At 42.5% G+C, this 72,089-nt stretch overlaps 1 pseudogene; it reads right to left on the bottom strand.

Annotated features, from left to right (window-relative positions):
- Nucleotides 1-27,020: 27,020 nt before the first annotated feature.
- Nucleotides 27,021-63,480, bottom strand: LOC125554569 (protein BZR1 homolog 1 pseudogene; annotated as a pseudogene).
- Nucleotides 63,481-72,089: the final 8,609 nt, after the last annotated feature.

Raw genomic sequence — 72,089 nt, 5'->3', positions numbered from 1 at the left:
TGGCCCAGTGGGGGGGGTCCTTTTATATATTTTTTTTATCTTTTCTGTTTTTATTTTTTTATAAACACTTAGGCATTTTATAAAATGGTGAACCTTACACCATAATTATCTTTGTAATATTTGGCAACCACCGAACATTTTTGTTTTAATTTTTTTGAAAACTTTTATTGTTTTCTTTTATTTGAAATTTGAACTTGTTTCGGTTCTGAACTATCGAGAGTTTACCACAGTAACCGTGGTGACGTGGCATCATTAGCGGGGAATCACTGTAGCTTAATTATCCGGGCGTTACAAGGGGCTGTTATTGATTGCAATAAAAGTAAGGTCACTTTTCACATCAATGGTAATGAGCATACAATGCACTTTCCGAAGAAACAATTCCAAGTGAAAGGTATTAATGTTATTGAAAAATCTCCGACAATCACTATTGGAAGTTTTCAAATACCTCTACCTACTGCCAAAAATAAATATGAAATGCTTATTGTTGGGGACATTCATATCCCCATTGAGGTAACTTAGTGATTTACAAAGTTCTTCGGTTTCATGCTAATCGAAAGTGGTTGTTAATAAGACTTGATCATCCTTATTAATGGATCATTTTTGAGAGGTATGAAGTTGATGAATTTAGTAAGCACTACATTTTGTCCCTACTTTTTGTTTTCTGTTTTTATTAGTTAAATAAAATAAAATGCCATGTTTTGTCTGTTTTCTGAATTTCCCATGCAATAAAAAATGACCCAAAAATAAAAGTTCTCAGAATGCTCTGAAAATTTAATACAATTTTTTAATGAATATTTCTAAATTTCTGGTGGAAATAATATCAGAGGGAGGTGCACCAGGTGGGCACAACCCACCTGGGCACGCCAGGACCCCCCAGGCGCGCACTGGTGGGTTGTGGTCCCTACATGGGCCACCTCACTTATCTCTTTACACCACATCATCACCTACCTCCAAAAAAAATCCCCATAGCTCTCTCTCCCATGCTCTTGCTCTCAAGCCCGCGGATTTCGATCTCTTTGCTTGAAGCTCCGTTTTCGAAACTATTTCAGGGGATTGTTGCTTGGTATATGACTCCACCGTTTGTCCAATTTGTTTTTGTTTTAGTGGTTTATATTTTGAATAATTAGATACTCTTGGTGCTGCTGTAGATGAGCTTGCATGTTGAATTCTTAGAGTTCTAAGTAGTTTGAATGCTTGCTATGGCCTCTATGTATCCCTATGAGTAGTTACTATCAATCTTATAAAGTTATTTTGACAAATTTTTGTCACTCAAAATTTTTCAGAAAATTGTACGCAAACATGATGAACATATTTGAAAGGAGTTCTTCGAGGAGGAGATCCTCGGGGGCATCTTCTAGTGACAACTCTACTTGTCCGTCTTGTGTCGAACCAAGTGAAAGTTCCATTTGAGATGCAGCCACCAAAACATGCTTATGGCCTTGCGATGATTATATGATGCGTGTGGAATTTGAGCAATATGTTCACAATGTCGATCTCGGTCCCTACATTTTAGATAAGTGTGAGCAACACCACACTCTTACCGAATCATTTGTCAAAGAATTTAAATTCCATCCCTGTGAGTTTAAGGTGTCATTTAAGATTTATGAAGATGCATTAACCATCTCACTAGAGAGTTTTGCTCATCACTGCAAACTCCCATTCTAGGGTTCACTTGATGAACCACCGAGGGCTGAGTACCAATCATTCTTGACTAGTCTTTGCTACGGTGAGACGAGGAGAGTGACACAAGGTAGAATAAAGATAATTCATTTTCCTACAATTCAGGACTTTGCATTATTTAACGGGAAAAGCATAGTAGGCAAGCAAGACTGTAGCATGCTCTGTGCTCTATACTTGAGCCTCATACTCACCGCTCTCACCGGTGAAAGGAGTTATAACCTTGCAGCGATTGTTGCACATAGACTGCAGCATAACGCTAATAGTGGCTATTTCTATGGTGGAATTTATGCCACACGCTTAGCACGAGGGTTGGATGTTTCACCTTTTCCCTTTGACCCTATCCTACGAACGCATTATTTAGACTTTGATGCTTTAAAAGATCATAAGATCCTTAAAGGAAAAATTCATAACTTCACTTACAATCTGTTGTTTAACCAAACATCTGTTGTGCACACATATTTTCTTGCGCCTGCTCTTTTTGACTATCACATCAAAGGAAGATATTTTTTTCTTGAGAGCGAGGCCCGAGCTCACAACGCAGTAGTGGAGGCAGCACGACAGGCCAAGGCGTCTGCACCGAGAGCCCCCGTGAGTTACCACGCCAACTACTATCCAGGCTTCTGATCAATTACCAAGTTAGGCCAAAAGCCTAAGCTTGGGGGAGTATGTGTTTCTCACCGACATTACATTCATGTTCACTTATTCCATTTGTCGGTGTTCACACTTTTTCATTGTATCATCCATGCTTAAATTTGTTTTCTTGCTTTCTTCTTGTGTGTTTGAAAAACCTTAGAAAAAACCAAAAAAATTAGTTGTAGTTAGTTTACTTTCTATGCATGCTTAGCTGTAGCACTAAAAAGAAAACCCAAAAAGATTTCCTTGTTCTTCTTTTGCTTGTTGGGAGCTTTCCCGTGTAAGTAGTTTTTCTCGTTTTTACTTTTCCCTTTTATTTTCTTGTTCAAGAAAACCAAAAACTCCAAACATATTTCAGTGTGTTTCTGTAAAGTTTCATTTCTTTTTATTCGAGTCTTACCAAGGAGAAGACCACGATGAAAATGTTGAGTGGCTCTCATATGAATAACTGTTGATCTAATAAAGAACCCATTTTTCCTTGTCTTCTCCTGTTGAATAAAATGTTTTGCAGATTCCAGCTTAGTCCACGACACTCTTGCACTATTACTATTTTCATATCGTTCGGTCGTGCAAGTGAAAGGCAATAATGACGATATACGATGAACTGGCCGTGGCAGAGAGAAACTGGTATGAACTCGGCTTGTTCTGTTTGTGTAAATATGTTTAACCTAGTATCCATGACTCAGCCAATTATGATTAAACGTGTTTGCAATGACAATTAGAGATTATAATTTCTCATGCCATGCATAAGTAGCTGGGAGTGGATAACGATTTATCTTGGATATCAACATTGCGTTAAAATGATTGTGATGAAGTATGATGATATGGTATCCTCCTCTAAATGTTTGAGTGGCTTGAGACTACCTATTTACTTTTATGTTGTGTCATCACCTTCTAAAACAAGCACCAGAACCTGAGAGCACTGCTGTCATGACTTATACATTGTGTGTAGCTAATGTTGGGTGCATCATGATTGGATCTTTTCTACCATGAAATAAAATGTTTAGTTGCTTCTTGGACTTTGGAGGTGCTCTGCATTTATGTTTGTTGGTCTTAGAAAGGGATAGCGAGATACCACTATTGTCATATTATATCATGGTTGTTTTGACAACGTGTTGTTGTTTGAGATATCTTATTATTGCTCGCTAGCTGATTATGTCATTGATATGAGTTAATATAATCTTTAAGAGTTATTGTCGGCATGGTTAGTTATAATGTTGGCTGAAAACCTGGGTGATGTTTAAGCTTATTTATGCAAACAAGAGTAAAAGAGTTCGTAAAAACTTTTTCTTTTTCACTTTCATTTTATCAACTGAATTGCTTGAGGACAAGCAAAGGTTTAAGCTTGGGGGAGTTGATACGTATCCAACGTATCTACTTTTCCTAACGCTTTTCCTTTTGTTTTGGAATCTAATTTGCATGATTTAAATGACACTAACCCCAGACTGACGCTGTTTTCAGCAGAACTACCATGGTGTTCTTTTTGTGCAGAAATAAAAGTTCTCGGAATGGAACAAAACTTTGCGAGGAACTTTTATACAATAAACAAGAATTTCTGGAGCCAAGACCCACCGGAGGGGGGCACCTGGGTGGGCACAACCCACCAGGGCGCGCCCCCCTCCTGGCGCGCCCAGTTGGGTTGTCCCCACTGGTGGCCCCGCAGACCCTGATTCCAACTCCATAAATACCTATTTTCCAGAAAAAAATCAAGGAGAATGAATTATCACGATCCACGAGACGGAGCCGCCGTCACCTCTTGTTATTCATCAGGAGGCCAGATCTAGAGTCCGTTTGGGGCTCCGGAGAGGGGGATCTTCGTTCTTCGTCATCACCAACCCTTCTCCGTCGCCAATTCCATGATGCTCCCCACCAGGAGTGAGTAATTCCTTCATAGGATCGCTGGTCGGTGAGGAGTTGGTTGAGATTCATCATGTAATCGAGTTAGTTTTGTTAGGGCTTGATCCCTAGTATCCACTATGTTCTAAGATTGATGTTGCTATGACTTTGCCATGCTTAATGCTTGTCACTTTAGGTCCGGGTGCTTCTTTCATGTCAATAATTGCACTAATCGTGTAAGGAAATGTATATCAATAATAATAGGACATGTAGGATTGCAATCTATATCAAGAACAATGAAATTTACGGGCATATAATTCCTATTTGCAACAATTACCATAGGTTTCTTAATGGTGGAATCCGCAAGATGCAAATTTAAAGAACAGTCATCAAATTCACAGAAACCTAGCACATCACACAAAGTTTTTGGAATCGTGGAAACACTAGCACCAAAATCACACAAAGCATAGCATTCATAATCTTTAATCTTAATCTTAGTAGTAGGTTCCCACTCATCATAAAGTTTTCTAGGGATAAAGACTTCTAGTTCAAGCTTTTCTTCATAGGTTTGCATTAAAGCATCAATGATATGTTTAGTAAAAGCTTTATTTTGATCATAAGCATGAGGAGAATTTAACACGGATTGCAACAAGGAAATACAATCTATCAAACATCAATTATCATAATTAAGTTCCTTGTAATCCAAAATAGTGAGTTCATTGCTATGTAAAGTTTTGACCTCTTCAATCCCACTTTTATTATTTTTTGCATCAAGATCTAAAAACTCCGAATCATTGGGACGCCTTTTAACTAAAGTTGAATCATCTCCAGTCCCATATTTATCAAGATTAATATTGGAAAACAAAGATTTAATAGGAGTCACATCAATCACTTTTAGATCTTCATCATTATTATCATGAAAACTAGAAGAACACGCTTTCACAAAGCAAACTTTTTTAGCACGCATCCTAGTGGTTCTTTATTTGCACTCATCAATGGAAATTATCATGGCTTTGAGAGACTCATTGATGTCATGCTTAGGTGGAATAGATCTAAGTTTCAAAGAATCAACATCAAGAGAAATTCTATCCACGTTCCTAGCCAACTCATCAATCTTAAGCAATTTTTCTTCAACCAAAGCATTGAAATTCTTTTGCGAACTCATAAATTATTTAGCACTAGTCTCAAAATTAGAGGGCATCTTATTAACATTTCCATAAGAGTTGTTGTAGGAATTACCATAATTATTAGAGGAATTATTAGGAAACGGACTAGAATTAAAATTTCCTCTATACGCGTTGTTACCAAAATTGTTCCTACCAACAAAATTCACATCCATAGATTCATTATTATTCTCAATCAAAGTGGACAAAGGCATACCATTAGGATCAGAAGAAACACTCTTATTAGCAAAAAAATTCATAAGTTCATCCATCTTTCCACACAAAACATTAATCTCTTCAATTGCATGAACCTTTTTACTAGTGGATCTTTCGGTGTGCCATTGAGAATAATTAACCATAATATTATCTAGGAGTTTACTAGCTTCTCCTAAAGTGATTTCCATAAAAGTGCCTCCCGCGGCCAAATCTAAAAGATTTCTAGAAGCAAAATTCAATCCGGCATAATTTTTTTGTATAATCATCCATAAATTACGTATCATTAATTTCATCCTCTCCCAAGCTTGTGCAACATGCTCATGATCAAGTTGCTTAAAATTCATAATATCGTTTCTAAGAGGGATGATCTTAGCGGGAGGAAAATACTTAGAGATAAAAGAAACTTTGCACTTATTCCATGAATCAATACTATTTTTAGGCAAAGAAGAGAACCAAGTTTTAGCACGATCTCTAAGGGAAAACGGAAATAGCTTCAATTTAACATTATCATTATCCACATCTTTCTTCTTTTGCATATCACGCAAATCAACAAAGTTGTTTAGATGGGTAGCGGCATCTTCACTAGGAAGGCGAGAAAATTGATCTTTCATGACAAGATTCAACAAAGCAACATTAATTTCACAAGATTCAACACTGGTAATATGAGCAATCAGAGTGCTAACAAAATCATTGTTGTTGGTATTGGAAAAGTCACATAATTTAGTATTATCTTGAGACATCATGACAAACAATCAATTCAACACACAATCACACAAGAAGGAAGCGAAAGAAGGCAAAGGGAAAAGGGGCGAATAAAACGGCAAAGGTGAAGTGCGGGAGAGGAAAACAAGAGGCAAATGGAAAATAATGTAATGCGAGGGAGAAGAGTTTATGACGGGTACTTGGTATGTCTTGACTTGAGTGTAGATCTCCCTGGCAATGGTGCTAGAAATCCTTCTTGCTACCTATTGAGCATGCGTTGATTTTTCCATGAAGAGGAAAGGGTGATGCAGCAAAGTAGCGTAAGTATTTCCCTTAGTTTTTGAGAACCAAGTTATCAATCCAGTAGGAGATAACACGCAAGTCACCTAGTACCTGCATAAACAATCAAGAACCTTGCAACCAACGCGATAAAGGGATTGTCAATCCCTTCGCGGTCACTTACGAAAGTGAGATCCGATAAAGATAATAAGCTTGGTATTTTTGTTCTATAGATTGCAAAATAGTAAACGAGATGCGATGTAAATAAAGAGATGCAATATAATAAGAAAGAGGCCCGGGGGCCATAGGTTTGACTTATGATGTGTGAACAAATTACTGTCGAGCAATTGATAGAAGAGCGCATAATTATGAGAATATCTAGGCAATGACTATGAAATATAGGCATCACGTCCGTGTTAAGTAGACCGAAACGATTCTGCATCTACTACTATTACTCCACACATCGACCGTTATCCAACATGCATCTAGAGTATTAAGTTCATAAGAATAGAGTAATGCTTTAGGCAAGATGACATGATGTAGAGGGATAAACTCAAGAAATATGATATAAACCCAATCTTTTTATCCTCGGTGGCAACAATACAATACGTACCTTGCTGCCCCTACTGTCACTGGGAAAGGACACCGCAAGATTGAGCCCAAACCTAAGCACTTCTCCCATTGCAAGAAAGATCAATCTAGTAGGACAAACAAAACGATAATTTAAAGAGACTTGCAAAGATCTCAAATCATACATATAAGAATTCAGAGAAGAACCAAATATTGTTCATAGATAAACTTGATCTTAAATCCACAATTCATCGGATCTCGAGAAACTGTGAGAACCTGGAATTAACTTCCAGACCCTCCTGTGTATATTTGTCAACCCCAGGATCATTGTGGACAACACAGTGAAATCATATCATTGCACAATACATAAAAGGTATTACAATTTTAAATATATCTTGCCACAAGGCATACCTAGATAAATGTCTCATGACACTTATTACATTCAGAAAAACAGCGGAAAGTACAATGCGTAGCGACTCCATCTCAGCCAAAGGCAGTCGATGTAGTCCACGTGACCTCACTCCTACGGATCGCCATACTAGTCGTAGTCATCACCTCCATCTTCATGCAACTCTATTGTCAACAAAATTATTGCCATGAGTACATTACGTACTGAACATGCCTCCCTCAGGGAAGGACCTAATAGCTACATGTGGCTTCAAAGGAAGGCTGTATGGCTCATTTGCATAAAGCTAATTTTGTTTGTCAAATAAAGTAGTTGGATAAAAGCAGTTTTAGATGAAAACATGTTTTATTTCTAGAACAACTTTCATCAAGTGAGGATCCTCGATCAACTCACGTCCTTCATAGGTTTCAAGCATAGGGGCAAAGAGGGAATAAGCAAGACAGGTCCTGTACGTTAAGAAAGATTCATGTGCTGTCCTTGACCGTGGACACGGCTATTCAAATAATTTTACACTCTGCAAAGGTTGTACACTTTACTCACACGACACAATCCCGACTTGTTGCCACTAGCCGTCGCTAGCGTAATAAACCATCTGGTATACCAGCAGGGAGATTGTGACGAGGTCTTTGGACTAGATCCCCCAAAGATGTGACATGCCCACCGGGTCTGGTGCACGGAACTAAGAGTACGTCCTCAAACCGCCCCCCATCTGTGCCGAGGATACTCCCTGCAGGGCAGATATCCCATCTACGGTATAGCGACATCGACACCTAAGGCTGACTAGCTTACTTGACCAAGCCAGTGCCCATATAGCATGTGGCCATACTGTTATCACAATCTTCAAATCCAATACTTATTAGGCCTTAAGCGGCACGGACGACTGATTGCCCCCTTCAACCTGGTTCTGCATGCTGATGGGCTGGATCGAGCTAACCGAGCTCTTCGCCACGAGTTGTACACCACTCGTCAGCACCTCTACCGTGCTCTGACGATGTTGCACCCCTTCGTCGGATCTGGGGAGCTGTCGCGTTCTGCGATCTACCCTGCCCGGACCGTGATGCCCCAGGGCGTCGGCTGGCCAGATGTGGGAGGCTACTCTCCTGCATTGGGTCCTCTCCTGCCACCTGCGCATCGGGTTCCGCACCAGAGTATCCGTGGGCCCCAGGCTACTCGCGTGGAGGTCTTCCCTTCGCGTCACTACCAGCTGTCGGGCTACACCTACCTCCGCAGTACCGCATGGGACTGACGTAGACTTGCTTGTTAGTGTTAGCTGCATTCGCCGCGAGCCTGTGTGCCACCTATGATGTCTTAGTCTATGTACCAGACTCTGTGTAACGAACTCCATGCATGATCTCTTTTGTAAGATATGCCGACTACTATGTAGTATCTATCGTGCTGCTTTCGTTGTGCATGTTTCATCATGAATGATTCTCGTCTTTGCACATTTCTCAATACTGAACTACCCCTGTTATATATTAGCAGGATGGTTAGACCAGGTGGTCGTGGTCGTGGTCGTGGTGGCAACGCCCCACCACCACCTGAGTACATGGCTGGGATGATGCAACAGTTTGAGCTGAATCGTCAGTTCATGGAGAATATTATGGCTCAGTTTCCTCGCCCCAATATGAACCAGCAGCCAGCCCCAGTAACTCTGCAGGATTTCATGCGCCTGAACCCAACTGTGTACCGCAGCTCAACTCAGCCTCTGGATGCTGATGACTGGCTCCGAGACATCACCTATGAGATGGAGTCTGCTGATGTAGCCCCTGCCAGCTATGTCACCTTTGCTTCCTTCTTCCTGAAGGGACCCGCAGCTCAATGGTGGGATAGCCACAGGCGTACTCTGCCAGCTGGAACAATCATCACCTGGCCAGACTTCCAAGCTTCCTTCCCTGCTCGCTTCATTCCTCAGGGAGTTATGGACCGGAAGAAGCGTGAGTTCCGCAACCTCACCCAAGGCAATAAAACTATGGAAGCTTACCAGCGGGAGTTTCTTGACTTGTCCCGCTATGCTGAAGAAGACATCGCAACTGATGCACGCAGACAGGAGAAGTTCCGTGATGGCCTTCAAGCTGACATCAAGCTCGCACTTCTAGTGCACGACTTTGCTGATTTCGCCACTCTGGTGAACAAAGCCATCAACGTCGAAACTGGTCTGCAGGAATACCAGAGCTCTCACAAGCGCAGCCGTGACACGAGCTCATCTTCGGGCCCGTCCTCGCAGAAGCGCAAGATATGGATCCCCAACAGCATGTACCAGCCGGATGCACCTGCCCCAAGGCAGCCCTATGCTGCACCTCGTCTGCCTGCTCCTCCAACTAGGCAGACAAGACTTCCAGCTCCACCACCACAAGCTCCTGTTCCCACTCCCAATAATGGCCTCTGCTACAAGTGTGGTCAGCCAGGTCACCGTGCTAGGGATTGCAATCAAAACCAGAATCAACTGGCCCTCCCAGCAACTGGCCGTGGAAGCAACCAGCCTCGCAACAACAGTGCCAAGTCCTATGGTCGTGTTCATGCCAACCATGTTGATCTCAATGAAGTTCTAGACCAGCCTGCTACCGTGATGGGTACACTCCTCGTAAACTCAGTACCTGCATCTGTTTTATTCGATTCAGGGGCATCGCATTCATTCATGTCAGAAGATTTTGCATACAAGCATGACGTTAAATGTGAGGAGATGAACGCTTCGGTATTGGTAAAAACCCCCGTGGGACAATGTCAAACCTCACTGGTTGGCATCGATGTCCCCGTGGAAATCGAAGGGCTGGAATTCTATGCCTCTCCCATTATCCTGAAGTCGTCTAACATCGACCTCATTCTGGGAATGGATTGGTTGAAAGCGCATACTGCTTCTATAGTTTGCGCCACTAAGGTCGTCCATCTGCTACACCCTTCTGACGAAATAATAGCTTACCAAGCTCATCTAGTTCAGAACGCCGAGGCACGTCTTTATGCCTTGAATGCGTTGAACGCTGCACCACTCGAGGGCATTGAAAACATTCCCGTCGTTCGTGAATTCCAAGATGTCTTCCCAGAAGAACTTCCAGGGATTCCTCCTGTTAGAGCTGTCGAATTCATCATCGACTTGAAACCCGGCACTACCCCTATAGCTAAACGACCCTACAAGATGCCGCCGCATGAACTCATTGAGCTTAAGGAGGAAATCGACAAATCTCTTGTCAAAGGTTTCATTCGCCCAAGTTGCTCTCCTTGGGGAGCACCTTCTCTCTTTGTTAAGAAGAAGGATGGGACAAACCGATTAGTCCAAGACTACCGTCCTATAAACCAAGCTACCATTCAGAATAAATATCCTCTTCCTCGAATCAATGATCTTTATGATCAACTGGCTGGCTCATCAGTGTTCTCCAAACTCGACTTGAGGTTGGGTTACCACCAGATCCGTGTTCGTGAAGAGGACATCCCAAAAACTGCCTTCGTGACTCGGTATGGATCATACGAGTACACCGTCATGTCATTCGGTTTAACGAATGGTCCAGCCACCTTCTCTCGTCTGATGAATTATATATTCATGGATTACCTCGACAAGTTCGTCGTGGTTTATTTGGACGATATCCTTGTATTTTGCAAGAACAAGGAGGAACATGTTGAACATCTTCGTCTTGTGCTGGGAAAACTTCGAGAGCATCAACTGTATGCTAAGTATTCCAAGTGTGAATTCTGGCTCCCCGAAGTAACCTATCTTGGGCATGTCATCTCCAAGAATGGTATTGCCGTCAACCCCGAACAAGTTCAGGCTATTCTCGATTGGACTCCTCCGAAGAATGTGAAGCAAGTCCGAAGTTTTCTCGGTCTCGCCAGCTATTGCCGTCGATTCGTCGAGAACTTCTCCAAGATTGCCAGGCCCCTGACTAATCTGTTGCATAAGGGTGTCAAGTTTGACTAGACAGACAAGTGTCAGGAAAGTTTCCAGGCGCTCAAAGACAAGTTGACTTCTGCCCCCGTACTTGCTCCACCTGATACTAAGAAGGACTTCGTCATTTACTGCGACGCTTCCCGTCAAGGATTAGGCTGTGTCCTAATGCAAGAGCGCATAGTGATTGCTTATGCCTCTCGTCAACTGCGCCCTCACGAAGAAAACTACCCGGTTCATGACCTCGAGCTTGCTGCTGTCATTCATGCACTGAAGCAGTGGCGACATTACCTTCTCGGTAATCGTTGCGAGATCTTCACCGACCATCAAAGTCTGAAGTATCTGTTTACTCAGCCAGACCTGAACCTCCGTCAGCAAAGATGGATGGAGACTGTTGCAGACTTTAACGTGGATATATCATATACCCCCGGCAAGGCTAATGTAATGGCTGATGCCCTGAGCCGCAAGTCTTACTGCAACCACCTCCAGGTCCACAAAGTTCAGCCCTCGCTTACCGAAGAATTTAGAAGGCTGAACCTCCATATTGTTCCCCCGGGATCACTCGCTCCCCCTCCCGAAGGTTTTCCCAAACGGAACCTCCATGTTGTTTCCAAGGGTTCTCTCAATACCCTGGTTGCGAAACCAGATCTTGTGGACACCATCAAATGGATACAGAAATGTGACGATGAAGTCCTCAAGATTAAGCGCGACCTCAAAAGAGGAAAGCCCTCATTCTTCACGATCGCCGACGATGGCGCCTTGTATTTCAAAGGCCGCCTAGTGGTACCATGTTCGAAGAAAAACCTGGATAAGACTAAAAGGGTTATGCAAGAAGCCCATGATACGCCTCTGTCCATCCATCCTGGTAGTACAAAGATGTACCAGGATATTCGTCAAAGATTCTGGTGGTCTAATATGAAGCAGGACATTGCTCGTTATGTTGCTGAGTGTGACGTTTGTCGCCGAGTCAAAGCAGAGCATCAAAGGCCTGCTGGAACTCTGCAACCTATCTCTATTCCTGAATGGAAATGGGACCATGTTGAAATGGACTTCGTCACTGGATTTCCCAAATCGCAGAAAGGTAATGATGCTATTCTTGTCGTCATTGACCGGCTTTCCAAAGTTGCCCATTTCCTGGCGGTCAAAGAGACAATCACTGCTAGTCAGCTTGCTACTCTCTACATGGCTAGAATTGTTTCACTTCACGGTATCCCACTGGTTATCAGTTCAGACCGTGGCAGCTTGTTCACTTCAAGGTTTTGGGCGAGTTTCCAAGAAGCTATGGGGACTCATCTGTCGTTCAGTACTGCGTTCCACCCTCAGTCGCAAGGACAGGTTGAATGTGTCAACCAAGTTCTCGAAGACATGCTTCGAGCTTGTGTAATCTCATTCGGCAAGAAATGGGAGGAATCTCTTCCATATGCCGAGTTCTCTTATAATAATAGCTATCAAGCTAGTCTAAAGATGTCCCCCTTCGAAGTGCTATATGGACGAAAGTGTCGAACCCCTCTGAACTGGTCAGAAACTGGGGAACGTCCACTCTTTGGTCCGGATATTATACAACAGGCCGAAGAACAAGTTCGCATTATTCGCGAGAATCTCAAGACTGCTCAGTCACGTCAGAAAAGTCAGTATGACCGTCATCACCAAGACATGGTCTATCAACCTGGCGAAAAGGCTTATCTTCGAGTTACACCAATGAAGGGTGCTCACCGCTTCGGGATCAAGGGAAAGCTAGCTCCCCGCTATATTGGTCCTTTCACTATTCTCGAAAGGCGTGGTAAAGTGGCATATCAACTGGAGCTTCCGCCGAACCTTTCTCAGGTTCACGATGTGTTCCATGTGTCACAACTCCGACGCTGCTTCAAGGACCCAATTCGAGCAGTGGATCATGAAGTGCTTGAATTGCAACAAGACCTCTCCTATAAAGAGCATCCGGTCCGCATTCTCGACCAAGCTGAACGCCGCACACGTCAGAAGGCGATCAAATTCCTCAAAGTCCAGTGGTCGAATCACTCTGAAGACGAAGCCACTTGGGAACGCGAGGATCGCCTGCGTGATGAATACCCCGCGTTGTTTCCTTCTACCTCCTAAATCTCGGGACGAGATTTCTTGTAGTGGAGGAGTTTTGTAACGCCCGGGTAATCAAGCTACAGTAATCCAACGATAATCATGCCACGTCACCCCGGTTACTATTGATAATCTACCGTTAGGCCAAAACCGATTCAAATTCAAAGTCAAAATCAAGCAAACAATAAAAGTTTTCAAACATCAAAACTAAAATGTTCATCATGTGGCAAATGATCCCTAACTAGATTTTGTGGTGGAACAAACCTTTTACAAAGTGTTTAAGTGCCCTAAACTAATTAAAAACAGTGGCTAAACTAATAATTTAATTGCTTTTGAAAAATAAAAATACATTATACTAATTTATTTTGGGTCCAAACTAGGTTTGGCAGTGGCCTATTTTGATGATACTAAGTTAGGTGCTAACCTGGTATTTTAAAGAAACTAAAATAATTAGGAGCTAAAAGAAAACAGAAAAGAAAAATAGAAAAAAATAAAAGGTCAAACAAAAAAAAACAGAACCCCCCCCCGCTGGGCCAAGTGGCCCAGCTGGCCTTCGCCGTCCGAACGGGCCGGCCCAGCCGGCCGCACCTTATCCCCACCCCCCCTGAGACCTAACCCTAGCTAGCTCCCCACTCCTCCCACTCGACCCCCTCACTCCCCTCGCCATCCCTCGCGCCGCCGCACGCCCAGAGGCGAAGCGCTCGTGCCCGACACCCCCTCACACGCCTCTCCTCCTCCTTCCCCGTTCTGGATCTGGGCGGCGCGCCCGACGCCGCCGTCGATCCCCGTCGCCCCGCCGCCGTTCACCATCGCCACCGCCACCGCGCTCCCCGTCCTCCTCTGGACGCCGCCGTGCCGTTGCCATCGCCCCGCGCCACCCCGAGCCCCGACGACCGCGCCCCATCCGCTGCCGCTCGAGGGCCTCCTCGACTCGCCGGCCTGCCTCCCCCTCCCCGCCGGACTGCTACCTCTCCGTCCCCGTCAACCTCCCCGAGCACCGCTGCATAGACCCCACGGCCCCGTGGTGAGGCCCCGGCATCTCCTCATTCTCTCCTGCTCCGGCCACTTCGGCCATGGCCTCGCTCACCGATGCCCGCACGCGCGCCGGCCGCCCTGGCCGCGCCCGCGCCCCCTCCCTGCGCCCGTGCCCCACCTCGTTCGACGCGCCCGCTCGGCTCCCTCCGCGTCCGCTCCGCCGGGCAGCCCTGCTGCTGCTGCCCCGCTGCGTGCGCCGCGCATCCGCGTTGTTCCGCCGCTGCATCGCCGTGCGGCCCCGCAACAACCCGCAGCACCACCGCGCGTGCACCACCCCGCGCGTCGCGCCTGGGCCGGCACCCCGCTGGCGCCCCGTGACGCGCCTCACGCCGACGAGCCCGCCCCGGCTCCCCTGCAGTTGCTCCGACCACCGCCTCCGTTCACCGGCGTTGCTGCTCCTCGCCCGCGGCCCCTTGCTCGCCGGCCGGCGCGTACCCGACCCTACAGTGGCCGTTGCCGCGGCCCTGGGCGTGCGCCCGTGTGGTCTGGGCAGCGCACACGCCCAGCGCCTGCTTACCCGTGCGCCCGTTAGGCCCCCTGGGCATATGACATGGGGGGCCCACCCTGAGAACGTTTTAAAAAAAAAGAGAACAAAATAAATAAATAAATAGGTAATAATTAATTAACTAATTAATTAATTAAGTTAATCAATCATGTTTAATTAATCTAATTAACTAGTTAGTTTAATTAAATAGTAATTAGATTAGTGAAACCCTAATTAGAGTAAACAGAGTATGACATGCGGGACCCACACGTCAGATTGACCCAGTCAACTCCCTGTTGACTGCTGACGTCATGCTGACGTCAGCGTGCACTGTTCTGGATAATGTTTAATTAAAATAATTAACTAAATACTAAAAATGATTTTAATCTTTTAAAATTAGTATAAAATAAACCGTAGCTTGGATGAAAAAACTTTGTACATGAAAGTTGCTCAGAACGACGAGACGAATTTGAATACGCAGCCCGTTTATCCGCCACGCATCCCTAGCATAGCGAACACGCAACTTTCCCCTTCTGTTTCACCTGTCCGAAAACGCGAAACACCGGGGATACTTTCCCGGATGTTTCCCCCCCTTCACCAGTATCACCTCATACCGCGATAGGGCACCCCTAGCACCGCTACTTGTCATGTCATGCATCGCTATGCATCTGTTTGCTTAAATATTTATTGTTTCTTCCCCCTCTTCTCTCGCTAGACACCGAGACCGACGCTGCTGCTACCCAGTATGACTACGGAGTTGACGATCCCTCTCTCTTGCCAGAGCAACCAGGAAAGCCCCCCCTTTGATCACCAGATATCGCCTACTCTTCTCTATACTTCTTGCATTAGAGTAGTGTAGCATGTTACTGCTTCCCGTTAATCCTATACTGATGCATAGCCTGTCCTTGCTACTACTGTTGTTACCTTTACCTGCAATCCTAATGCTTAGTATAGGATGCTAGATTATCATCAGTGGCCCTACATCCTTGTCCGTCTGCCATGCTATACTATCGGGCCGTGATCACTCGGGAGTTGATCACGGGTATATACTGTATACTTTATACATGATACATGTGGTGACTAAAGACGGGTCGGCTTGAGGAGCACCCGCGAGTGGATCTTTGAGGTGGAGCGACAGGGCAGGTTCCGACCACCTAGGAGAGAGGTGGGCCTGGCCCTGGTCGGCGTTCGCGGATACTTAACACGCTTAACGAGATCTGGGTATTTGATCTAAGTCTGGCCATTTGGTCTATACGCACTAACCATCTACGCGGGAGTAGTTATGGGTATCCCGGCGTCGTGGTATCAGCCGAAGCCTTCGTGACGTCAGCGACTGAGTGGCGCGCGCCGGATTGGAACGTAAGCCTACTCTTGTATTAAGGGGGCTAGTTCTGCTTCCGGCCGCGTACGCAACGTGCAGGTGTGCTAAGGGCGATGGGCCCAGACCCCTGTGCGCTTAGGTTTAGACCGGCGTGCTGACCTCTCTGTTGTGCCTAGGTGGGGCTGCGACGTGTTGATCTTCCGAGGCCGGACATGACCCAGGAAAGTGTGTCCGGCCAAATGGGATCAAGCGTGTTGGGGTATGTGGTGCACCCCTGCAGGGAAGTTAATCTATTCGAATAGCCGTGATCTTCGGTAACAGGACGACTTGGAGTTGTACCTTGACCTTATGACAACTAGAATCGGATACTAAATAAAACACACCCTTTCAAGTGCCAGATACAACCGGTGATCGCTCTCTCACAGGGCGACGAGGGGAGGATCATCGGTTAGGGTTATGCTATGCGATGCTACTTGGAGGACTTCAGTCTACTCCCTTCTACATGCTGCAAGACAGAGGCTGCCAGAAGCGTAGTCTTCGAAAGGATTAGCTATCCCCCTCTTATTCTGGCTTTCTGCAGTTCAGTCCACCGATATGGCCCTTTACACATTTACCCATGCATATGTAGTGTAGCTTCTTGCTTGCGAGTACTTTGGATGAGTACTCACGGTTGCTTTCTCCTTCTTTCCCTCTATCCCTTCTACCTGGTTGTCGCAACCAGATGTTGGAGCCCAGGAGCCAGACGCCACCGTCGACAACGACCCCTACTACACCGGAGGTGCCTACTACTACGTGATGCCCGCTGACGACGACCAGGAGTAGTTAGGAGGATCCCAGGCAGGAGGCCTGCGCCTCTTTCGATCTGTATCCCAGTTTTTGCTAGCCTTCTTAAGGCAAACTTGTTTAACTTATGTCTGTACTCAGATATTGTTGCTTTCGCTGACTCGTCTATGATCGAGCTCTTGTATTCGAGCCCTCGAGGCCCCTGGCTTGTAATATGATGCTTGTATGACTTACTTTATTTGTAGAGTTGTGTTGTGATATCTTCCCGTGAGTCCCTGATCTTGATCGTACACGTTTGCGTGTATGATTAGTGTACGATTAAATCGGGGGCGTCACACGACACAATCCCGACTTGTTGCCACTAGCCGTCGCTAGCGTAATAAACCATCTGGTATACCAGCAGGGAGATTGTGACGAGGTCTTTGGACTAGATCCCCCAAAGATGTGACATGCCCACCGGGTCTGGTGCACGGAACTAAGAGTACGTCCTCAAACCGCCCCCCATCTGTGCCGAGGATACTCCCTGCAGGGCAGATATCCCATCTACGGTATAGCGACATCGACACCTAAGGCTGACTAGCTTACTTGACCAAGCCAGTGCCCATATAGCATGTGGCCATACTGTTATCACAATCTTCAAATCCAATACTTATTAGGCCTTAAGCGGCACGGACGACTGATTGCCCCCTTCAACCTGTGAATGGCAGCCAATTGCTCCTTCAATCCTTGACTCAGCTGTCGTCCGCACCAGTATTCAGATGGTAAGTTTCACCCAGAGTAGAAGAGAGTAGAGGAGATCAACAAGGGCCAATCAGCCTAGCTCAGCGATAAGTTTCAAGTGTCAATGACTCAAAGGTCATTCAACAAAGCACCTATAGGGTAATAAGCATGGATAAGCATTTCTACTCTACCAGAATACTATATTCTACTCAAGTGTCAATTGAATAGGCGACAAGCGGATCAAGGTAATGTGTCAATCGACATGATAGCTACAAGAATTAAAATAGCATGCACATAGTAACCATAAAACAGAATGCAATTTTGTAAACATAGGATAAATATGATCAAAGAAGGAGGCATGCCTTCGTTGTTGAGTCCTTCGATAACCTGATTATTTATGTCCTTCTCCAACATCGTCACTCCCTACTCTTCGTAACGATAGCAAATGAAAATCAAATAAATACCAAAGCAATAGATTCCAAATTAATAACATCCAAAACAACAATAGGAGTGGATGGATAGCAAGATATTGATCAGATGGTGATTCCAAAAGGAGATAGCATGACTGGAAGGTAAGTAGAGGACTCGATGAATTGATAGGGTTTAGTTGATGATGGATAATCAAGGCTTGCCAACAATACTAACGTTCTAATACAAACTATGGTACTAACCATTAGTAGTGCCCACTACACATCTCAGCTTACTATATAGGAAACTATTACGAACAAACCAAATTGCATGAACATACATGGAATAATCCATCCGATGCATTTCAACTACTCAATCATAACATGACATGATATAATGGTCAATTGCAACCAAACATATACAACAACTATATAATCAAACAAAAGCAAGTATTCTATAAGACAACTAAACCAACATTACAAACCATTCTAGTCAAGCAACGAAACATCATACAACAATATGAAATGATCTCAGTCTAGTCCTAAAATATTATCAAAGGAAATAGAATCAACTTCACTATATCAAACTAATTCATTTGTCAAACAATTAACAAGAACTACACAACACATTGAACAAATGGATGCACATCTATCCTAGGCATGATATGATTAAGAGTAACAATCAACCAAGAATAAATATTTGGATGAATCCAAATACTTATAATGGTTAACAACAATCAAAGACTAAACATAAATCATAAAAACTATTAGCACGCATATCTATAAAAGAAGACAAACCAATACTAATTAAGGTAGAAACTAATTAAACAACTTAATAATAACACACATCTCACACAATACATGTGAGTATAGATTCACTAGATGTCTAAGCAAATAACACAAGCATGACACTGACGAGTGATCATGATAAGATACTAAACTAGAATCTGGTCTTACTACTAAAGAACAACTAATACTCAAGTAACCACTAGCAATAAGATTACCACTTCATGCTTACATAATAGATCAAACTATGCACACTAAGCATATGAGGAAGATACAACTCAACTAACATGAAAGGCAAACTATCTTAAGCATGTGCTAAACTATCGCAACAAGACCCAACACTCCTGAGGCTATCATAAAACCAAAGTGATCATCCATAAGAATGCACAAGAGACTAAGTACTCAATTATAGCACATAGACAAAATAAGACATGAAAGATCACTTGCATGAGTGACAACTAGACATATAACAATGCTTCAACAAGATAAAGTAGATATGAAGAAGTCTAGGCATACCCAATGTAATAGTGCGGTAGACTAGATATAATGCTAAGGATGGATGATCATGACACAAGATGCCAAACTATGCTACCAGTAGAATACAACTTATAACTACGACATAACTTAGTTGATATCAACTAACATGACTATCAAGAATGGCATTAGCACACAACACTATCATGCTAGTTGTGACTTATAAGCAAAAGGGAAAAGCATACTAAGCAAGTACACATCTAGGTCATGGCATCAATCACATCAAGCAATGTGCTATACTAGCATGAATAACATGAAGACATGTATTTCTACCTAGTACAACCTAGACTTGCTAATACATAACTGGACAACCTAGGCATCATAGAACACACGGGTCATTACACACATGTTATGCAATCTCTTTATACAATCCCAACAACATGGCATAGTATTGATCAAGCAAGAAGTTGCTCAATAAAAGAATGCACAAGATCAACAAACTACTCTAATGTAAATCAAGGCTAACCATATGCGTAGTCATACAATGCAAACTAGAAATGATATAGTACATGGTATGCATACAACCAAACATGCATTCTACTGTAAGCAATTGTTAACACGGCATGGTAATAAACTAATATAAATAAACACACATGATAATTATCAATATGCAATAAACTAGTTTTATTCCATTAGAATGATTCTATACAGCAATACAAATATGAATGACATAAAGCATCCAACCATGAAATCATGGATAACAAACATCTAGAAAGAAGAGGAACAACTTGGGAATTATATTCTACACAACAAACTATAATGCACTCATTTCCAAACAACAAGGCATTTTATTTGACATCTAGCATAAATAAAACTATGCAAAACACCTACAAATGATGCCTAATAACTATCAGAGGCATGCCATGCTTTCAAACCAATAAAACAAACATGTGACATGGACGGAAATGTAAATGTAAACCATATCTAAGATATCTTCATGCTAAACAATAAGAAAATAAGAAAACATGAAGTCTTTAATAATTAAAGAAATCAAACAAATCTTAGAATAATCTTACAAAGTCCTAAGCATGGAGACAATTCACCAAAAATCTGTACGCATTCTCAACATAGAACCATAAACAATACTAAGCATTATTTAAATGATAACAATACGATTACCTATCAATGCTCCAAATCTAATTAAAATAGTAACACCCGACAAGCATGTACGAACAATAATAATCCGATACACCAATCAACTCGTACACATGGTAAGAATTTGCAAAGACTTGTACAGAGACATATCATAGGACTACGCATGCACCAAAGAAAAATACCATCAAGATCATACTATATTTGACAATTTAAATAATCCTACAAATACGTCTAAGAAATCACATGACACTCTCTGTAAAATATATGAGATGATTAGCATGCGCTGCTAACATTATGAAATATTTAGGAGTAACTTCTAGACATGTCATGAACATGCAATAAAATAACATATTAACATAAAAGTTAACCGAACAAGAAACCCACTTGAATTTTACCCAAAACAACTATGATTAAAACCACCCCACAACACACCTATTACAACGATAATCTAAATATACTGCCGAGTTCCTATGACCAAAACTATCATTTCATATGTTGACCTCAAGACCATCTAACGAACAGAAAACAAAAAAAGATATGTCGTTGCCACCAATCGATCCAGGTTTCGGACACACGCGGCCAACGACAAAGATAGGTTGAATCATGATGTCTACGGAATACACTAGGTGATGACAAGCACGCGTGCAAAAGGAATTTGATAGAGGCTCACCGAGTTTGACGGAACGGTGCGACGAACTTGATGAACAGTGTCCGCGGACATGCAGAATTCTTCATGTGTGGTTGACGGATCGTGTTTCTTCTTCCCTGAATGGAATCATGGCGTGGAGGAGGAGTTTATGGCACAAGGATTCGGATAGAGATGGTCCGAGTCATCGGGATCGAGCATCGGTGTCCACGGAGCTTCAAAGTTCATGGAGTTGCCTTGGAGACAGGGGAAAGGAAGAGGGCAAGGGTTGCTACGGGAATGGAAGAGAAGGTGGAGGCGCTGAATATGATGGCTTCAGTTTTGGAAACCGATGGGAATTACTGAGGGTTGTTTCTCTTCAGTACGTGGCTGTTGACGTTTCCTCTTTCCCTGAGTTGTGAACGTACAGAGAAAGGAGAAGAGGGGTTCGTTAGGTTGGGAGTGATGGGCCAGATCGGGCCAGCCCATGAGGAAGGTAGAGGCCATGAAAAATAGTGGGGTTATTGGGCTGTTGTCCAAGGGAGATGGAGGAAGAAAATAAAAGAGATGGGTTGGGTCCATTCGGGTGACAGGAATAAGAAACAGTGAGAGAGAATAGAGAAGATAGATTAGCCATTGGATATTGCCAAGAGTTTGGGGAAAGAAATTAATTAGATTTTCCTAAAGGAAAATATATTAAAGGAACAGAAGCTCAAAACAAAATCGAAAGAAGTTCCAAAATGCATATGTGCATAAATTACTATGCCGAAGACGAGAGAATAAAACCCGACTAAAAGAAAAGAAGTAAACTCAAATCTTTAATATAGGTATGCATTAGTTCAAATTAAATCATCTAAATTATAAAAGTCCAATTAGCTTTGTTAACAAATAAAACAAACGAAATTTTCTCGCCCTGTTTTTTGGAAAACTTTTCTTAAACATTCCGAGAATCGGGATGTTACACAAACACACCGCAAAAAGTATTACATCGAATAGATCTCCAAGAACATCGAGGATAACTTTGTATTGAGAACCAAAGAGAGAGAAGAAGCCATCTAGCTAATAACTATGGACACGAAGGTCTATGGTAAACTACTCACACATCATCAAAGAGGCTATGATGTTGATGTAGAAGCCCTCCGTGATCGAATCCCCCTTTGGCAGATCACCGGAAAAGGCCCCATATGGGATCTCACGGGTATAGAAGGTTGCGGCGGTGGAGAAGTGGTTTTGTGGCTCCCCTGATGTTTTAGGGTATAAGAGTATATATACGTGAAAGAAGTATGTCGGTGGAGCTCCATGGGGCCCACGAGGATGGGGGCGCGCCCTCCTGCCTCGTGGAAGCTTCACAGAGTTCCAGACTTCTACTCCAAGTCTCCTAGTTAGCGTTTGTTCCAAGAAAGATCCTCGCGAATGTTTCGTTCCGTTTGATATTCCTTTTCTGCAAAACACTAAAATAGGCAAAAAAACAGAAACTGGCACCGGGCCTCCGGTTAATAGGTTAGTCCCAAAAATAATATAAAAGTGCATATTAAAGCCCATTAAACATCCAAAACAGATAATATAATAGCATGGAACAATAAAAAATTTATAGGTACGTTGGAGACGTATCAGTTAGTCCCAAAAAATGATATAAAGTTGCTATAAAATGATTGTAAAACATCCAAGAATGATAATATAACAGCATGAATACTTCATAAATTATAGATATGTTGGAGAGATATCAATATCCAATGTGCCTCCTTGTGGTAACTTGTACTTAAATTGTTTACATCGAAAGTTACTTGCCCCTTTGCATGTTTTGGTTTTGTTCCGTGCATGTGTTTGTATATGTTGTTCCACCAATTTGCTTATCTTGAGTAATCAAATATGTGTGTGTTGGTTTTCACATCATGTACGTGTGTGTCGTGCATTGAGACTTTGCACATCTTGTTTGTATCTTAGTTGGCTCTTGTGAGAGATTAATGGAAAATCCCATTTTCGGGAAGTGATGTGCTTGTGCACCTCACAATCCTATAAGTGCGTGTACATGAGGAATACCATCTAGTATTGATATTACAAGATCATCTAGTCGCTATGTGGTATGTCTTCTCATGAGAAATTAAAATTCTAAATAGTCCATTAATTATTTATTGTTGGATTCTTATTGTCGCTTGTGAAGTTTTCTTTGGTATCACATTATGGGGGAGTAATGTGCTATGTGCAAATTACAAGCCTAGAAAAGGTGTACATTTGAGATATTGTCACCTAGAATTTATATTGTAAATTATCTTGTTCCTAGGTTGCACTTTAGCTCTACAAGTTGCAATTTGCTTTTGTATTTGGTGTGAAGATGATGATGGATATCATTGAAATCTACCACCGGGAATCATTTACAAATACTTCTTGTCTCTTGACAATTGGTAATCATTTATGTGGTAGAAATTGTTGATCATCTTTACATTGGCCTTTGCTTTTATTTGCCTTATCTCTTGCCAAGGATTGTGTCAACTCCCATTGTCTTCCATACCACTTGTGGATCTTGTTAATTTCTTGATCTTGCCTAGTGTTTTCTAGATATAGTGAAAGTGGTGATCCCACCTTGTGCATTTTGTATTCAAATGCAAATTCTCTATAATGCACTACTCTTGGGGGAGCTATCCTATTTTCTATAAAACTCTCATCTTGTGATCCTTATCAAGTGTGTGTTGGTGAAAGGCAAGCCGTTCCTTTTTGGTACTTTGTGCCATCATGAAACTTAGTAGAGTGCTTCGTTTGTTTGGAACCACCCTCTCTTTTGGGAGTTCGATATCTTTTTTTTCATGTTTCAATGGATATCTCATTCCTTGATGAATCTTTCAAGTGATATATTCCAAGTGATGATTTATTCATCTGGTATCTTTTCTTCATGTGGTATTTCTTTGTCAATTGGTATCGATTCTTGAAAGTCTTGATCATGCATATTAACTTCATGTAGTTTCTTTGGCATGCTTTCTTTCTTTAACCCAATATTTAGGGGAAACTCCACCAAGTCTCAAATTGGATGAGATGTGCATGAAATTCATTTTCATATCTATATGCACATATTTATGTGGAGTTTTTCCTATGTATTATTGGTTCTCTAACTCCTTGGTCCCAATGAGCTTGGGTACCATTTTGTTTGTGGTGTTGTTATAGGAACAACTAGAGATGCATTGGATGCTCAGTTCATTCAAAAGGAAGGTGGTTTCACCATGTGCTTATTGGAGTCAAGCTAGGACGTTAAATGAAATACTATCGTTTACATTCAATTGGTATCTACTACATCCTTCCAATGTTATCTCGGTAACAAGTATCTACTCATGCATACATTTCTTACATACAACCTTGTGTAGGTTACATCATGGCATGAATTTTTCTTGATTAGTTCTTGTGATACTCATTTCCCTTCTCAAAGCATCTCAACAATGATCTCTTGTTGATAGTTGTGATGTCTTTGATGTTCATTTGGTTGAAGCTCATTTATATACTACTAGCCGAATGCCCGTACGTTGCCACGGGTCAAAAAACGCATTATGATCAAATAATTTTTCGAATTAAAAAATGCGTGTCGGATATGATAGGACTGGTTTCAATTCCTGGACAAATTGATTCTCTCCCTCTTATTTCTTCCTAGGCAATCGTCGTATGTCTTTAAAAACTCCCCCTTGCATCATTTTATTCTCCTCACCCTTCCTTTCCCTTCACCTTTTCCACAGTGCCGTGTGGGCAAGCCCTATTCAAAATCTTGTATTTTCATTTATTATGTCATCGATTCAAAATATTATTTGATCTCCTTTTTTAATGGAAACTTACGAAGTCCTCTCACAACTAACTGGAAAGAAACATGAACTTTGATAAGTATAGAAACAAAGACAAAAATCATATTTTCTAAAAAAATAGACCCTCTCAAACAACATATAATACTCCCAAACCCAAAGTTAAATAGAACTACAAGAGATGTAAGCTTAATGTAAAACATCTGACTTTTAGGTCACTCTCATAAAAGGTTATTCTACAACGATCAAATGACTGGGAGTAGCATCTTGAGTTCAAGCAGTTCTCTCTGAAGGCGTAGGTTGAGTTAAAGGCTGTCCTCTTTCTTCTCAAGAGGAACTCCTGACCTCCTTGAGAATATAAAGAAGCTTAACAAACCAAGCTCTATGTGCCCCCTATCTTGACCATGGACAAATACCAACTTTTGCAACAAAAAAATACAAACTGAAAATTCAAAGCCAGGATGTTAGCGATAGTTAGTTCAAACTCGTACAACCCCAAAAGCAATAGTTAGTTTAAACTCTTACAGCCCAAAAAGCATATGGTTTGATTGCCTCCAAGTTTCAACATTACCTTGAGCTTTAGACATGCTTTCTGATTTTTTAGAGTTAGAGATAAAAGCTCCAAGAATGATTGAAATTGAGAGTGATTTGATGAGTTAGGACTGACAGGAACATTCAGTAGGACAACCAACACAAAAACTACGACGACATACTACCATCACATGAAATATGTAAATGTGTGTGCATTATTTAGGTTCTCAACATATATCTCTCATGCTCTTCCGATTCACTTTTCTCCTATCCAAGCATCTCACTGCCAATCTATCAAAAAAATAGCAGCTTCCCACGTAGATGGGGCCTCGGTCAGCAACGCGGCGGGAGCAGAAATCAGCCTCCAGGAAGTACTCGGCAAGCTTGATATAGACCAATGACCACCTTGATTGATGACAGTAGTCCGTGAGAAGACGTCACACTCTGGCTCACCGCAGAAGTAATTCTGCACACATGAAGACTTAGAAAAAAAGAATGAATGTCTTAAAAAAATTAAAAGCTACACATATAAAAGTGTAAAAAGGCATAAGTGGGGAGAAAATTGTGGAATAGCTCTGATGATGCACATAAGACTATGCGGCGCTTTGATTATCAGAGAAGATTAAATGCTCGTAAATCGTAATGTACCCTTCATGACCATAATCAAATCCCGAGAAAGATAAAAATTGTTATCACCAGAAGCCACATACAAGATGTCTAGAAAGCAAATAGCAATTGTCATTTTGACAAGAATCAAAATATGAGACATTATTCAAAAAAAGAATTATAAGTTCAACGTGCAGGCAACATGATACTAATTTATACACACACAGTTGTCATGCGTACAGCAGGCGCCATTTGAAAAAAGAGTACTCCCCCAGTCCCAAAATAAGTATCTTTGATTTAGTACATGTAGTACAGTTTTATAGTATAAACTGTACTAAACAAAATAAACTTATTTTGGGATGGATGGAGTAATCATTATCGGTATACATAGACAGTTCTTGGACAAACTGAGAGCTACATGCAGCTGCAATCATGCATCAAAACTGCCAGTACAAAATACATCTTTTGAATGTTGAAATTTTACGGTTTGGTAGCCATCTGCAATCATGCATCCATTCTCAGAACCATATCATGATTGAAAATCTTCCAATTCGGTAGTATCCAGATTAATATAACAAGCAACAATTTGAGAGTTGGGAGACATTACTTATATCATGATTCACTTTTTACAGTGTAGTTTCACCATGATAAAAAATTCCCAATTTGGTAGTCTGCACATCAACATTACGAGCAACAATTTTCCACTTTTTACAAAGCAGTTCATGTAGAAGATGGCAGTGAGGATGTGGGTTTGACACTACTGATCATCAGCATATTTTGAATGATACCTTTTAGACCTTGTGATTAAAAAAGATGTTGAACTATTGGCAGAGATTCAAAATCAGTCAAGGATTAGTTGATTAGCACCGTGATTCTACAACAAAGTGATCAAATTTTGAGTACCTCCCAATAAGTGTTTGCTTCACCCTTGCTGTTGGAGACCCGGAGCAGGGGCAGGTTGGGGAGGCCATGGAGGAACGAGAGGAGGTAGGCAGGGCTGGGGTTCTCGAGGTGCGTGGGGCTCAGGAAGCTGGATGACACCGGGCTGGGGTGGTAGGAAGGCACCGGGCTCGGGAACACCGACGACGGCGCACTGAGCAGCTGCGAGGACAAGCAGGGGCTCATGCCCACCGACGAGACCCCACCGAACGGCCTGGATGACGGCGGCTTGTATCCCTGCCATGAATCGAACCAAATAATCAGATCTACACATCCAAGCAAGGCTGGCTAGATCCAGGAAATGGAAGGAGAGAAGAAACATGGGATGGGGGGCATCTCGATCCCGAGACCAAGAAGCGAGGCTTCACCTTGCGGTAGGTGGTGATGTCGTCCTCCACGACCCATTTGGCCTCGCGGCAGAGCTCCTTGAGCACCTCGTTGTTGTCGCAGTGCTTGGGGAGCTTGTAGCTGCCGAGCGCGCGGAGGCCGGTGAAGATCTTGGCGGCGATGGCCCGGCACCGGCGCTCGCGCCGCTTGTTGTTCTCCCGCTCCTTCCATGTGGGCGTCCGACCCAGCCCGGCGTCCGCCTCCGTCGCTGTCGGCGGGAGGAGGTCGGCGGCGGTGATTCCTCTCTGGAGAGAATAGGGAATCGAGAGCGAGGGATTTGGGGAAGGGAGTGGGAGGTGGGATACGAGGACGTGGGGACGTGCGTTGTTTTTCTTTTTTTTTCTTTTTTCTTTTTCTCGTGAGCGGAGGGGCGGGGAGGCAGTCCAATTTTTCAGGAATCGTAGGAGGGTGGAGTGGAGGGGAGCAAGGCGATCATGAAGGTCGAACCATCGTAGGAGGTCGAACCATCATGACGTTTGATTCTCCTTTAATAGTAGAGATAAGATAATATTAAGCCATGCGCTATGTGCATTTCAAGCAAAGATCTTATCAGCATATTTTATGACTTCCGTTTGGGTATCATATTCTTTCCTTGAGTAACCATTTCTTGTGTGCATCCTTCTTTGTGGATTGATATCATCATGATTTTCATCTACCTAGAGTCGTATACACCTGATAGAAGTTATATCTTTAGTGGATATCCTTATTATTTCACGTCCACCTTTCTTTCCTTTGTATTTCCTAGGTGGATCCATGAAAGGATTTGTCTTGAGTGCGGATCTTATATCTTTGCATCTTGTTGCACTCTTTTGTGGTGAAGATTGTTTTCCTCTTGCTTGTCATGATGAGGCTTTTGCCAATTCAATTGGTATCCCTCCTCTTAACGGAGCTTCCTTTTATATCTTCACCACAGGTTGTCACAAGCATAGGTGCTTTATAGGCCTTTAGTGAGCTTGTGAAACCATTTGCTAGTTGTGTGTGTGAATGACAGGCCTTGCACCATGTATCTCATCGAGTCAAGACTATATTGATGATTTATGCTCAACCGTACATTACTCTTCTCAAGTGCATTGCCTTGACTCACACACATCAGTTTTGGTTGAGCCTATTCCTAAGTTGCCTCTTTTACATGTTGCTCAACCGTGTGTTTGTTGCAAGTGCTAGGCTTAGTTTCCTATATGCTCACTTGCACTTGTTGTGTGTTTCTATTTATTTTGGGGGAGCGATGATCCTATTTTGTGCACTTTGTATCCAAATACAAAAATTCTTATTTGTGCACAAATCACAGGGAGCTTCTCTAGTTTCTTTAGACCACTCCTTTGCTCATATCATAATATCCTTTATTCATGTGGCTCATAGGATCTTTGGTCTAGTTGGTTCAATTGATATCCATTGATTTCTTGCTCCAATTGGTATCTTTTGATTGCTGGATTGCTTGTGTCTCTCTTTGTTATTTCTTGGCATATCATTCTTAGCAATCTTTGTGCCTCAATATAGTTTGTCTTCCTCCAAGTACTTACCTTTGGATATGTGTATTGAATTCCACTCTCTTGTTGAGAAATACACAATTTATGGAGGACCACAATTTATATTTGCCTTCTAAGCTTTTCGCCCATTTTGGCAATCGATGTCAATGGGAGATAAGTTTCAGAGAGTATTGTGGAGAAGTTTAGAGAGTTATTTCTTCTTCTTCTTGCTTTGGTTTTGTTCCTAAGCATTTGCATCTCATACGCATGCATTATTGGTTGTTGCATTACAAGGTGATGCATAATTCCTTATATAAACTCTCTTCAAAGTGATTGTCATCAATTACCAAAATGGGGGAGATTGAAAGGACATGCGATGCCTATGAATTATTCACTTGTTATTGAACCATTTGATGTTTGGGGCTTTGACTATATGGGACCTTTTCCTTCCTCTAATGGTTATACACATATTTTAGTTGCTGTTGATTATGTTACTAAGTGGATAGAAGCTATTCCAACTAGTAGTGCTGATCATAACACTTCTACTAAAATGCTTAAAGAAGTTATTTTTCCAAGATTTGGAGTCCCTAGATATTTAATGACTGATGGTGGTTCACATTTTATTCATGGTGCTTTCCGTAAAATGCTTGCTAAATATGATGGTAATCATATAATTGCATCTCCTTATCACCCTCAGTCTAGTGGTCTAGTAGAATTGAGTAATAGAGAGCTCAAATTAATTTTGCAAAAGACTGTTAATAGGTCTAGAAAGAATTGGTCCAAGAAACTTGATGATGCATTATGGGCCTATAGAAGTGCATATAAAAATCCTATGGGTATGTCTCCGTATAAAATGGTCTATGGAAAAGCATGTCACTTACCTCTCGATCTAGAACACAAGGCTTATTGGGCTATTTTATAAAGAACTTAATTATGATTTTAAACTTGCCAATGAGAAGAGGTTATTTGATATTAGCTCACTTGACGAATGGAGAACCCAAGCCTACGAAAATGCCAAGTTGTTTAAAGAAAAAGTTAAAAGATGGCATGACAAAAAGATACAAAAGCGTGAGTTTAATGTAGGTGATTATGTATTGCTATACAACTCTCGTTTAAGATTTTTTGCAGGAAAAATTCTATCTAAATGGGAAGGACCTTACGTTATCGAGGAGGTCTACCGTTCAGGTCCCATAAAAATCAACAACTTTGAAGGCACCAATCCGAAGGTGGTGAATGGTCAAAGAATCAAACACTATATCTCAGGTAATCCCATAAATGTTGAAACCAATGTTATTGAAACCGTAACCCTGGAGGAATACATAAGGGACACTTTCCGGAATGTTTCAGACTCCAAAAAGGAATAGGTATGTGGTGCGGTAAGTAAACCGACTCCAAAACAGTTTTTAAGGCAATATTTCTCCGTTTTGGAATATTTAGAAAAATAGAAAAATAAGCAGCAGTCCGGGAAGGACACGAGGGCTCCACGAGGGTGGAGGGCGCGCCCCCCTACCTCGTGGGCACCTCGTGTGCTCTCCGGACTTTGTTTTCATACACGGCACGTATTTTGGTCAGTAAAAATTCATTATATAATCTCCCGGGGGTTTTGACTCCCGTATCACGCAAAAATCTCCTGTCTTTGTTTCGAGCTGTTTTTCTGACAGATCTAGGTTATCATGACGTCTCCAAGTGCCACCAAGGATAAGTTCTTCGATAAGGTCATCAACCCTTACCTCGTGGAGGTGCAGCGACACCCTCAAACCATTGAGATGCGTGATGGGTTGCTGCACATCCGTGATGCTGAGGGACCAAAGGGGACTGGAAGATTGGAGACAAGGCTTGAAGCAATGGAGCAACAAGTTTTCAAGTGTCAGGGGATGGTGGAGCGTGGACTCAACTCCAACTACGTGATGATCACAGAATTCACCAACAAACACAAGCTAGAAGCCGACAACATCGGGGAGACCATCTTCAAGCTTCATGAGAAAATCGAGCACCTTCAAGCTCAAATCTATGACCTGCAAAACCAAAACTGTGAGTATGAATATAGATTCAAAAGGATGAGTTTGGCTGCAGATTTGAGGATCCCGAAGACTCGGTCATCCTTCTATGATGGTGAGCCTATGCCTTGGAAGGAGGACGACAAGCCTACGCCATCAACAAAATCACCACCGTCTCCACCAACAAAGAAGAATTGAGTATCTGGTATGGGCACCCCACTTGGCAACTGCCAAGATTGGGGAAGTGCCCCGGTATCGTATCTTATCTTTACCGTTTTTCTTAGTTTGATCCTTTTGGTAATATCTTGATCTAATAGAATAAAAGTTCTTAGTATGATCTAGTTGTGAGTTTTGCTTTATTTTCCCTCTATGTAATCGAGTCCGTGAGCTATATAATAAAGATTAGTGTTGAGTCAAGGGCTTGATTATTTTTCCATGATCCTAAGGGAATAAAAGAAAAGGCAAAGAAATGAAAAGAAACAAAGAGATCATATGAGTCTTATGGAGAGTAATGAGCTCACATAGAAAGAGTATGATGAATAAAAATTGTTGAGGGTTGACAAACTCAGTTTTGGTCATCGTTGCAATTAATAGGAAGTAATAAAGAAAGAGAGGTCTTCACATATAAATATACTATCTTGGACATCTTTTATAATTGTGAGTACTCATTAAAATATGACATGCTAAAGAGTTGACATTGTACAAGGAAGACAACGTAATGGGTTATGTTTTCTTACATCTGAGATAAATTATATTGTCTTGAATCTTCCAACATGGTGAGCTTGCCTTTCCCCCTCATGCTAGCCAAATTCATTGCACCAAGTAGAGATACTAATTGTGCTTCCAAATACCCTTAAACCAGTCTTGCCATAAGAGTCCACCATATCTACCTATGGATTGAGCAAGATCCATCAAGTAAGTTGTCATCGGTGAAAGCAATAGAAATTGCTCTCTAAATATGTATGATTGATTGGTGTGGAGGAAATAAGCTTTATACGAGCGTGTGATATGGAAGTAATAAAAGCGACGGACTGCATAATAAGGGTCCATATCACAAGTGGCAATATAAAGTGATGTTCTTTCGCATTAAGATTTTGTGCATCCAACCATAAAAGCGCATGACAACCTCTGCTTCCCTTTGCGAAGGGCCTATCTTTTACTTTTATCTCCTACATTGCATAAGAGTCATGGTGATCTTCACCCTTCCTTTTTACATTTTATCCTTTGGCAAGGACAATATGTTGGAAAGATCCTGGTATATATGGCTAATTGGATGTGAGTTTTCATGAACTATTACTGTTGACATTATCCTTGAGGTAAAACGTTGGGAGGGAAAACTATAAGCCCCTATCTTTCTCTGTGTCTGATTAAAACTCCATACCCATAAGTGTTGCATGAGTGTCAGCAATTGTGAAAGATTATATGATAGTTGAGTATGTGGACTTGCTGAAAAGCTCTTATACATTGACTCTTTCCTATGTTATGATAAATTGCAATTGTTTCAATGACCGAGATTGTAGTTTGTTAGTTTTCAATGAAGTTTATGATTCATACATGATATTGTGATTGAATTATTACTCTAGCATCAGATATTATATGACAAAGAATTATGTAAGTTGCTGTTCTAAGAATGATCATGACACCCTCATGTCCGTATTTTATTTTTATCGACACCTCTATCTCTAAACATGTGGACATATTTTTCGATTTCGGCTTTTCGCTTGAGGACAAGCGAGGTCTAAGCTTGGGGGAGTTGATACGTCCATTTTGCATCATGCTTTTATATCAATATTTATTGCATTATGGGCTGTTATTACACATTATGTCACAATACTTATGCCTATTCTCTCTTATTTTACAAGGTTTACATAAAGGGGGAGAATGTCGGCAACTGGGATTCTGGGCTGGAAAAGGAGCAATATTAGAGACCTATTCTGCATAGCTCCAAAAGTCCTAAAACTTCACGGATGATGTTTTCCAAATATATAAAAAATACTGAGCGCAAGAACCTCACCAGGGGGGCCACACCCTTCCCATGAGGGTGGGGGGCGCGCCCTACCCCCCAGGGCGCGCCCCTACCTCGTGGGCCCCCTGGGGGCCCTCCGGTGGCCATCTTCTGCTATATGGAGTCTTTAGATGGGAAAAAATTAATAAGCCATCTTCTCGGATGAAACTCCGTCGCCACGAGGCGGAACCTTGGCAGAATCAATCTAGGGCTCTGGCGGAGCTGTTCTGCCGGTGAAACTTCCCTCCCGGAGGGGGAAATCATCGCCATCGTCATCACCAACGCTCCTCTCATCGGGAGAGGGCAATCTCCATCAACATCTTCATCAGCACCATCTCATCTCAAAACCCTAGTTCATCTCTTGTATCCAATTCTTGTCTCCAAGTCCGGGATTGGTGCTAGTAGGTTGCTAGTATTGTTAATTACTCCTTGTACTTGATGCTAGTTGGTTTAATTGGTGGAAGATCATATGTTTAGATCCTATATGCATATTAATACCCCTCTGATTATGAACATGTTTATGCTTTGTGAGTAGTTACTTTTGTTCCTGAGGACATGGGAGAAGTTTTGCTATTAGTAGTCATGTGAATTTGGTATTCGTTTGATATTTTGATGAGATGTATGTCGTCTCTCCTCTAGTGGTGTTATGAAACGTCAACTACATGACACTTCACCATTGTTTGGGCCTAGAGGAAGGCATTGGGAAGTAATAGGTAGATGATGGGTTGCTCGAGTGACAGAAGCTTAAACCCTAGTTTATGCGTTGCTTCGTAAGGGGCTGATTTGGATCCATATGTTTCATGCTATGGTTAGGTTTACCTTAATACTTTTGTTGTATTTGCGGATGCTTGCAATAGAGGTTAATCATAAGTGGGATGCTCGTCCAAGTAAGGGCAGTACCCAAGCACTGGTACACCCACATACCAAATTATCAAAGTACCGAACGCGAATCATATGAACGTGATGAAAACTAGCTTGACGATATCCCCATGTGTCCTCGGGAGCGCTTTACTTCCTAAAAGAGTTTGTCCCGGCTTGTCCTTTGCTACAAAAGGATTGGGCCACCTTGCTGCACTTTATTTACTTTTGTTACTTGTTGCTCGTTACAGATTATCCTATCACAAAACTATCTGTTACCACTTATTTCAGTACTTGCAGAGAATACCTTGCTGGAAACCGCTTATCATTTCCTGTTGCTCCTTGTTGGGTTCGACACTCTTACTTATTGAAAGGACTACGATAGACCCCTATACTTGTGGGTCATCAAGACTCTTTTCTCTTCTTCGGGAGCATTGTGCCTCCACACCACTCCAAACGAAGATTAGCATCGGCACGGGTGTGAACTTCGGGATACATCATCGTCTCCTCGTGCCACGGTTATCTCTTACCCGAGCCCTTTACTTATGCACTTTACTTTGTGACAGCCATATTGTTTCTTGTCATATATCTTGTTATCACCTAGTAATTTATCTTGCTTATCATAAGTTGTTGGTGCACAGAGGTGAACCTAGTTGTTGTAGGTTTTGTGCTTGACAATTTAACCGCTAGGTTTATTCCGCTTTTGTTCAAGCCTAAACCATAATTATTTGAAAGTGCCTATTCACCCCCCCTCTAGGCGACATCCACGATCTCACAACATCCGAGCTAGGTCTATGCGTAGATGATATGCACGAGTAGAACACAAAGAGTTGTGGGCGATTATCTTCATACTGCTTACCACCAATGTCTTATTTTAATTCAGCGGTATTGTTGGATGAAGCGGCCCGGACCAACCTTACATGACCACGTTCATGAGACTGGTTCCACCGACAGACATGCAACTAGTTTTGCATGAAGGTGGCTGGCGGGTGTCTGTTTCTCCAACTTTAGTTGAATCGAATTTGACTGCGGCCGGTCCTTGTTGAAGGTTAAAACAAAAAACTTGAAAATCACCGTTGAGTTTTTGATGCCTAGGTAAGAACGATTCTTGCTAGAAGCCCGTAGCAGCCATGTAAAACTTGCAACAACAAAGTAGAGGACGTCTAACTTATTTTTGCAGGGCATGTTGTGATGTGATATGGTCAATACATGATGTGATATACGTTATTGTGTGAGATGATCATGTTTTGTAAAAGTCACTGGCAACCGGCAGCAACCTTATGGTTGTCTCTTTATTGTATGAAATGCAAACGCCATGTAATTGCTTTACTTTATCACTATGCGTTAACGATAGTTGTAGAAGAAATAGTTGGCGAGACGACAATGACGCTATGATGGAGATTAAGGTGTCAAGCCGGTGACGATGGAGATCATGACGGTGCTTTGGAGATGGAGATCAAAGGCACAAGATGATGATGGCCATATCATGTCACATATTTTGATTGCATATGATGTTTATCTTTTATGCATCTTATTTTGCTTAGTACGGCGGTAGCATTATAAGATGATCCCTCACTAAAATTTCAAGGTATAAGTGTTCTCCCTGAGTATGCACCGTCGTCTTACTGAGACACCACGTGATGATCGGGTGTGATAGGCTCTACGTTCACATACAACGGGTGCAAGACAGTTTTGCACATGCGGAATACTCGGGTTAAACTTGATGAGCCTGATGTCTACTACACAACCTTCTTCTTGTAGACGTTGTTGGGCCTCCAAGTGCAGAGGTTTGTAGGACAGTAGCAAAATTCCCTCAAGTGGATTACCTAAGGTTTATCAATCCGTAGGAGGCGTAGGATGAAGATGGTCTCTCTCAAGCAACCCTGCAACCAAATAACAAAGAGTCTCTTGTGTCCCCAACACACCCAATACAATGGTAAATTGTATAGGTGCACTAGTTCGGCGAAGAGATGGTGATACAAGTGGTATATGTATAGTAGATAAAGGTATTTGTAATCTGAAATTATAAAAACAGCAAGGTTACGAATGATAAAAGTGAGCGTAAACGGTAATGCAATGTGTGGAAATAAGGTCTAGGGTTCATAATTTCGCTAGTGTAAGTTCCCTCAACAATACTGTCATAATTGGATCACATAACTATCCCTCAACATGCAACAAAGAGTCACTCTCAAGTCACTAATAGCGGAGAACGAACGAAGAGATTATGGTAGGGTACGAAACCACCTCAAAGTTATTCTTTCCAATCAATCCGTCAGGCTATTCCTATAAGTGTCACAAACAACCCTAGAGTTCATACTAGAATAACACCTTAAGACACAAATCAACCAAAACCCTAATGTCACCTAGATACTCCAATGTCACCTCAAGTATCTGTGGGTATGATTATACGATATGCATCACACAATCTCATATTCATCTACTCAACCAACACAAAGGACCTCAAAGAGTGCCCCAAAGTTTCTACCGGAGAATCACGACGAAAACGTGTGCCAACCCCTATGCATAGGTTCATGGGCGGAACCCGCAAGTTGATCACCAAAACACACATCAAGTGAATCATGTGGTATCCCATTGTCACCACAGATACGCACGGCAAGACATACATCAAGTGTTCTCAAATCTTTAAAGACTCAATCCGATAAGATAACTTCAAAGGGGAAACTCAATCCATTACAAGAGAGTAGAGGGGGGAAGAAACATCATAGGATCCAAATATAATAGCAAAGCTCGCGATACATCAAGATCGTACCATCTCAAGAACACGAGAGAGAGAGATGAAACACATAGCTACTGGTACATACCCTCAGCCTCGAGGGAGAACTACTCCCTCCTCGTCATGGAGAGCACCGGGATTATGAAGATGGCCACCGGAGAAGGATGCCCCCTCCAGCAGGGTGCCAGAACGGGTCTAGATTGGTTTTCAGTGGCTATGGAGGCTTCTGGCGGCGGAACTCCCGATCTATTGTCTCTTCTGGAAGTTTTAGGGTATGTAGGTATATATGGGTGCAGGAAGTACATCGATGGAGCTTCGGGGGCCCCATGAGGCAGGGGGCGTGCCCTAGGGGGGGCGCCCCCACCCTCATGAGCACCTCCCTTGGCTCCTGACGTGGGGTCCAAGTCCATCCGGTAGCTTTCCTTCCAAAAATAACTTCTCCAGTTGATTTCGTTCCGTTTCGACTCCGTTTGATATTCCTTTTCTTCGAAACACTAAAATAGGCAAAAAACAGCAATTCTAGGCTGGGCCTCCGGTTAATAGGTTTGTCCCAAAAATAATATAAAAGTGGATAATAAATCCCAATATTGCCCAAAACAGTAGATAACATAGCATGGAGCAATCAAAAATTATAGACGTATCAGAGCCTAGCATGTACAGATATGGCCTCGGAACTGGAGACCGACATGTAGAACGTGAATCATACAGTAGATATGATCAACATAGAGATGTTCACCATTGATGACTACTCCATCTCATGTGATGATTGGACATGGTTTAGTTGATTTGGATCACGTATCGTTTAGATGACTTGAGGGATGTCTATCTAAGTGGGAATTCTTAAGTAATATGATTAATTGAACTTAATTTGTCATGAACTTAGTCTAGGTAGTTTTGCATATCTATGTTCTAGATCAATAGCTCGCGATATTGCTCCTGTATATTTTTTGATATGTTCCTAGAGAAAACTAAGTTGAAATATGATAGTAGCAATGATGCGGACTGGGTCCGTGATCTGAGGATTATCCTCATTGCTGCACAGAAGAATTATGTCCTTGATGCACCGCTAGGTGACACGCCTATTGCAGGAGCAGATGCAGACGTTATGGACGTTTGGCAAGCTCGATATGATGACTGCTTAATAGTTTAGTGCGCCATGCTTTACGGCTTAGAACTGGGACTTCAAAAGCGTTTTGAACACCATGGAGCATATGAGATGTTCCAGGAGATGAAATTGGTATTTCAGACTCATGCCCGTGTCGAGAGGTATGAGACCTCTGACAAGTACTTTGCCTACAAGATGGAGGAGAATAGCTCAACCAGTGAGCATGTGCTCAGAATGTCTGGGTACTACAATCGCTTGAATTAAGTGGGAGTTAGTCTTCCAGATAAGATAGTGATTGACAGAGTTCTGTAGTCACTATCACCAAGCTACTAGAACTTAGTGATGAACTATAATATGCAAGGGATGACGAAAATGATTCTCGAGCTCTTCGCGATGCTGAAATCGGCGAAGGTAGAAATCAAGAAAGAGCATCATGTGTTGAACAAGACCACTAGTTTCAATAAAAAGGTTGAGGGAAAGAAAGGGAACTTCAAAAAGAATGGCAAGAAAGTTGCCACTCCCATGGAGGAGCCCAAAGATAGACCCAAGCCTGAAATTGAGTGCTTCTACTACAAAGGAAATGGTCACTGGAAGTGGAACTACCCCAAATATTTGGCGGATAAGAAGGATGGCAAAGTGAACAAAGGTATATATGACATACATGTTATTGATGTATAATTTACTAGTGTTCATAGCAACCCCTGGGTATTTGATACCGGTTAGTTGCTAAGATCAGTAACTCCAAAAAAGAGTTGCAAAATGAACAAACACTAGTTAAGGGCGAGGTGACGATGTGTGTTGGAAGTGATTCCAAGGTTGATAAGATCACCATTGAACACTCCTTCTACCTTCGGGATTAGTGTTGGACCTAACTAAATGTTATTTGGCATTTGTGTTGAGCATGAATATGATTGGATCATGTTTATTGCGATACGGTTATTCATTTAAGTCAGAGAATAATTGTTGTTCTGTTTATATGAATAAAACCTTCCATGGTCATACACCCAATGTAAATGGTTTACTGAATCTCGATCGTAGTGATACACATATTCATAATATTGATGCCAAAAGATGCAAAGTTGATAATGATAGTGCAACATATTTATGGCACTGCCGTTTAAGTCATATTGGTTTAAAATGCGTGAAGAAACACCATGCTGATGGACTTTTGGAATCACTTGATTAGGAATCATTTGATACTTGAGAACCATGCCTCATGGGCAAGATGACTAAAACTCCTTTCTCCGGAACAATGGAGCAATCTAATTACTTATTGGAAATAATACATACCGATGTATGTGGTCCGATGAGTGTTGAGGCACACGGCAGGTATTGTTATTTTCCGACCTTCACAGATGATTTAAGTAGATATGGGTATATTTACTTAATGAAACACAAGTCTGAAACATTTGAAAAGTTCAAAGAATTTCAGAGTGAAGTATAGAATCATCATAACAAGAAAAATAAAGTTTCTACAATCTGATCATGGAGGCAAATAATTGAGTTACGAGTTTGGCCTTCATTTAAAACAATTTGAAATAGTTTCACAATGACTCACGCCACCTAGAAGACCACAGCGTAATGGTGTGTCCAAACGTCTTAATCGTACTTTATTAGATATGGTGCGATCTATGATGTCTCTTACCGATTTACCACTATCATTTTGGGGTTATGCATTAGAGACAGCTGCATTCACGTTAAATAGGGCTCTGTCTAAATCCATTGAGATGACACCGTATGAACTTTCATTTGGCAAGAAACCTAAGCTATCGTTTCTTAAAGTTTGGGGTTGCAACACTTATGTCAAAAGGCTCTAGCCTGATAAGCTTGAATCTGAATCGGACAAGTGCATCTTCATAGGATACCCTGAGGAAACAATTGGGTACACCTACCACAGATCCGAAGGCAAGATCTTTGTTGCCAAGAATGGAAACTTTCTAGAGAAGGAGTTTCTCTTGAAAGAAGTGAGTGGGAGGAAAGTAGAACTTGACGAGGTAATTGTACCTTCTCTCAAATTGGAAAGTAGTGTTGGGGAACGTAGCATGCAATTTCAAAAAAAAATCCTATGCTCATGCAAGGTCTATCTAGGAGATGCATAGCAACAAAAGGGGGAGAGTGTGTCTACGTACCCTCATAGACCGAAAGCGGAAGCGTTTGACAACGCGGTTGATGTAGTCAAACTTCTTCTTATTCCGACCGATCAAGCACCGAACATGTGTCACCTCCGAGTTCTACACACGTTCCACTCGATGACGTCTGATAACCCACAAGTATAGGGTATCGCAACAGTTTATGAGGGTAGAGTATTCAACCCAAATTTATAGATTCGACACAAGGGGAGCCAAAGAATATTTGAAGGTATTAGCAGCTAAGTTGTCAATTCAACCACACCCGGAGATTAATTATCTGCAGCAACGTGATCAGTAGCAAAGTAATATGATAGTTTCGATAATAGTAGCAGTAGCAGTGGTAATGGTAACAGTGATAGCAATAGTCTTCTAACAAGTGCAACAATAACGATAGTAGTAGTAACTTAGCAAGATCAATATAAGACAAATTCATAGGCATTGGATCGGTGTCTTGTTGGATGATATTCATCATGAGATAGTTATAACCTAGGGCGATACGGCAGTAGCTCCAGTTCATCAATATAATGTAGGCATGTATTCCGTAAATAGTCATACGTGCTTATGGAAAGAACTTGCATGACATCTTTTGTCCTACCCTCCCGTGGCAGCGACGTCCTATTGGAAACTAAGGGATATTAAGGCCTCCTTTTAATCGAGAACCGGAACAAAGCATTAGGACACGGTGAATACATGAACTCCTCAAACTGTGGTCATCACCAGGAGTGGTCCCGACTATTGTCACTCCGGGGTTGCCGGATCATAACACGTAGTAGGTGACTATAACTTGCAAGATCGGATCTAGAACATGGATATAATGGTGATAACATAAACAGTTCAGATCTGAAATCATGGAAAATATTAGATTCCAAATTCCAGTAAGGAAAGGCATGGAACACTTTCCTAGGAAGAAAATTAAATTGCCTTATGAATCTATTATGAGAGCCACTTATGGACTGCATACCAAAGATGACAATACCTAGATCTATTCTTGTTTTTATGCCAAGCTAGGGGCGTGAAACGATAGTGCTTGTTGGGAGGCAACCCAAATTTATTTTTGTTCTTTGCTTTTTGCTCCTGTTTAGTAATAAATAATTCATCTAGCCTCTGTTATGATTGTGTTTTTTATGTTTTAATTAGTGTTTGTGCCAAGTAAATCCTTTAGGATCTTCTTGGGTGATTGTTGTTTGATCTTGCTGATAAAAACAGAAAGTATGCGCTCACAAGAATAATTTTCATTTTTTACCAAAGAGCGATAAAATACCAATTCCAACTGTAGTAGATCAATATATTATTTAGGCCGTCCTAATTTTTCAGAATTTTTGGAGTTACAGAAGTATTCGAAACCTCCAGATTGCTACAGACTGTTCTGTTTTGACAGATTCTGTTTTTCGTGTGTTGTTTGCTTATTTTGATGAAACTATGGCTAGTATCGGGGGGTATGAACCATAGAGAAGTTGGAATAACACTAATATAAACAAAGAATGAGTTAATTACAATACATTAAAGTGGTGGTTTGTTTTCTTATACTAATGGAGCTCATGGGATTTTCTGCTGAGTTTTGTGTTGTGAAGTTTTCAAGTTTTTGGGTAAAGATTTGATGGATTTTGGAACAAGGAGTGGCAAGAGCCTAAGCTTGGGGATTCCCAAGGCACCCCAAGGTAAAATTCAAGGACAACCAAAAGCCTAAGCTTGGGGATGCCCCGAAAGGCATCCCCTCTTTCGTCTTCGTCTATCGGTAACTTTATTTGAGGCTATATTTTTATTCATCACATGATATGTTTTTTGCTTGGAGCGTTTTATATGATTTGAGTCTTTGCTGTTTAGTTTACCACAATCATCCTTGCCGTACACACCTTTTGAGAGAGAGACACATGAGTCGGAATTTATTAGAATACTCTGCGTGCTTCACTTATATCTTTTGAGCTAGATAATTTTGCTCTAGTGCTTGCTACCTCTGGAGCACTGTGTTGGATTTCCCCGAAGAGGAAAGGACGATGCAGCAAGGTAGCGTAAGTATTTCCCTCAGTTTTTGAGAACCAAGGTATCAATCCAGTAGAAGGTTGCGTGCGCGTCCCTAGTACCTGCACAAAACAAATATCTCCTCACAACCAACGCGATAAGGGGTTGTCAATCCCTTCACGGTCACTTACGAGAGTGAGATCTGATAGATATGATAAGATAATATTTTTGGTATTTTTGTGATAAAGATGCAAAGCAAAATAAAAGCAAAGTAAAAAGCAAAGGAAATAACTAAGTATTGGAAGATTAATATGATGAAGATAGACCCGGGGGCCATAGGTTTCACAAGTGGCTTCTCTCAAGAGCATAAGTATTTTACGGTGGGTGAACAAATTACTGTTGAGCAATTGGAAGAATTGAGCATAGTTATGAGAATATGTGGGTATGATCATGTATATAGGCATCACGTCCGAGACAAGTAGACCGACTCCTGCCTGCATCTACTACTATTACTCCACTCATCGACCGCTATCCAGCATGCATCTAGAGTATTAAGTTCATGAAAACAGAGTAACACCTTAATCAAGATGACATGATGTAGAGGGATAAATTCATGCAATATGATAAAAAAACATCTTGTTATCCTCGATGGCAACAATACAATACGTGCCTTGCTGCCCCTACTGTCACTGGGAAAGGACACCGCAAGATTGAACCCAAAGCTAAGCACTTCTCCCATTGCAAGAAAGATCAATCTAGCAGGCCAAACCAAACTGATAATTCGAAGAGACTTGCAAAGATAACCAATCACACATAAAAGAATTCAGAGAAGATTCAAATATTGTTCATAGATAATCTTGATCATAAACCACAATTCATCGGTCTCAACAAACACATCGCAAAAGAAGATTACATCGAATAGATCTCCACAAGAATCATGGAGAAATTTGTATTGAGATCCAAAGAGAGAGAACAAGCCATCTAGCTAATAACTATGGACCCGAAGGTCTGAGGTAAACTACTCACACTTCATCGGAGAGGCTATGGTGTTGATGTAGAAGCCCTCCGTGATGGATGCCCCCTCTAGCGGAGCTCCGGAACCGGCCCCAAGATGGGATCTCGTGGATACAGGAAGTTACGGCAGTGGAATTAGGGATTCGGCTCCGTATCTGATCGTTTGGCGGTACATAGGTATATATATAGGAGGAAGGAGTACATCGGTAGAGCAACAGGGGCCCCACGAGGGTGGAGGGCGCGCCTAGGGGGGGTAGGCGTGCCCCCTACCTCGTGGCCTCCTCCTTTATTTCTTGACGTAGGGTCCAAGTCTCCTGGATCATGTTCAGTGAGAAAATCACGTTCCCGAAGGTTTCATTCCGTTTAGACTCCATTTGATATTCCTTTTCTTCGAAACCCTAAAATAGGCAAAAAAAACAGCAATTCTGGGCTGGGCCTCCGGTTAATAGGTTAGTCCCCAAATAATATAAAAGTGGATAATAAAGCCCAATAATGTCAAAACAGTAGATAATCTAGCATGGAGCAATAAAATATTATAGATACGTTGGAGAAGTATCAAGCATCCCCAAGCTTAATTCCCGCTCGTCCTTGAGTAGGTAAATGATAAAAACAGAATTTTTGATGCGGAGTGCTACTTGGCATAATTTTAATGTAATTCTTCTTAATTGTGGCATGAATATTCAGATCCGAAAGATTCAAGATAAAAGTTCATATTGACATAAAAATAATAATACTTCAAGCATACTAACTAAGCAATTATGTCTTCTCAAAATAACATGGCCAAAGAAAGTTCATCCCTACAAAATCATATAGTTTAGTCATGCTCCATTTTCATCACACAAGAATGCTCTCATCATGCACAACCCCGATGACAAGCCAAGAAATTGTTTCATACTTTAGTAATCTTAAACCTATCAACCTTCACGCAATATATGAGCGTGAGCCATGGATATAGCACTATGGGTGGAATAGAATATGATGATGGGGGTTATGTGGAGAAGACAAAAAAGGAGAAAGTCTCACATCAACGAGGCTAATCAATGGGCTATGGAGATGCCCATCGATTGATGTTAATGCAAGGAGTAGGTATTGCCATGCAACGGATGCACTAGAGCTATAAATGTATGAAAGCTCAACAAAAGAAACTAAGTGGGTGTGCATCCAACTTGCTTGCTCACGAAGACCTAGGGCACTTGAGGAGGCCCATTGTTGGAATATACAAGCCAAGTTCTATAATGAAAATTCCCACTAGTATATGAAAGTGACAAAACAAAAGACTCTCTATCATGAAGATTATGGTGCTACTTTGAAGCACAAGTGTGGCAAAGGATAGTAGCATTGTCCCTTCTCTCTTTTTCTCGATTTTTTGGGCCTTCTTTTTTTTATATTCCTCACTTGGGACAATGCTCTAGAAAATGATGATCATCACACTTCTATTTATTTACAACTCAATGATTACATCTCCATACTAGAACAAAAGATGACTATATGAATGCCTCCGGCGGTGTACCAGGATATGCAATGAATCAAGAGTGACATGTATGAAAGAATTATGAGCGGTGGCTTTGCCACAAATACTATGTCAACTACATGATCATGGTAAGCAATATGGCAATGATGAATGTGTCATGATAAACGGAATGGTGGAGCGTAGCGCAGTTAATTCCTCGGTCGAGAGGGCTTCGGATAATGCCTTGAGGGCCAATGCGGCTGTTTTGTTTTCGGCACGGAGTGCTGTGTCCGGATCACTAGCGAGAGTGACTGTTGGGCCTGGGCATTTTGAGCTTCATGTACCCATAATGGGGTATGGCTTGGAAGATCGTGAACGCCTCCCGTCCTAAAAGGGCGTGGTATCCATACTGAACAGGGCCACTTGGAATGTAATTTCTTCGGACCTATAGTTCTCCGGTGTGCCGAATACCGCATCTAGTGTGATTTTCCCAGCACAGCGTGCTTCCCGACTGGGGATGATTCCTCTGAAGGTTATGCTGCTTTGCTCAATGCGGTTCCAGTCTATTTCCATTTTCTGAAGAGTTTCCTGATAGATGTGGTTTAATCCACTGCCGCCATCCATGAGTACTTTGGTGAGTCGAAAGCCATCCACAATTGGACTGAGGACCAGTGCAGCTGGTGCTCGGGCAGTTCAGAATTTAGGTTCGTCACTGGCATAGAAGGTAATAGCCGTGTCACTCCATGGATTCATTGCTGCTACGTGGCAGATTTCCGCGAGGCTGTGGAGTGTTCGCTTGCGCCTATTATTTGATGCGAAGGTTTCAAAAACTGTTAATACCGTATTGTTATCCATGGTATGGTACTCTGTGGTATTTGGGATAAGAAGATCCTCGCCACTTTTGGCCACCTGCCGGAGTATCCAACATGCTCTGAGGCTGTGCGTTGGTATGGTATCCGCTGTGCTATGACTTTTGCAGGGTCCGTTAAGTCATCCTTCCAATACGGTTCCATGCCCTGTAGAGGGTTTTTGTTTCTTTGTAACTAACTCGGGTGTCTTATGATAGTGCACCCTTTTACTTTGGACTGGGTGTATATTCTTAGCCGGATTATCCCAAAATTTTGTTTCGGTTTTCCAGGCGCTTTCCATCGCACAGTACTTTCGTACTATGGATGCCAAGTCAGCGAAGCGTGATATGTCACGACGACTTAAGGCGTTAAGGATTCCCTTGTCCGTGCAGTTATTGCAGAAAAATGAGACTGTGTCTTCCTCGCGACAGTCCTTAACCTTGTTCATTACAAGGAGGAATCTGGCCCAATAATGATGTACTGTTTCATGGGGCTCTTGCCTGATGTGGGAAAGATCGTTTATGTCTGGGCGGGTGGGTGGAATTGAGTCCGAACCCCTACCCAATCTGAGACCCAGGGGCCGAGGTGTTTCCAATATTGGAATTTTGGGTTCGGTATGTTGCCCGATAAGTCTGGCCCGCTGCCTGACTCTAGGTTCAGGGCTTGGGTGATGTCCTCCTGTAAACGAGTATCCGGCTTGGAGAGCTCAGGAATCCAGACATAGTTAGAATTCAAGATAGAAGAGGAATCGTCGTATTGTTCCTCCACCACCGCAACATGGTGGGTGACCGGTGGAGAGTTAATCTCCCTTTGATCGGGTTTAAGCCCAATCCGATCATAGTCCGTAGCGACTCCCAAGGCGGCGATGCGATCCAAGAGCTCGTTTAGGGAAGAGAGCTCCATTGGACCCATCTGCTCGGTGAATTCCGAGCCGACGTGGAGGTTGTTTTCGATGACCCGAGAAGTCATCGTCGGGGCAGCAGCCGAACGGGCGGTCATGATGAAACTGCCTAGCCGGAGAGTTTAGCCGATAGCCAGGGCTCCCCCGACGATGATGCTGTTCTTAACAACGAGACGAGGCATCCTTCCTTATGGTGACGGCACAGAGGAACTCTCAATGAAAGCACCAATGTCGGTGTCAAAACCGGCGGATCTCGGGTAGGGGGTCCCGAACTATGCGTCTAAGGCGGATGGTAACAGGAGGCTGGGGACACGATGTTTTACCCAGGTTCGGGCCCTCTTGATGGAGGTAAAACCCTACGTCCTGCTTGATTATTCTTGATAATATGAGTAGTACAAGAGTTGATCTACCACGAGATCGGAGAGGCTAAACCCTAGAAGCTAGCCTATGGTATGATTGTATGTTGTCCTACGGACTAAAACCCTCCGGTTTATATAGACACCGGAGGGGGCTAGGGTTACACAAGGTCGGTTACAAAGGAGGAGATATCCATATCCGTATTGCCTAGCTTGCCTTGCACGCCAAGTAGAGTCCCATCCAGACACGGGACGAAGTCTCCAATCTTGTATCTTCATAGTCCAACAGTCCGGCCAAAGGATATAGTCTGGCTGTCCGGAGACCACCTAATCCAGGACTCCCTTAGTAGCCCCTGAACCAGGCTTCAATGACGATGAGTCCGGTGCGCAGTGTTGTCTTCGGCATTGCACGGCGGGTTCTTCTCCAAATTTCAAACGTTTGTTAGGCAGTGTCCGGTACCATAAATGTTGAACCTCTTGGCTTCTGCGCCCAATAAGGGCTACATTCCACGCGTCGAATGAATTCGAGGCGCCAGGGCGTTTTTACATTCGCCCCCTAGCCAGATAAACAAATTTTCTATTAAAGGGATGGGGATTCTTAGATCCAATCCATACCATCCTCCCCTAGCGAGAATCCATTGGAACGTGCTTCGGAAAGATCCACTCCAACATGGCCGACCTCCACAGCTCCTCCTCTCGCCCCCGTAGCCCCAAGCCCGGTGATTGGGAGAGGTGTTCAGTCCTACACAGTCGATTAGTCGAACTGCAGACTAAGGGATTTCTCCCTCCGGCATATATGGTGCCCGTCCGAGCCAGGCTCGCCACCTACAATGGCGGGGAGCAAGCGGAGAGCTTTCCCAGCCCCTCTACGGGGGAGCGAGTATGCCTTGTCCCTTATTTATTGAGGGGACTCGGATTTCCGATTCATCTGTTCCTCCGCGGGCTCCTGGAGTTTTATGGTCTCCAACTGCATAATTTCACCCCTGCTTCCATTTTACACATCGCTGGCTATGTTGCCCTCTGCGAGTTATTCCTGGGCTGGGAGGCTCATTTCGAGCTGTGGAAAAGGTTATTTTGCCTTGTCCCTCGCACACAGAAGGGGTCACTTTATCAAGTGGGCGGAGCCAAAATATGGCGCATCGCCGAAACCGGATACCTGTCTGGTACTCCGAAGAAAAAGTCCGAAGACTGGCCTTCGGAATGGTTTTATATGAAGGACGTCCCCCTTCCGGACCCTGTTCGGCGGGGTCTTCCTGAGTTCAGCAATGCCCCTCTGAAGAAACGCCGAAGTTGGCACCCACGGAGCCCCCAGGAGGAAGACAACGGAGAAGTCCTTTACATGATGAACCGGATTAAAGCGCTGGCTCAATCAAGATTAACAGTAATCGAGGTTATGTCAATATGCATAATGCGGGGAGTTCAACCACTTCAATATCGAGGGCACCCCTTGTGGTGTTTTAACGGGGAAGATGACGCCACCCGTTGCGGGCGTAAGGGTCTTGACAACGCTGCCGCTTTAGCAAAAAATCTGTCCGAATTGTTCAAGGGAGAGGAAGAGGAGTTCATCCGCATCAAGCCACGGGATGGATTCTCCATGTACAACCCTCCAAGCTGGGTGAGTTACCTCTTCTTACTCCCGTTCTTACCGCATTCTTTGTCGTAGGTACTCACCTTGCCATTTTGCGGCAGGAACTGCGAAAAGCCATAAGGGAGGTTAGCAGCCCATCTCCACAACCAGAGGACCCTGACCAGGCCCATGGTGCCGAAGAAGATCCGGTCATATTCGTGGAGCTGATAGACCGGCAGTTCTATCAGTTAAGATGTGATGACGCCATGGTGGCCATTACGGCCGACTATCTCGGACTGCTTCCTGCGTCGCACGTAAGAAAAACCAAAATTCCCAACTCCAAAAACTAGGATCCCCTTTTAGACACTTCACCTACCATATACATATGGTGTTTTTATAGGGAAGGCATTCGGGACGCCATGCCGAACCCGCAGCAACTCGCCCACAAGAGTCACTGAGGCCGGGCAGGCCAAAAAGAAAGGCGGTCAGGACGGAGACGCTGGCGCAGAGGTATGACAGAAACCCCGCTCCGTGGTTGTCTTTTTTGAGATGTAATGACGTCCATGTTTCTTTAATAGAAAAAACGCTCGCCGAAATATGCCGGTGAGGCTGCCGATCATGCTTCCACCAGTCGGGCTCCAGGACCGGACATAGAGGCGGAAGCCGACATGGGGCGGACGTCGGATAGTCCCCCTACAGAGGATGCGATAGGTTATCCGCTACACATTCAGAAGTGGAGAGCGCCATGAATCATAGGCGTCGTCGGGCCGTACTCCGTGACGCTTGCTTCTCACCAGAGGCATTTGATGCCTTCAATTCTGGAGAGGCGTAACTCTGTGCTGCCCAAAATGGTCTAGCCAGAGCCACGGACCAGTATGTAAAGGATGTACGATAAGAAAATCTGACGATTATATGTATCAGTAGCCCCTGAGACTTGAAACAGTTAGCAGAACTGATTTAAGAATCATCTTATTGTGCAGGTTCTTACAGAGAAGAATAGTCGACTGTCACAGGAGCTGGAGGAATGCAAGAGCCAACTTCGGGCCGCTGTTGCTGCATTGAAGGAACCTAAAAAGTCCCCAGCTGGTAACATTTTTTTCAAAGAATGATAGGTACCATATAGCGTGCGGCATGGCTGCAGATCTAATAATAGATGTTGCAGATGAATCCGGAGAGAATCCGGAGGAGCAGCACGCCGTACGATAGCTAAAGGCTGGCGAACGCGTGCTGACTGAGGTCAGGCGGGAGAAAAACAATCTCCAAGGCGCCAATACCAAGCTGAGCGTGGAACTGAAAGATGTTCGATCCTAGCTTGCAGACTCTGAGAAGGAGAATAAGCGGCTTCGACTTGGTATATTTAGTAAGTGCTTGAATGAACCCTTAATAAACGGGACGGCGGAGAAGCCGGCTAACAGAGTTATGTCTGCAGGTATGCTGACGGGTCGTCCCGTGGAGGAGATGCCCGGGTCTGTGGGTGATCTTCTATCCGAGCTCTCACAAGTGCACGAACAAGTTCGGCGGGTGATGCAAGGTATTTCCCAGGCCTTGTGGCCATCCGTCTCCCTGCCAGAAGGCGTTGGAGAGCTTGTGGAGAAGCTCAAGGGAGCGCGGCGGCGCTTCCGATTATGGAAGATATCTGCCTGCCATCAAGGTGCCAGGGAAGCCTGGGCCATGGTGAAGACGCGGTATACCAAGGCTGACCCAAATCACATGGCCGAGGTCGGACCTGTGGGGCCCGACGGGAAAGAGATCCCTGTTAGCTTAGTCTATGGGCAAGTAGAATTAGCCGCAAAGTATTCCCAACAGGATTGTAGGCTAGACCGCTTGTTGGATGGTATAGAAGAGGAATTTAGTCAGTCTACATGACTATGTAATTAAAATGACATGTTTAATGCCTTCTAGCCGGGTTGTAGATCATTTGTCAGGGCGGACCTTTTCGCTTCAACCTCGGGACCCGATAGTCCGGAGTGTATCCGAATACCCGCTCAGTTATATAAGAACCGGGGTATGCATGGAGACCAGGCGTAGGGGTCATTAGTGCTTGAACAGACAAGTGCCCAACTAGTTATGTTATATTACATGGGTAGTAAGAAACATCTTCCAGGGAGAATAGTTCCGTTAAGGGTTCCTTTCCCTGGGTATGCATGCCCTAAAGTGCATGTCCGAACTACAAGAGGAAACGCAGGAAAAAACATCTGGGGGAACATATGGAAAATAAAAAAATCATCTTTTGTTCACCGACCGAATATTCCCTTAAGAACGCTTGCTTTCGGCTTCACCTAGTCTGAGGTACACATCCGGCTGACCCGGCAGTAACAATCGCAGAGGTGCTCCCCTTATGCCCTAGCCGAATTAAAGGGAACGTAGGGCATAAATACAAGAGCCAGGCAACCCAGCTTGGCCAAAACTTAAGTCATATCGATGCATATAATGGCGAAGAAAAGGTACATGTGGAAGAATAACACATGTGCTGGGCATGAAGCCCAGATGGATAATTAAGCTTTTGTGTAAGAAGCCCCCAGGTATATTGAGCGTGGTTAGCGTATCTATAATGTGCAAGCGAGGCACAAGTTGGCCCTTGAAGGCCTTGAAAAAGAATAAAAGAAAGAAAGAGAAAAAAGACAGATAATATATATATGCAAAAAATGGGCAGAGGAAGGAGACAAACATAGAGTCCGGTGCTAGGTGTAGAAACTTCGGAGCCTGGCTGCGTTCCATGGGTTTGGCTCAAGTCGATTATTCGATGCATCCCGCAGACGGTACACTCCACCGGTCAGAACTTGGTCAATAATGAAGGGACCTTCCCATTTGGGCTTGAGCTTGGACTTTTTCTTCTCTGGCAGGCGTAGAACTAACTCGCCAACGTTATAAGTTTTGGCCCGTACTTCTCTGCTTTGGTATCTGCGAGTCTTTTGCTGATAAAATGCGGAACGGGATTTTTCCACGTCGCGCTCCTCCTCCAGGGTGTCCAGACTGTCCTGCCGATCGAGCTCAGCCTCTCTTTCTTCGTACATGTGCACTCGAGGTGAGTCATGAATTATGTCGCAGGGCAGGACTGCCTCTGCGCCGTACACCATAAAGAAGGGTGTATATCCGGTACTGCGATCCGGTGTGGTCCGCAGCCCCCAGAGTACGGAGTCGAGCTCCTCTACCCAGTGCGAGTTAGACTCTGTTAAGGACCACACTAATCTGGGTTTAATGCCGCTCATGATAAGACCATTTGCTCGCTTGACTTGGCCGTTGGTTTGTGGGTGATAGACGGAAGCATAATCGAGCTTGATGCCCATGTTGCTGCACCAGAGTTTGACCTTGTCGGCCGTGAAGTTCGTGCCGTTGTCAATGATGATGTTGTGGGGGACGCCATAACGGTGTACAACCCTGGATATGAAGTCTATCACCGGTCCGGATTTGGCTGTTTTAACAGGTTTGGCTTCTATCCATTTGGTGAATTTATCCACCATGACCAGTAGGTATTTTTTCTTGTGGGTTCCCCCCTTAAGGGGTCCGACCATGTCAAGCCCCCAGACCGCGAAGGGCCAGGTAATGGGGATTGTTTGGAGGGCGGTGGGTGGCATATGGCTTTGGTTTGCAAAAAGCTGGCAACCGGCGCAGCGTTGGACCAAGTCCTATGCGTCTGCCCGGGCCGTCGGCCAATAAAAACCTGTACGGAAGGCCTTGCTTACGAGGGCCCGGGCTGCAGCATGATGACCGCCGAGTCCGGCGTGAATTTCTGCCAAAATCTTCCGCCCTTCCTCTTCGGAGATGCACCTTTGAAGGACTCCGGTAGTGCTTTTCTTATATAGCTCTCCCTCGTGGACCGTGTAGGCTTTAGATCGCCGCACTATGCAGCGTGCCTCATTTTGGTCCTCGGGAAGTTCCTGCCTAGTTAGGTAGGCCAGGAATGGTTATGTCCACGGGGCGATGACGACCATTATTACGTGGGCTGAAGGTGTTATTTTGGTGGCAGAGCCTCCGATTATGTCAGAGTGTTCGGTATCGGGCGTTTTGGCCGGGTCCGGACTATTGTTACCGCTGTCCCCTTCACATACCACCGATGGATTAAACAACCTCTCCAAAAAGATGTTGGGGGGCCCGCGTTGCATTTTGCGCCGATGCGGGCAAGGATATCCGCCGCCTGATTGTTTTCCCGAGCCACATGGTGAAATTCGAGCCCCTCAAACCGAGCTGACATATTTAGGACGGCGTTTCGATAGGCCGCCATCTTCGGATCCTTGGCATCGAAGTCTCCATTTATTTGGGATATTGCGAGGTTTGAATCCCCACGCACCTCCAGGCGTTGAATGCCCATGGAGACTACCATCCGAAGACCATGCAGTAGAGCTTCGTATTCGGCTGCGTTGTTGGAGTCTGTATACAGTATCTGCAGTACGTACTGAACGGTATCTCCAGTTGGGGACGTCAGGACGACGCCAGCCCCTAGACCAGCCAACATTTTAGAGTCGTCGAAGTGCATGATCCAATTGGAGTATGCGCCGTACTCTTTAGGGAGTTCGGCTTTCGTCCATTCAGCGACAAAGTCGGCCAATACTTGCGATTTAATGGCTCGCCGAGGTTTGTATGTTATGTCGAACGGGAGGAGCACAATTTCCCATTTGGAAATCCGGCCCGTAGTGTCGCGGTTGTTTATAATATCATTAAGTGGCACTTCCGAGGCTACTTTAATCGAACACTCCTGAAAGTAGTGTCGCAGCTTCCGGATGCCATGAATACCGCATAGGCTATCTTTTGGTAATGTGGGTACCGTGATTTGCATGGAGTGAGGATGGTGCATACATTGTATACCGGCTTTTGAAGAGGGAATTTATGTCCATCAGCTTCTCGTTCGACGACGAGCACTGCGCTTACAACTTGGTGAGTTGCCGCAATGTACAACAGCATTGGTTCGCCGATGTTTGGCGGGGCCAGGATTGGGTTGGTTGCCAGTATGGCTTTTATTTCTTCCAATCCGGCTGTGGCGGCGTCCGTCCACTCAAAGTGTTCGGTGCGTCGAAGGAGGCGATAAAGGGGTAATTCCTTTTCTCCTAAGTGGGAGATAAAGCGGCTTAGAGCCGCCACACATCCAGTTAATTTCTGGATTTGCTTGAGGTCTGTTGGGGTAACCAACTGTGACAAAGCTCGAATTTTGGCCGGATTAGCTTCAATTCCTCTACTGGAGACAAGGAAACCCAGGAGTTTTCTGGCTAGCACGCTGAAAACGCATTTTTCCAGATTGAGCTTGATGTCGTATGTTCGGAGGTTGTCGAATGTGAGCCTCAAGTCTTCTATTAGAGAGTCGACGTGTTTGGTTTTGACGACCACATCATCTACGTATGCCTCTACTGTTTTGTCGATATGTTTCTCCAGACATGTCTGAATCATGCGTTGATACGTTGCGCCGGCGTTTTTGAGCCCAAAAGGCATTGTGTTGAAACAGAATGGGTCGTATGGTGTGATAAATGTCGTTGCGGCTTGGTCGGACTCCGCCATCTTGATTTGGTGGTAGCCAGAGTATGCGTCGAGGAAACACAATGACTCGTGTCTGCGGTAGCATTGATAATTTGATCGATGCGGGGGAGGGGGGAGGGATCCTTTGGGCAAGCCTTGTTGAGGTCCTTGAAATCGACACAGAGGCGCCAGGATTTGTCCTTCTTTGGTACCATCACCAGGTTTGCTAGCCAGTCCGAGTGTTTTATTTCTCTAATGAATCTGGCCTCCAATAACTTGGCTAGTTCCTCTCCCATAGCCTGTCTCTTAGGTTCAGAGAAACGCCGAAGAGCCTGCTTGACCGGCTTGAATCCCTTTACGATACTGAGGCTGTGCTCGGTCAGCCTGCGTGGGATTCCTAGCATGTCTGAGGGGTGCCAGGAGAATATGTCCCAATTCTCACGCAGGAACTCTCGTAGTGTGGCGTCCACGGCGGGGTTTAACTATGCCCCGATGGAGGCTGTTTTTGTAGGGTCCGTTGGGTGGACTTGGAATTTGACTATTTCGTCCGCTGGTTTAAAAGAGGTGGACTTGGATCTCTTGTCAAGTATTACATCGTCCCTGTCCACCGTGGAGCGTAGCGCAGTTAATTCCTCGGCCGAGAGGGCTTCGGATAATGCCTCGAGGGCCAATGCGGTTGTTTTGTTTTCGGCGCGAAGTGCTGTGTCCGGATCACTAGCGAGAGTGATGATTCCGTTGGGCCCGGGCATTTTGAGCTTCATGTACCCATAATGGGGTATGGCTTGGAAGATCGTGAACGCCTCCCGTCCTAAAAGTGCGTGGTATCCACTACTAAACAGGGCCACTTGGAATGTAATTTCTTCGGACCTATAGTTCTCCGGCGTGCCAAATACCACATCTAGTGTGATTTTCCCATCACAGCATGCTTCCCGACTAGGGATGATTCCTATGAAGGTTGTGCTGCTTTGATCAATGCGGTTCCAGTCTATTTCCATTTTCTGAAGAGTTTCCTGATAGATGTGGTTTAATCCACTGCCGCCATCCATGAGTACTTTGGTGAGTCGAAAGCCATCCACAATTGGACTGAGGACCAGTGCAGCTGGTGCTCGGGCAGTTCAGAATTTAGGTTCGTCACTGGCATTGAAGGTAATAGCCGTGTCACTCCATGGATTCATTGCTGCTACGTTGCAGATTTCGGCGAGGCTGCGGAGTGTTCGCTTGCGCCTATTATTTGATGCAAAGGTTTCAAAAACTGTTAATACCGTATTGTTATCCACGGGATGGTAATCTGTGGTATTTGGGATAAGAAGATCCTCGCCACTTTTGGCCACCTGCCGGAGTATCCAACATGCTCTGAGGCTGTGCGTTGGTATGGTATCCGCTGTGCTATGAATTTTGCAGGGTCCGTTAAGCCATCCCTCCAATACGGTTCCATGCCCTGTAGAGGGTTTTTGTTTCTTTGTAACTAACTCGGGTGTCTTATGATAGTGCACCCTTTTACTTCGGACTGGGTGTATATTCTTAGCCGGATTATCCCATAATTTCGTTTTGGTTTTCCAGGCGCTTTCCATCGCACAGTACTTTCGTACTATGGATGCCAAGTCAGCGAAGCGTGATATGTCACGGTGACTTAAGGTGTTAAGGATTCCCTTGTCCGTGCAGTTATTACAGAAAAATGAGACTACGTCTTCCTCGCGACAGTCCTTAACCTTGTTCATTACAAGGAAGAATCTGGCCCAATAATGATGTACTATTTCATGGGGCTCTTGCTTGATGTGGGAAAGATCATTTATGCCTAGGCGGGTGGGTGGAATTGAGTCTGAACCCCTACCCAATCTGAGATCCAGGGGCCGAGGTGTTTCCAATATTGGAATTTCAGGTTCCGGTATGTTGCCCGATAAGTCTGGCCCGCTGCCTGACTCTAGGTTCAAGGCTTGGGTGATGTCCTCCCGTAAACGGGTATCCGGCTCGGAGAGCTCAAGAATCCGGACATAGTTAGTCCTCAAGATAGAAGAGGAATCGTCGTATTGTTCCTCCACCACCGCAACATGGTGGGTGACCGGTGGAGAGTTAATCTCCCTTTGATCGGGTTTAAGCCCAATCCGATCATTGTCCGTAGCGACTCCCAAGGTGGCAATGCGATCCAAGAGCTCGTTTAGGGAAGAGAGCTCCATTGGACCCATCTCCTCGGCGAATTCCGAGCCGATGTGGAGGTTGTTTTCGATGACCCGAGAAGTCATCGTCGGGGCAGCAGCCGAACGGGCGGTCATGATGAAACTGCCTAGCCAGAGAGTTTGGCCGACAGCCAGGGCTCCCCCGGCGGTGATGTTGTTCTTAACAACGAGACAAGGCATTCTTCCTTATGGTTACAGCACAGAGGAACTCTCAATGAAAGCACCAATGTCGGTGTCAAAACCGGCGGATCTCGGATAGGGGGTCCCAAACTGTGTGTCTAAGGCGGATGGTAACAGGAGGCTGGGGACACGATGTTTTACCCAGGTTCGGGCCCTCTTGATGGAGGTAAAACCCTACGTCCTGCTTGATTATTCTTGATAATATGAGTAGTACAAGAGTTGATCTACCACGAGATCGGAGAGGCTAAACCCTAGAAGCTAGCCTATGGTATGATTGTATGTTGTCCTACAGACTAAAACCCTCCGGTTTATATAGACACCGGAGGGGGCTAGGGTTACACAAGGTCGGTTACAAAGGAGGAGATATCCATATCCGTATTTCCTAGCTTGCCTTCCACGCCAAGTAGAGTCCCATCCGGACACGAGACGAAGTCTCCAATCTTGTATCTTCATAGTCCAACAGTCCGGCCAAAGGATCTAGTCCGGCTGTCCGGAGACCCCCTAATCCAGGACTCCCTTAGCAATATATCTCGGAATGGCTATGTAAATGCCATAATAGGTAGGTATGGTGGCTGTTTTGAGGAAGATAATAGGAGGTTTATGTGTGAAAGACCGTATCATATCACGGGGTTTGGATGCACCGGCGAAGTTCGCACCAACTCTCAATGTGAGAAAGGGCAATGCACCGTACCGAAGAGGCTAGCAATGATGGAAGGGTGAGAGTGCGTATAATCCATGGACTCAACATTAGTCATAAAGAACTCACATACTTATTGCAAAAATCTACAAGTCATCAAAAACCAAGCATTACGCGCATGGTCCTAGGGGGATAGATTGGCAGGAAAAGACCATCGCTCGTCCCCGACCGCCACTCATAAGGAGGACAATCAATGAACACCTCATGTTTCAAATTTGTTACATAACGTTTACCATACGTGCATGCTACGGGACTTCCAAACTTCAAGAAAAGCATTTCTCAAATTCACAACTACTCAACTAGCACGAATTTGATATTATTACCTCCATATCTCAAAACAATCATCAAGCACCAAACTTCTCTTAGTATTCAAAACACTCATAGGAAGATTTTTACTAATCTTGAATACCTAGCATATTAGGATTATAGAAAATTACCATGCTATTTAAGACTCTCAAAATAATCTAAGTGAATCATGAGAGATCAATAGTTTCTATAAAACAAATCCACCACCGTGCTCTAAAAGATATAAGTGAAGTACTAGAGCAAAACTATATAACTCAAATGATATAAGCGAAGCACATAGAGTATTCTAACAAATTCCAAATCATGTATGGCTCTCTCAAAAGATGTGTACAGCAAAGATGATTGTGGTAAACTAAAAAGCAAATACTCAAATCATACAAGACGCTCCAAGCAAAACACATATCATGTGGTGAATAAAAATATAGCTCCAAGTAAAGTTACCGATAGAAGTAGACGAAAGAGGGGATGCCTTCCAGGGCATCCCCAAGATTTGGCTTTTATGTGTCCTTAGATTATCTTGGGGGTGCCATGGGCATCCCCAAGCTTATGCTCTTGCCACTCCTTGTTCCATAATCCATCAAATCTTTACCCAAAACTTGAAATCTTCACAACACAAAACTCAAAGTAGAAAATCTCGTGAGCTCCGTTAGCGAAAGAAAACAAAAGACCACTTCAAGGTACTGTAATTAAATCATTATTTATTTATATTGGTGTTAAACCTACTGTATTTCAACTTCTATATGGTTTATAAACTATTTTACTAGCCATAGATTCATCAAAATAAGCAAACAACACACGTAAAACAGAACAGTCTGTAGTAATCTGTAGCTAGCGCAAGATCTGGAACCCAAAAAATTTAAAATAAATTGATGGACGTGCGGAATTTATCTATTAATAATTTAAAAAATAATTAACTAAATAGAAATTTCCAAATAAAAATGGCAGCAGTTCTCGTGAGCGCTAAAGTTTCTGTTTTTTATAGCAAGATATCAAGACTTTCCCCAAGTCTTCCCAACGGTTCTACTTGGCACAAACACTAATTAAACACAAAAAAACACAACCAAAACAGAGGCTAGGTAAATTATTTATTAATAAACATGAGAAAAAACCCAGGAATAAAAATAAAACTGGGTTGCCTCCCACCAAGCGCTATCGTTTAACGCCCTTAGCTAGGCATAAAAAGCAAGGATAGATCTAGGTATTGCCATCTTTGGTAGGCCATCCATAAGTGGCTCTCATAATAGATTCATAAGGTAATTTAATTTTCTTTCTAGGAAAGTGTTCCATGCCTTTCCTTAACGGAAATTGGAATCTAATATTTCCTTCCTTCATATCAATAATCGCACCAACCGTTCTAAGGAAAGGTCTACCAAGAATAATAGGACATGAAGGATTGCAATCTATGTCAAGAACAATAAAATCTACGGGCACATAATTCCTATTTGCGATAATAAGAACATTATTAATTCTTCCCATAGGGTTTCTTAATAGTGTAATCTGCAAGGTGCAAGTTTAGAGAGCAATCATTAAAATCACGGAAACCTAACAAATCGCACAAAGTCTTTGGGACCGTGGAAACACTAGCACCCAAATCACATAAAGCATAGAACTCATGATCTTTAATGTTAATTTTAATAGTTGTATCCCACTCATCATAAAGTTTTCTAGGGATAGAAACTTCCAACTCAAGTTTTTCTTCGTAAGATTGCATCAAGGCATCAACGATATGTTTAGTAAACGCTTTATTTTGACTATAAGCATGAGGAGAATTTAGCACGGATTGCAACAAGGAAATACAATCAATCGAAGAGGAATTTTCATAATTAAATTCCTTGAAATCCAAAATAGTGGGTTTAGCAACATCTAGGGTTTTAATTTCTTTAATCCCACTTTCATCAAATTTAGCATCGAGATCTAAAAACTCTGAATTTTTGGAACGCCTTCTAGGTAAAGGTGAATCATGATCAATCCCATCATTATTAAGATTCATATTGCAAAACAAAGATTTAATAGGGGATACATCAATAACTTTTAGATATTCATCTTTATTTTCATAGGAACTAGAAGAACACGCTCTTATACAGGCATCTTTCTTAGCACGCATCCTAGCGGTTCTTTCTTTGCACTCATCAATGGAAATTCTCATGGCTTTGAGAGACTCATTGATATCATGCTTAGGTGGAATAGATCTAAATTTCAAAGAATCAACATCAAGAGAAATTCTATCCACGTTCCTAGCCAAATCATCAATCTTAAGCAATTTTTCTTCAATCAAAGCATTGAAATTCTTTTGCGAAGTAATAAATTCTTTAATATTAGATTCAAAATCAGAGGAAATCTTATTATAATTTCCATAAGAATTGTTGTAGGAATTACCATAATTATTAGAGGGATTACTAGGATAAGGCCTAGGATTAAAATTCCCTCTATGCGCGTTGTTACCAAAATTATTCCTACCAACAAAATTCACATCCATAGATTCATTATTATTCTCAATCAAAGTAGACAAGGGCATATCATTAGGATCAGAAGAAACACTCTTACTAGCAAATAATTTCATAAGTTCATCCATCTTTCCACTCAAAACATTAATTTCTTCTATCGCATGCACCTTTTTATTAGAAGATCTTTCAGTATTCCATTGAGAATAATTAACCATAATATTATCTAGGAGTTTAGTAGCTTATCCTAAAGTGATTTCCATAAAAGTGCCTCCCGCGGCCGAATGTAAAAGATTTCTAGAAACAAAATTCAATCCGGCATAAAAATTTTGTATAATCATCTAGAAATTCAAACCATGAGTAGGGCAATTACGTATCATTAATTTCATCCTGTCCCAAGCTTGTGCAACATGTTCATGATCAAGTTGCTTAAAATTCATAATATCGTTTCTGAGGGAGATGATCTTAGCGGGAGGAAAATACATAGAGATAAAAGCATCTTTGCACTTGTTCCAAGAATCAATACTATTTTTGGGCAAAGACGAAAACCAAGCTTTAGCATGATCTCTAAGCGAAAAAGGAAATAGCTTCAACTTAACAATATCATTGTCCACATCTTTCTTCTTTTGCATATCACACAAATCAATGAAGCTATTTAGATGTGTAGCGACATCTTCACTAGGAAGGCCGCAAAACGGATCTTTCATGACAAGATTCAGCAAAACAACATTAATTTCACAAGATTCAGCATCGGTAAGAGGAGCAATCGGAGTGCTAATAAAATCATTGTTGTTGGTATTGGTAAAGTCACACAATTTAGTGTTATCTTGAGCCATCGTGACAATCAAGCAATCCAACACACAAGCAAACAAAAAGCAAACGGGCAAAAAGAGGCAAATAGAGAAAGAGAGGGAGGATAGAGAGAGAGGGCGAATAAAACAGCAATGGTGAAGTGGGGGGGAGGAAAACGAGAGGCAAATGGAAAATAATGTAATGCGGGAGATAAGGGTTGTGATGGGTACTTGGTATGTTGAATTTTGCGTAGACTCCCCGTCAACGGCGCCAGAAATGGCTCGTTGTCGGGAGTCAAATCTTGACTTGCACGAACCTCCTCGGCAACGGGGCCAGAAATTATTCTTGCTACCTCTTGAGCACTGCGTTGGATTTCCCCTAAGAGGAAAGGATGATGCGGCAAAGTAGCGTAAGTATTTACCTTAGTTTTTGAGAACCAAGGTATCAATCCAGTAGGAGGTTGCGCGCGCGTCCCTAGTACATGCACGAAACAAATAACTCCTCGCAACCAACATGATAAGGGGTTGTCAATCCCTTCATGGTCACTTACGAGAGTGAGATCTGATAGATATGATAAGATAATATTTTTGGTATTTTTGTGATAAAGATGCAAAGTAAAATAAAAGCAAAGTAAAAAAGCAAAGGAAATAACTAAGTATTGGAAGATTAATATGATGAAGATAGACCCGGGGGCCATAGGTTTCACTAGTGGCTTCTCTCAAGAGCATAAGTATTTTACGGTGGGTGAACGAATTACTACTGAGCAACTGACAGAATTGAGCATAGTTATGAGAATATCTGGGTGTGATCATGTATATAGGCATCACGTCCGAGACAAGTAGACCGACTCCTGCCTGCATCTACTACTATTACTCCACTCATCGACCGCTATCGAGCATGCATCTAGAGTATTAAGTTCATGAAAACAGAGTAACGCCTTAAGCAAGATGACATGATGTAGAGGGATAAATTCATGCAGTATGATAAAAAAAACCATCTTGTTATCCTCGATGGCAATAATACAATACGTGCCTTGCTGCCCTACTGTCATTGGGAAAGGACACCGCAAGATTGAACCCAAAGCTAAGCACTTCTCCCATTGCAAGAAAGATCAATCTAGTAGGCAAAACCAAACTGATAATTCGAAGAGACTAGCAAAGATAACCAATCATACATAAAAGAATTCAGAGAAGATTCAAATATTGTTCATAGATAATCTTGATCATAAACCCACAATTCATCGATCTCAACAAACACACCACAAAAAGAATATTACATCGAATAGATCTCCACAAGAGAGGGGGAGAACATTGTATTGCGATCCAAAAAGAGAGAAGAAGCCATCTAGCTAATAACTATGGACCCGAAGGTCTGAGGTAAACTACTCAAACTTCATCGCAGAGGCTATGGTGTTGATGTAGAAGCCCTCCGTGATGGATGTCCCCTTCGGCGGAGCTCCGAAACAGGCCCCAAGATGGGATCTCGTGGATACAGGAAGTTACGGCAGTGGGATTAGGGTTTTGGCTCTGTACCTGATCGTTTAGGGGTACGTAGGTATATATAGGAGGAAGGAGTACGTCGGTGGAGCAACAGGGGGCCCACGAGGGTGGAGAGCGTGCTTGGGGGGGGAGTAGGCGCGCCCCCTACCTCGTGGCCTCCTCCTTTATTTCTTGACATAGGGTCCAAGTCTCCTGGATCATGTTCGGTGAGAAAATCACGTTCCCGAAGGTTTCATTCCGTTTGGACTCCGTTTGATATTCCTTTTCTTCAAAACCCTAAAATAGGCCAAAAAACAGCAATTCTGGGCTGGGCCTCCGGATAATAGGTTAGTCCCAAAAATAATATAAAAGTGGATAATAAAGCCCAATAATGTCCAAAACAGTAGATAATATAGCATGGAGCAATCAAAAATTAAAGATACGTTGGAGACGTATCAGTGCTTCACTTATATCTTTTAGAGCACGGTGGTGGTTTATTTTATAGAAATTATTGATCTCTCATGCTTCACTTATATTATTTTGAGAGTATTTTAGAACAGCATGGTAACTTGCTTTGGTTATAAAATTAGTACTAATATGATAGGCATTCAAGATGGGTATAATAAAAACTTTTATATAGAGTGCATTAAAAACTATGAGAAGTTTGATACTTGATAATTGTTCTGAGATATAAAGATGGTGATATAAGAGTTGTGCTAGTTGAGTAACTGTGAAATTGAGAAATACTTGTGTTCAGGTTGGCAAGTCCCATAGCATGCACGCATGGTAACCGTTGTGTGACAAATTTGAAGCACGAGGTGTTCTTTGAGTGCCTTCCCTATGAGTGGTGGTCGAGGACGAGCAATGGTCTTTTCCTACCAATCTATCCCTCTAGGAGCATGCGCGTAGTGTTTGGTTTTGATGACTTGTAGATTTTTGCAACAAGTATGTGAGTTTTTTATAACTAATGTTGAGTCCATGGATTGTACGCACTCTCACCCTTCCACCATTGATAGCCTCTCTTGTACCGCGCAACTTTCGCCGGTACCATAAACCCATCATTTACCTTCATAAAAACAGCCACCATACCTACCTATTATGGCATTTACATAGCCATTCCGAGATATATTGCCATGCAACTTTCCACTGTTCCTTTTATTATGACATGCTCATCATAGTCAGATTGCTTTGCATGATCATGTAGTTGACATCATATTTGTGGCATGGCCACCATTCATAAAATTTTTATACATGTCACTCTTGATTCATTGCACATCCCGGTACAGCGCCGGAGGCATTCACATAGAGTCATATTCTGTTCTAAGTATTGAGTTGTAAGTAAATAAAAGTGTGATGATCTTCATTATTAGAGCATTGTCCCATGTGAGGAAAGGATGATGGAGACTATGATTCCCCCACAAGTCAGGATGAGACTCCGGACGAAAAAAAGAGGCGATAAAAAAGAATATATAGGGTCGCGCTATTCGTCACCCTAGGTGAGGAATAGTTATTCTTCACCCCCCCTCTATTTTACCATCAATGCACCATAATTTTACGTTTCGTAAGTTTTGTCTTATTTCCGACGTAAAAAGGGACCGTAACAAAAATATATAATCGCCGTAAAAAATATTTTATGTTATGTAAAATTACAAACGTAAAAATATAGTCTAAAATACACATAAACTGCAAATTTTCTTGTCTTATGACCTATATTTTTATTTTCTTATGTCAAATTTTACGTATTGAATCAATAAGAATGTAACTATTTGAATTTGAAACGTAATTTAATTATGAAATGATCGTAAGATTACCTCGGGTGAAGAATAACTTATTCTGCACCCTGGGTGATGAATAGTAACACTATATATATAGGAACCCCGTTCCCCTTATAGGATCCGAATCGGTACGACAAAAAGAAACAAGCCCACCCCGAAACCCAAAACAAAACACACCAGGTTCGACCCGATCCCACCAAAAAAACCTCGTCGTCTCCCTCCCACGCCGGCACCGCCCACCCCCGCGCACCGGCCGCCGCCCTCCCCCGTGCACCGGACGCCGCCCTCCCCCGCGCACCGGCCGCCGCCCTCCCCCGCGCAGCGGCCGCCACCCTCCCCGCCCATCGGTCGCCTCCCTCCCCCACGCACCGGCCGCCTCCCTCCCCCGTGCTCCGGCCGGCTCCCTCCCCTCGCTCCGGCCGCCTCCCTCCCCGTCCTCCGGCCGCCTTTCTCCCCGAGATCCGGCCGCCTTCCCTGCGAGGTCCCATGGCCGCACCACCGTCCCCCAGCCCCTCCGTCCGCAAGCGAGGGCTTTGGGCCGCCCTCCTCGCCCTGGGTGCTCGGCTGGCCATCGGCGGCAGAAGCGTGGTGGCGGGTGCTCGCGTGTTGGGGTACTGGTGTGCTGCTTCTCCGGCGAGGACGCCATGCTACACTGGCACCGCCACTCATCTCCATTTTCTCTGGTATATTTCTGTAGTAGTTCTTCAGTGCGCACAAAAAGGACCAGCAGTTCAATTACTATAAATTACTAAATTCCTTAAGCTGGCCTCCTCTCGTACTTCAGATTTTCAATATTGGTCTAGTCAGTATGGTGAAGATGAAGTTCCTTTATTAACTTCTCCGGTTAATATACATGAACATGGTCATCTTTTTTACATGTACTAACATCAGCTCATTCAGAGTTGTTCCTGTGCTTGTAACACAAATCAGCTCAAAATCTCGAGAGAAGTAAGCTCAAAGAAAAAAAAATACAGAAGTTCGAAGCCAAGATGTTTGCATATGTTTTGTTGAATTGAATTCCTTCCTAAAAAAGAACTAAAGGAGGTTAAGAAGCATGGTTGTATTTTCTTATGTGTTTTTTCCCTTCAATTACAGAAAAAAGGGCAACTACATATTTTGCAATGTTTCAGCTACAAAAGATACATCAGTTCAAATGAGAAAAAACATGAGTTCAAAAAATATATAAAGGAGGCTGTGAGCCAAAATAACTGATATTTTTGTTCTGTTTAATTTTTCAGCTGAAAAAGAGAACAATTTCTCTCTATCTATCCTTCTTTTGAGGAAGATTGGGATGGGAGTCGGTGAGGGGGGGGGGGCAAAGTGTGTTGTTGCTTCTACAATTTCAAACATGAATTTGAGAAAAGTTATTCCTTGGCTAAGTTCAAAAATTGTCATTCTGTGAAGTTCAACTATTCAACCATGAACTACTAAATGCTGGAGTTGCATTTTGTTTCTTCAGTACATACATGATTGAATGTAATCAATGGAACATATGTCGAATCTCCAAGATAGATTTCATATTTATTTTCTTGCAAGTAGCAAATCTTTCCGTGGATCAGTACAACTTATGTACGACCTTTTGTTCACAAATATTGTAGTATTGTTTCTACATGAATCTTTTTAGTACTTTGTACAGCAAGTGTTGTCCATTTGTAAAATTATGTGAATGAGTAGCATAAATAAATAAAATATGAAAAAAGGCATCCTTCACTCTTGCAGTCTTGAAGGTAATTAAGTGCCTTCAGAAATTCTAACAATCCATCCTAGACTAACCAAAACAGTACATGTTAGTTTCTTAAAAAGAATCTAGTATAAGTTGATCAACGTTTTAATTCTTTTAACTATATATGCACTTCATTATAGTCAACCATTGGTTAATTTGTCAACTGCAAGTGAATAATGATCTTGCATTGTTGAGAAACACCTACCAGAATGTGGTTCAGAAACAAAAGTAAGTTAAAGAGAGGGGGTGCGGTCACTGAACCCTGATGGTGCACTCACGTTGCTAACTGAAATGTTCACTATTTGTATACCACTATTGCATTGTGATATCTATCTAACTAGGCCGAAGGTTCTTAAGGGTGTCCTGATTTGGTCAACATGTTCTCTGTTTATTCTGTTTTAATGTCTGCAGTACATTCCAACTTGGCGTGATTCACATCATCGTTAGCACCATGTTCGCTGGCAAGACTACTGCGCTTCTCTGTCGGCACCGACAGGTACTCACCCCGTCCCATCTCTTGTTTACTGCTTCATTTTTGCGTTGCTAAAATACAGAAAAAAGAAGTGAGTTCAAATTGTAAAAAAGTAAGAAGCTAGATGTTAAAAAAAATCAGAAGCCGTTTTAGTGAATCTATATTGAAAATTAACTCATGTTTTAGTGAACCAGAACTGGTTTGTACTTTTTTCTTGATGCGTGTTCATGAGCAGTTCGAAACGTGTACTTGTTCCCTGCTTTGCTATAACACTTGTTAGATTGCTATCCAAAAAATGTCATGTATTCATGAATTTGCTGCTGGTGTAGCAGCCCAGTATATATTTTATCATCAGTTCATAAAGGAAAGCTGAATCAGTGCAATGTGCGTATTAAAAAAATCAATTTTATATTGTATGGTAGTTCGCTGTATACAAAATTTGTAATAGTTTGGCCAAAATAAAGTTCGCATAGTTCAGACTTGTGAGGCAGTAATGTTCAGTGAGAGAAAATCATCAGTTTAAATATATATGCAGGAGGTTGAGAGCATAAAAAATGTGATTTTTTATGCGTTTAATTTTTCAGCTGTAAGAGAGAAGAATTTCTCTCTTGTCTATCTTGCTTCTCAGGAAAATTGGGCGGGGAGTCGAGAAGCCGGGCAAAATGTGTTGCTGCACAAGCACCTACAGTTCCTGGTGGTCGCCTTGGCCGCACTTGGCCACGAGCTCGTCCACCATGGTGACTGGCAGCCATCCAAGTGGAACGCGGACATCAGTCCAAGCAAAACTTGGGATGGCTTCTGGGCAACTGCAGGTTAGAAAGTTCAACATCCCATAGGAATTCAGTGCAGAGAAATGTAGTTTAGAAATCCATCTTCTGTTCTCCCCCACCCCCCCCCCCCCTCCAAAAAAAAGTTTTTCTTCTAAAGCTTGAAGCGAATGGGCTAGCAAGTGTTATAAGAAATTGTTTTGTTTCCGTATATACATTCCATAGGAGAAGATGCATCATGCTGAAAAGCTTGGTTCGGTGTGTGGCCTAGAGTAGCATGAGACTCTAATGTTCTCTGAACATATTCAGAGTTTAACTAATTCAGTGCAAGTTTTTCTTATGAAAAACTGATATTTTCCGCATGTACTAATCCATTTCAACTGTGGGTGTGTTTAAAAAAGAGTTCAACATGTACTGAAAAATGCCTTCAAAAAACGAAGAGTAAATAACATCAGTGAGTTCTAGTACCTAAATTACAAAAGTTCACTGACAAAAAAATATCAGTAAAATATAGTGCTTCAACTAGAAGATCACTCATGCTATTTGCTTAATAGTTTCTCTGTTGTTTCAACTTTTATTTTAATATTTTCATTTGTAAATTCTGCATCTTTTTTTTGTTTACAAATTATAGGCATGATACTTGTACTGGGACTAGAGTACAAGTATTACTTCCAGGGAAGTTCAAAATAAAACCAAAGCAAGTTCTTTGTCCATTTGGGCACCCTCCGCTGCTGTTGTTTGCTTCATCATGTGGCAAATAACTTGTTGCTGCACTTCAACAATCAGTTTGCCTGTAAGCATAGCAACGAAGTGGCATCCTCGCTGTGTGCCTCTACCGAGGAGGATGTAGCAGTGGGGTTGAACTCCCCGTTCGTATCTCCTCTCTCTTATCTCTCACCTACAAAAATTGATTGCTAATTTGATTTCTTGTACTGAACTATGATTTTCCATTGATGCAGAGAAGGTGATTGATTGTTCATATGCCCAATGAGAACTGGCATTTTTTCTTAAGGTTTGATGTTACACTACGGCTAAAGTGTTTTAGTTGTTACAAGTTGAAAACTCCACAACAACCTGTGAATGCAAGTTTCAATTTTGGTTGGGATACTAGTATGGGTAGACTTGTATTTCCCATGATTGTAGAAGCATCTAGGGAAGTAACACAGTATTTATGTGAATTGTTGTCCATTCCATGTGCATGTTCGATAAGTTCAAATTTTAATTTGAGATTTTTGACAAGATATAATAATAGGATTGCATTGTATAGATACATAAGTTCAGTACAGAGATGGTGATTCAGTTCATCTTTTGTATGCATCAGAGTATCTCCTCCCCTTTCCGCGCACACATGACGGGTGGTCAAGCTAGTGTTGTTTGCGATTACTGGTCATGACTCTTACGTTGTCATTGGACAAAGAATTTCATTTTCCTTAACACTCGGTAAGGAAAATGATCGTTCAACTTGAATTATATTTTGGACTGATTGTTCAAGTTCTTTCATATAGAATATTCAGAAAGTTTTGTTCCTGAAAATGCACTTATTTGGAGTATGCCAATATATATGTATTTCTGAATTTCACTCTTGAATAACAGTTCAACATGTATTACACCATCAATTCATAATGGAAAGGCAGCAAACAGTTCGATACTTGTGTGTTAAAAACGTAACAGTATAGAGAAACTTTCGTAGTGGTTCGATGGAATAAATCGCATCAGTACTGACTTGGATCCGTTCTTGCCTATAATGCATTGAAAAATCAATTTTTTTGCCTTCGTTAAGGCTTGAGAAGCATGTATCTCATTTATAATACGCTTTGGCATTTGGTTGATGATATTTATTGCATCCTTCATCACTGATCTTGAGGAGGATATTCATTTGTGCATTTCTATATTCGTTGTGTAAATCTGTTGATTTTTAATGTTTTACGGATTTCGGGAGAGTGAGACCTGGAAGAGCACTTTCAGGCGTTATTAGCCATCACAATAAATGACCAAGAAGAGCACTTTCAATAGTCAAGGAAGACAACAACAACAACAACAACAAAATGCAACAATGCATCATGCTGACATTGATGAAAAGCTATGATTTTGTGCTCCTATTTGTTATTATGTCAATGAGAAACCAATACTTCTTTTCTTCAGGTTTCGTGTTTTAATTGATGAGGGATAAAGAAATTTTCCTATTCAAGTGGAAGCTCCCAGTATATGATGGATGTGGGAGTTATTTTTACATTCACTGTTCGGTGCTTCTTTTTATGTAATGTTTTATGTTTTCAAGTGCTCGATGAAAATTTATGTTCCTAGTGGTTCATGTATTATTGCCTGAGGAGTTCATGTGTTACTGGCCAGTAAGTAAACCTATTAATCACGCTCTCAAGTGTGACGAAAAAATGGGCAGTAAATTGATGAAAAAATATCAGCGAGTTCAAAACACGCCGAGACACGCGACAGCCACCCCAGTTCGGGCGCAGTAAGTACCTCAGTACGAGTTAAAAACGGTGGTCCGTTCGGAACAAAAGAAATGGCAGAAATTCAAATTGTAAAGTTCAAGCAAAAAAAGAAACCCCATGAAAATCCTGCTTAGTAAGTACCTCAGTACAAGTCGTAAAATGAGAGAAGTTCAGAACAACATTGTCAAAAAAATGTTGAATTAAAAAAGGAAACAAAACAAACACATTTTATTTTTGAATAAAATATCATTCAGTTCGATGATAGAAACTATACAAGTACAGGGGCGACGATACAGTAAACCGCTGAAAACTTACGAGAAAAATATTACCAAAAAAACAGAGCAAAGTCTAGTTAGTGAAAATACGCTTAGTACAAAACCATGCAAGCATCAGTACAAGTACCCTTTTTTGGAACCATTCAAAATTACTCTACAAAAAATAGCTCAGTACAAACATACATATATATCAGTACAACTACTCGGTTTTTCACACGAGAAAACAGCAGGATCTGTCATGCCGTATTCAAAATTACTCTTAAAAGGTTGCGAAGTAGAGAAAACGTTCAACATGACTAAGTTTCGCATTTTCGATAGCTATCCAACGGTATATTATTTGCCATATTTCGACAAACTTTTTAAAAAAATTGCGTTCAAAATCAAATTTGACCGTATTCGAATTCGTTTTTAAATCGTAAGGAATTAGAAAAAACATTTCTATACGAAAAAGTTGTGCATTTTACATAACTTTCCAACACCGTATCATTTGCGTCAATCCGACAAACCGTTTGCAAAAAATCACGAAAATACGTTTCGCCCAGAATTTTACCTTTTTCAAATTACTTTTAAATCATATAGAATTAGAAAAAAACAATACATATATGGAAGATGCGGATTTTCACTAGCTTTCTAACGCCATCTTATTTGCTCAATTCCGACAAACCGTTTGAAAATTGAGTCCAAAATACGATTCATGTTTTCGGTTTTGAAAAAAATGGTTTTTCAAAACTGCTCTTAAACCATAATGATTTTGCAAAAACGTTCAATATACTTGAAATATGGTTGTCAAGAGCTTTCCAACGATATATTACACGCCACATTTCAACAAAAAAATTACAAAAAGTTTTTGAACTAAAGAAGACGATCTGTTAAACACAACTGAAAGCATCAGTTCAACCGCTTCAAAAACATCAGTACAACCACCTGAAACCGTCTGTTCAAAAAGGGTAACAGAATAATATTCTGTTCCACGTAACAGAATAGCCCAGATGTGTGTGTGTGTGTGTGTGTGTGTATAGGACTCCTCTTCTGTACTCTTGGGAGTATGTAATCCCATCCTCAATATACCTCATATATGCATTAATTATACCTCTTTATTATTCTCAATATACTTCATTAAATATTATAAGATACCCCAATATGAGTTTAGTTGAAAAAATATTATCTGCGACGTACTTTTTGTAATATACTTTTTCACGTACAAACACATCAGTATATACGTAAATATTTAAAAATACATAGACTCACATGAATTTTTTCATGAAACTCATTTTGGGGTATCTAATAATTACTAATGAAGTATATTAAAAATAATAAAAAGGTATAAAACATTCATCTCCCAGGAGTACATAACCATTTTCATATATGTATATATATATATGAGAAAAAGAGAAAAAGAGAGAAGGGGCAATGTTACCATCCTTTTTCCACACTTGTGCTTCAAATTAGCACCATGATCTTCATGATAGAGAGTCTCTTATGTTGTCACTTTCATATACTAGTGGGAATTTTTCATTATAGAACTTGGCATGTATATTCCAATGATGGGCTTCCTCAAATTGCCTTAGGTCTTCATGATCAAGCAAGTTGGATGTACACCCACTTAGTTTCTTTTGTTGAGCTTCAATACACTTATAGCTCTAGTGCATCCGTTGCATGGTAATCCCTACTCACTCACATTGATATCTATTGATGGGCATCTCCATAGCCCATTACGCCTAGTTGATGTGAGACTATCTTCCTACTTTTTGTCTTCTCCACAACCACCATTCTATTCCACCCATAGTGATATGTCCATGGCTCGCGCTCATATATTGCGAAAACTTGAAAAAGTTTGAAAGGGCTAAGTATGAAACAATTGCTTGGCTTGTCATCGGGGTTGTGCATGATGGGAGCATTTTGTGTGACGGAGATGAAGCATGGCCAAACTATATGATTTTGTAGGGATGAGCTTTCTTTGGCTATGTTATTTTGAGAAGACATAATTGCTTGGTTAGTATGCTTGAAGTATTATTATTTTTGTGTCAATACTAAACTTTTGTCTTGAATCTTTCGGATGTGAACATTCATGCCACAATAAAGGAAATTACATCGAAAATTATGTTAGGTAGCATTACACATCAAAAATTCTGTTTTTATCATTTACCTACTCGAGGACGAGCAGGAATTAAGCTTGGGGATGCTTGATACGTCTCCAGCATATCTATAGTTTTTGATTGTTCGATGCTATTATATTATCTGTTTTGGATGTTTAATGGGCTTTAATATGCACTTTTATATTATTTTTGGGACTAACCTATTAACCGGAGGCCTAGTGCTAGTTTCTGTTTTTTTGCCTATTTTAGTGTTTTGCAGAAAAGGAATATCAAACGGAATCCAAACGGAATGAAACCTTCGCGAGGATCTTTCTTGGAACAAACGCAAACCAGGAGACTTGGAGTAGAAGTCTGGAACTCCGTGAAGCTTCCACGAGGCAGGAGGGCGTGCCCCCCCACCCTCGTGGGCCCCACGGAGCTCCACCGACGTTCTTCTTTCGCCTATATATATTGTTATACCCTAAAAACATCAGGGGGAGCCACGAAACTACTTTTCCACCGCCGCAACCTTCTGTACCCGTGAGATCCCATCTAGGGCCTTTTTCGGCGATCTGCCGGAGGGGTATTCGATCACGGAGGGCTTCTACATCAACACCATAGCCTCTCCGATGATGTGTGAGTAGTTTACCATAGACCTTCGGGTCCATAGTTATTAGCTAGATGGCTTCTTCTCTCTCTTTGGTTCTCAATACAAAGTTCTGCTCGATGTTCTTGGAGATCTATTCAATGTAGTACTTTTTGCGGTGTGTTTGCTGAGATCCGATGAATTGTGGATTTATGATCAAGTTTATCTATGAACAATATTTGGTTCTTCTCTGAATTCTTATATGCATGATTTGATATCTTTGCAAGTATCTTCAAATTATCAGTTTGGTTTGGCATACTAGATTGATATTTCTTGCAACGGGAGAAGTGCTTAGCTTTGGGTTCAATCTTGCGGTGTCCTTTCCCAGTGACAGTAGGGGTAGCAAGGCACGTATTGTATTGTTGCCATCGAGGATAAAAAGATGGGGTCTATATCATATTGCTTGAGTTTATCCCTCTACGTCATGTCATCTTGCCTAAAGCATGACTCTTTTCTTATGAACTTAATACTCTAGATGCATGCTGGATAGCGGTCGATGTGTGGAGTAATAGTAGTAGATGCAGAATCGTTTCGGTCTACTTAACA

The sequence above is a fragment of the Triticum urartu genome, chromosome 4A, assembly GCF_056163025.1.
Source record: "Triticum urartu cultivar PI428250 chromosome 4A, HENAU_Tu73, whole genome shotgun sequence".
Lineage (NCBI taxonomy): Eukaryota > Viridiplantae > Streptophyta > Magnoliopsida > Poales > Poaceae > Triticum > Triticum urartu.
This window is presented reverse-complemented; position numbering and strand designations above follow the sequence as displayed.